Below are 71,158 nucleotides of genomic sequence, written 5' to 3'. Positions count from 1 at the left end.
CCCCGGACCCTTTATCTTCCCTGAGGGGCTGTCGTCAATAGAGACACTGCTCACTAACATCCAGGTGGGGCTCTACTCACTGTTTTCTACTGAATCATCCCAGAAGGTATAATGGTGACAATGTTTTGCTGAACCACGTTTTGATATTGGATGTGGGTAGGCTGCATCTTCTTTCTCTACTCACAGTTTGTCATTACACATCTGGATGTGTAGCTCCACCTCATCTCATCCCTCTCTGTGTCTCTGGGTTCCACCTCATCTCATCCCTCTCTGTGTCTCTGGGCTCCTCATCTCATCTCTCTATCTGTGTCTCTGGGCTCCACCTCATCTCATCTCTCTCTGTGTCTCTGGGCTCCACCTCATCGCATCTCTCTCTGTGTCTCTGGGCTCCACCTCATCTCATCTCTCTATCTGTGTCTCTGGGCTCCACCTCATCTCATCTCTCTATCTGTGTCTCTGGGCTCCACCTCATCTCATCTCTCTATCTGTGTCTCTGGGCTCCACCTCATCTCATCTCTCTATCTGTGTCTCTGGGCTCCACCTCATCTCATCTCTCTATCTGTGTCTCTGGGCTCCACCTCATCTCATCTCTCTATCTGTGTCTCTGGGCTCCACCTCATCTCATCTCTCTCTGTGTCTCTGGGCTCCACCTCATCTCATCTCTCTCTCTGTGTCTCTGGGCTCCACCTCATCTCATCTCTCTATCTGTGTCTCTGGGCTCCACCTCATTTCATCTCTCTATCTGTGTCTCTGGGCTCCACCTCATCTCACCTCTCTATCTGTGTCTCTGGGCTCCACCTCATCTCATCTCTCTCTGTGTCTGTGGGCTCGACCTCATCGCATCTCTCTATCTGTGTCTCTGGGCTCCACCTCATCGCATCTCTCTCTGTGTCTCTGGGCTCCACCTCATCTCATCTCTCTATCTGTGTCTCTGGGCTCCACCTCATCTCATCTCTCTATCTGTGTCTCTGGGCTCCACTTCATCTCATCTCTCTATCTGTGTCTCTGGACTCCACCTCATCTTATCTCTCTATCTGTGTCTCTGGGCTCCACCTCATCTCATCTCTCTATCTGTGTCTCTGGGCTCCACCTCATCTCATCTCTCTATCTGTGTCTCTGGGCTCCACCTCATCTCATCTCTCTATCTGTGTCTCTGGGCTCCACCTCATCTCATCTCTCTACCTGTGTCTCTGGGCTCCACCTCATCTCATCTCTCTCTGTGTCTGTGGGCTCGACCTCATCGCATCTCTCTATCTGTGTCTCTGGGCTCCACCTCATCTCATCTCTCTATCTGTGTCTCTGGGCTCCACCTCATCTCATCTCTCTCTGTGTCTCTGGACTCCACCTCATCTCATCTCTCTATCTGTGTCTCTGGGCTCCACCTCATCTCATCTCTCTATCTGTGTCTCTGGGCTCCACCTCATCTCATCTCATCTCTCTGTGTCTCTTGGGGATCACCAATCATTATTTAAACCTCAAAACACCCAACTCTACCTCCAGCATATTTGTTTAGATTTTTTTTAAATTAAGTCTGTAAACATTTTGACTGAAGATAAGAGATGTAGAGACTACACACTACAGTGATGTATGGATTTAGATTAGAGATGTAGAGACTACACACTACAGTGATGTATGGATTTAGATTAGAGATGTAGAGACTACACACTACAGTGATGTATGGATTTAGATTAGAGATGGAGAGACTACACACTACAGTGATGTATGGATTTAGATTAGAGATGTAGAGACTACACACTACAGTGATGTATGGATTTAGATTAGAGATGTAGAGACTACACACTACAGTGATGTATGGATTTAGATTAGAGATGGAGAGACTACACACTACAGTGATGTATGGATTTAGATTAGAGACGTAGAGACTACACACTACAGTGATGTATGGATTTAGATTAGAGATGTAGAGACTACACACTACAGTGATGTATGGATTTAGATTAGAGATGGAGAGACTACACATTACAGTGATGTATGGATTTAGATTAGAGATGGAGAGACTACACACTACAGTGATGTATGGATTTAGTGTAACAACCTCTTGATGTGTGTCTTACTCTGTGCCCTCCAAGCAGGGCTTGCTGAAGGTTGCCATAGACAACACGCGCGCGCAGGACAAGCAGGTGCAGACGGAGAAGTCAGAGCTGAAGATGGAACTGTTCAGAGAGAGGGAACTTAGAGAGACACTGGAGAGACAGCTCACCATGGAGCAGAAAAACAGAGGTAGGTTAACAATACATTACCCACAACACACTGCACACCATACTACACTACATTACCCACAGTGAACTGTTCAGAGAGAGGGAACTTAGAGAGACACTGGAGAGACAGCTCACCATGGAGCAGAAAAACAGAGGTAGGTTAACACTACATTACCCACAACACACTGCACACCATACTACTCATCTGTGTTTCTAGTGAGCCCTGAAAACAAGCACTGCAATTCCTCACAATCCTCAACTGTTCAGTCTATTTCAGTGCCTCAAATGTTCTGTCTATTTCAGTGCCTCAACTGTTCTGTGTATTTCAGTGCCTCAACTGTTCTGTGTATTTCAGTGCCTCAACTGTTCTGTGTATTTCAGTGCCTCAACTGTTCTGTCTATTTCAGTGCCTCAAATGTTCTGTGTATTTCAGTGCCTCAACTGTTCTGTGTATTTCAGTGCCTCAACTGTTCTGTGTATTTCAGTGCCTCAACTGTTCTGTGTATTTCAGTGCCTCAACTGTTCTGTCTATTTCAGTGCCTCAACTGTTCTGTGTATTTCAGTGCCTCAAATGTTGTGTATTTCAGTGCCTCAACTGTTCTGTGTATTTCAGTGCCTCAACTGTTCTGTGTATTTCAGTGCCTCAACTGTTCTGTGTATTTCAGTGCCTCAACTGTTCTGTGTATTTCAGTGCCTCAACTGTTCTGTGTATTTCAGTGCCTCAACTGTTCTGTGTATTTCAGTGCCTCAACTGTTCTGTGTATTTCAGTGCCTCAACTGTTCTGTGTATTTCAGTGCCTCAACTGTTCTGTGGTATTTCAGTGCCTCAACTGTTCTGTCTATTTCAGTGCCTCAACTGTTCTGTGTATTTCAGTGCCTCAAATGTCTGTGTATTTCAGTGCCTCAACTGTTCTGTGTATTTCAGTGCCTCAAATGTTCTGTGTATTTCAGTGCCTCAACTGTTCTGTGTATTTCAGTGCCTCAACTGTTCTGTGTATTTCAGTGCCTCAACTGTTCTGTGTATTTCAGTGCCTCAACTGTTCTGGTATTTCAGTGCCTCAACTGTTCTGTGTATTTCAGTGCCTCAACTGTTCTGTGTATTTCAGTGCCTCAACTGTTCTGTGTATTTCAGTGCCTCAACTGTTCTGTCTATTTCAGTGCCTCAACTGTTCTGTGTATTTCAGTGCCTCAACTGTTCTGTGTATTTCAGTGCCTCAACTGTTCTGTGTATTTCAGTGCCTCAACTGTTCTGGTATTTCAGTGCCTCAACTATCAGTGCTGATCCAGAAGCGTCTGAAGAAAGAGAAGAAGACCAAGAGGAAACTTCAGGAGGCTCTGCAGTTTGAGTGTAAACTGAGAGACCATGCTGAGCAGACACTGCAGCAGACTGTAGCATCAGACAGAGCCCTCTGTGGTAAGCCTTCAGGCTACATTACCTTTTACATTCACTCTTCTTTTACATTTCATTTACATTTGACTCTTTATTCACTCTTCATTTTGACTTAATGGTGCAGTTTTACGTTGTCATTTATGTTCCTTTATGAAAATGAATGTATTACCCTTTTACTTCTCATTTACTAGTAATTAGGTGTGATAATTAATGACTAAACTCCTGCCTCTCCGTCATCATTACCCTCCAATCAGACTCACTGACCCAGGAAGTAGACAACGGTAACCAAGGTAACGTCAGGACTGACGCAGAGGCAGCGATACAAGGTACGGCAGCTTCTGAATGGCTCATCCATCCTTATCCTAGTTGCCTAAATGTCTGGGTGTTTACGTTGAGTTAGACTAACGCCGTCGGTCTATGTAGCAGCAACCACATTGATAAACACTTTTTAATAGTTAAGTGTTGAGCGTATCATTCTATTGTTATCTGTTATGAAGGTGTTGGAGAGCATTTCAGATGCTCTGTGTATCACAACGACAGTACACCCCCTCTACCCCCACAGACCCCCTCTACCCCATCTACCCCCTCTACCCCATCTACCCCCACAGACCCCATCTACCCCATCTACCCCATCTACCCCCTCTACCCCATCTACCCCCTCTACCCCGTCTACCCCCTCTACCCCATCTACCCCATCTACCCCATCTATCCCCATCTATCCCCATCTACCCCCACAGACCCCATCTACCCCCTCTACCCCATCTACCCCCACAGAGCCCATCTACCCCCACAGACCCCATCTACCCCCTCTCTCTCCTGCTGCAGAGTCCCCCCACAGACCCCCTCTACCCCCTCTCTCTCCTGCTGCAGCGTCCCCCCACAGACCCCATCTACCCCCTCTCTCTCCTGCTGCAGAGTCCCCCAACAGACCCCATCTACCCCCTCTCTTTTCTGCTGCAGAGTCCCCCCACAGACCCCATCTACCCCCTCTCTCTCCTGCTGCAGAGTCCCCCGACAGACCCCATCTACCCCCTCTCTCTCCTGCTGCATAGTCCCCCGACAGGGACTGGCTCCCTCTTTGTTAGCAGATCAAACATCTAAACCGTTAAAAGGGAAATTTAATTTAATGTCAGTGAAGCAAAAAAAAAGAGCAAGGCCCCGTAATTAATGGCTGTCTTAATTGTCCTCCTGATGTATTTGCATAGACATCATTTGCATAACTTACATGCAGTAATAAATCTTTCCAAAGAGCGTTTTTAACAGACAAGAGGCCCTAGAAGACAAAACATACTTGTTGGATTTATATATACAGAACAATACTCTTATGTATTTTAGTTTGCTATCTTTGTTGATCTTCTTAGTTTACTATCTTTGTTTACCAGATTTGTTTCTCACCTGTTGTTTCTCAGATGGAAGACTCTTCCTGAAAACTACAGTGATGTATTGAAGAGAAGATGTAGAGAAGATGTATTCGAGCACCATTGGAGAGATTCCAGGGACTTGCAGCAGCAACATCATGGACGTCTCAGTACTCCACACTGTCATAAAGACTGACAATACACAACAAAGAACAAATCATCAGAGAATTGTGATAACAGTGTTATGTGCAATGACAATGTATTTCACAGCAAAGTGGAACTGAAGGAGAGATTTTTCTACTTTATTTAAACCAGCCCAAATGCTCAGAGAAGGACAAATCCACTTCCGATTTCTGACTTGTATTCCTGTCTCAAGTTTTATAAGATTTCAATGTTTTAAAGCATAATGTCACGAAGGTTGGTAATCTAGAGGTTCATTTATTACCTGATTTCTGTACATAAATTGATACAATGTTTCATTCCAATATTTGTTTTTGTTGTTTATTCTAGTGATGAAAAATGACAGTAAGTCCTTTGCCCTTGTTGTACATCAGATGAAAGGTAAAGGATTCCTGACCCATCGTATGCTGTGTAAAGAGTAAAGTAAAGGCATTGTATTGTGTATTGTAATGCAGTAGATCAGCTAGATGAAAATTATACAAACATTCTCATCTGTCTCAGTCTTATGTCTTCTAATGGTCAATACCATCAGTCCCTCAATACCCATCAGTCCCTCAATACCCATCAGTCCCTCAATACCCATCAGTCCCTCAATACCCATCAGTCCCTCAATACCCATCAGTCCCTCAATACCATCAGTCCCTCAATACCCATCAGTCCCTCAATACCATCAGTCCCTCAATACCCATCAGTCCCTCAATACCCATCAGTCCCTCAATACCATCAGTCCCTCAATACCCATCAGTCCCTCAATACCATCAGTCCTCACTACCCATCTAGTCCCTCAATACCCATCAGTCCCTCAATACCATCAGTCCCTCAATACCATCAGTCCCTCAATACCCATCAGTCCCTCAATACCCATCAGTCCCTCAATACCATCAGTCCCTCAATACCCATCAGTCCCTCAATACCCATCAGTCCCTCAATACCATCAGTCCCTCAATACCATCAGTCCCTCAATACCCATCAGTCCCTCAATACCCATCAGTCCCTTCAATACCATCAGTCCCTCAATACCCATCAGTCCCTCAATACCCATCAGTCCCTCAATACCATCAGTCCCTCAATACCCATCAGTCCCTCAATACCCATCAGTCCCTCAATACCCATCAGTCCCTCAATACCCATCAGTCCCTCAATACCATCAGTCCCTCAATACCATCAGTCCCTCAATACTCATCAGTCCCTCAATACCCATCAGTCCTTCAATACCATCAGTCCCTCAATACCCATCAGTCCCTCAATATCATCAGTCCCTCAATACCCATCAGTCCCTCAATACCCATCAGTCCCTCAATACCATCAGTCCCTCAATACCATCAGTCCCTCAATACCCATCATTCCCTCAATATCCATCAGTCTCTCAATACCCATCAGTCCCTCAATACCCATCAGTCCCTCAATACCCATCAGTCCCTCAATACCCATCAGTCCCTCAATACCCATCAGTCCCTCAATACCCATCAGTCCTTCAATATCCATCAGTCCTTCAATACCCATCAGTCCTTCAATACCCATCAGTCCCTCAATACCCATCAGTCCCTCAATACCCATCAGTCCTTCAATAACCATCAGTCCCTCAATACCCATCAGTCCCTCAATACCATCAGTCCCTCAATACCCATCAGTCCCTCAATACCCATCAGTCCCTCAATACCCATCAGTCCTTCAATAACCATCAGTCCCTCAATACCCATCAGTCCTTCAATACCATCAGTCCACTCCATACCCATCAGTCCTTCAATACCCATCAGTCCCTCAATACCCATCAGTCCCTCAATACCCATCAGTCCCTCAATACCCATCAGTCCCTCAATACCCATATGTCCCTCAATACCCATCAGTCCCTCAATACCCATCAGTCCTTCAATACCCATCAGTCCCTCAATACCCATCAGTCCCTCAATACCCATCAGTCCCTCAATACCCATCAGTCCCTCAATACCCATATGTCCCTCAATACCCATCAGTCCCTCAATACCATCAGTCCCTCAATACCATCAGTCCCTCAATACCCATCAGTCCTTCAATACCATCAGTCCCTCAATACCCATCAGTCCCTCAATACCCATCAGTCCCTCAATACCCATCAGTCCTTCAATACCCATATGTCCCTCAATACCCATCAGTCCCTCAATACCCATCAGTCCCTCAATACCATCAGTCCTTCAATACCCATCAGTCCCTCAATACCCATCAGTCCCTCAATACCCATCAGTCCCTCAATACCCATCAGTCCCTCAATACCCATCAGTCCCTCAATACCCATCAGTCCCTCAATACCATCAGTCCCTCAATACATTTGAATGACAACAACCACATGTTCGTTTATTGCTCCTGAGAATGACAAGTCAAGGACAGGTTACCTATCACTGGCAGCATGAATGACAAGTCAAGGACAGGTTACCTATCACTGGCAGCATGAATGACAAGTCAAGGACAGGCTACCTATCACTGGCAGCATGAATGACAAGTCAAGGACAGGCTACCTATCACTGGCAGCATGAATGACAAGTCAAGGACAAGCTACCTATCACTGGCAGCATGAATGACAAGTCAAGGACAGGCTACCTATCACTGGCAGCATGAATGACAAGTCAAGGACAGGCTACCTATCACCGGCAGCATGAATGACAAGTCAAGGACAAGCTACCTATCACTGGCAGCATGAATGAGAAGTCAAGGACAGGTTACCTATCACTGGCAGCATGAATGACAAGTCAAGGACAGGCTACCTATCACTGGCAGCATGAATGACAAGTCAAGGACAGTCTACCTATCACTGGCAGCATGAATGACAAGTCAAGGACAGGCTACCTATCACTGGCAGCATGAATGACAAGTCAAGGACAAGCTACCTATCACTGGCAGCATGAATGACAAGTCAAGGACAGGTTACCTATCACTGGCAGCATGAATGACAAGTCAAGGACAGGCTACCTATCACTGGCAGCATGAATGACAAGTCAAGGACAGGCTACCTATCACTGGCAGCATGAATGACAAGTCAAGGACAGGTTACCTATCACTGGCAGCATGAATGACAAGTCAATGACAGGTCACCTATCACTGGCAGCATGAATGACAAGTCAAGGACAGGCTACCTATCACTGGCAGCATGAATGACAAGTCAAGGACAGGCTACCTATCACTGGCAGCATGAATGACAAGTCAAGGACAGGCTACCTATCACTGGCAGCATGAATGACAAGTCAAGGACAGGTTACCTATCACCGGCAGCATGAATGACAAGTCAAGGACAGGTTACCTATCACCGGCAGCATGAACGCAACACTCAGATGAAAGCAGTATCATTATTGTTCTCTTTAATGCCACAGAGCTTTATTCTGCATGGAGGGGGATTGGTGTGGAGATCATGCCATTGATTTGTGCCCAGTTTCTAAAAACGAGCACATAGACGATATCAACAGAGTGAGAGAGAAAAAGAAAGAGAACAAGAGAGAGCGATGTCACTGCTAAGCAAGTATGTTGACACAGCATTATCACACCCTAGTAGTGAAACATGTTGACGCCGCATTATCACACCCTAGTAGTGAAACATGTTGACACAGCATTATCACACCCTAGTAGTGAAACATGTTGACGCCGCATTATCACACCATAGTAGTGAAACATGTTGCCGCCGCATTATCACACCCTAGTAGTGAAACATGTTGATGCCGCATTATCACACCCTAGTAGTGAAACATGTTGACACAGCATTATCACACCCTAGCAGTGAAACATGGTGACCGCATTATCACACCCTAGTAGTGAAACATGTTGACGCAGCATTATCACACCCTAGTAGTGAAACATGTTGACGCAGCATTATCACACCCTAGTAGTGAAACATGTTGACGCAGCATTATCACACCCTAGTAGTGAAACATGGTGACACAGCATTATCACACCCTAGTAGTGAAACATGTTGACGCAGCATTATCACACCCTAGTAGGGAACCATGTTGACGCAGCATTATCACACCCTAGTAGTGAAACATGTTGACACAGCATTATCACACCCTAGTAGTGAAACATGTTGACGCCGCATTATCACACCCTAGTAGTAAAACATGTTGATGCCGCATTATCACACCCTAGTAGTGAAACATGTTGACACAGCATTATCACACCCTAGCAGTGAAACATGGTGACCGCATTATCACACCCTAGTAGTGAAACATGTTGGCACAGCATTATCACACCCTAGTAGTGAAACATGTTGACGCCGCATTATCACACCCTAGTAGTGAAACATGTTGACGCTGCATTATCACACCCTAGTAGTGAAACATGTTGACACAGCATTATCACACCCTAACAGTGAAACATGGTGACCGCATTATCACACCCTAGTAGTGAAACATGTTGACGCAGCATTATCACACCCTAGTAGTGAAACATGTTGATGCAGCATTATCACACCCTAGTAGTGAAACATGTTGACACAGCATTATCACACCCTAGTAGTGAAACATGTTGACGCAGCATTATCACACCCTAGTAGTGAAACATGTTGACGACGCATTATCACACCCTAGTAGTGAAACATGTTGCCACAGCATTATCACCCCCTAGTAGTGAAACATGGTGACGCAGCATTATCACACCCTAGTAGTGAAACATGTTGACGCAGCATTATCACACCCTAGTAGTGAAACATGTTGATGCAGAATTATCACACCCTAGTAGTGAAACATGTTGACAAAGCATTATCACACCCTAGTAGTGAAACATGTTGATGCAGCATTATCACACCTTAGTAGTGAAACATGTTGATGCCGCATTATCACACCCTAGTAGTGAAACATGTTGACACAGCATTATCACACCCTAGTAGTGAAACATGTTGACACAGCATTATCAAACCCAAGCAGTGAAACATGTTGACACAGCATTATCACACCCTAGTAGTGAAACATGTTGACACAGCATTATAACACCCTAGTAGTAAAACATGTTGACACAGCATTATCCTACCCTAGTAGTGAAACATGTTGACACAGCATTATCACACCCTAGCAGTGAAACATGTTGACACAGCATTATCACACCCTAGTAGTGAAACATGTTGATGCAGCATTATCACACCCTAGTAGTGAAACATGTTGACGCAGCATTATCACACCCTAGTAGTAAAACATGTTGACACAGCATTATCCTACCCTAGTAGTGAAACATGTTGACACAGCATTATCACACCCTAGCAGTGAAACATGTTGACACAGCATTATCACACCCTAGTAGTAAAACATGTTGACACAGCATTATCACACCCTAGCAGTGAAACATGTTGACACAGCATTATCACACCCCTAGCAGTGAAACATGTTGACACAGCATTATCACACCCTAGTAGTAAAACATGTTGACACAGCATTATCACACCCTAGCAGTGAAACATGTTGACACAGCATTGTCCTACCCTAGTAGTGAAACATGTTGCCACAGCATTATCACACCCTAGCAGTGAAACATGTTGACACAGCATTATCACACCCTAGCAGTGAAACATGTTGCCACAGCATTATCACACCCTAGTAGTGAAACATGTTGCCACAGCATTATCACACCCTAGTAGTGAAACATGTTGCCACAGCATTATCACACCCTAGTAGTGAAACATGTTGACACAGCATTATCACACCCTAGTAGTGAAACATGTTGCCACAGCATTATCACACCCTAGTAGTGAAACATGTTGCCACAGCATTATCACACCCTAGTAGTGAAACATGTTGACGCAGCATTATTACACCCTAGCAGTGAAACATGTTGACACAGCATTGTCCTACCCTAGTAGTGAAACATGTTGACACAGCATTATCACACCCTAGTAGTGAAACATGTTGACACAGCATTATCACACCCTAGCAGTGAAACATGTTGACACAGCATTGTCCTACCCTAGTAGTGAAACATGTTGACACAGCATTATCACACCCTAGCATTGAACCATGTTGACACAGCATTATCACTCCCTAGCAGTGAAACATGTTGACACAGCATTGTCCTACCCTAGTAGTGAAACATGTTGACACAGCATTATCACACCCTAGCAGTGAAACATGTTGACACAGCATTATCACACCCTAGCAGTGAAACATGTTGACACAGCATTATCACACCCTAGCAGTGAAACATGTTGACGCAGCATTATCACACCCTAGTAGTGAAACATGTTGACACAGCATTATCACACCCTAGCAGTGAAACATGTTGACACAGCATTATCACACCCCTCATCCTTTCCTTCTGGCAGGATTCCTTTCTGGAGTAACAACACTGGCCAATGTAACAGACCAGGTCATATGAAGGAATTACATTATTCAAACGTCTATTGTGGAAATGAATGATCTAAGCTATAGCATTTTCCACATTCAGAATGAGGTTAAAGTGTCAATCAAGCCAGGATAAAGAGAATGTTGAATAGGAGAAAGAGAATGTTGAATAGGAGAAAGAGAATGTTGAATAGGAGAAAGAGAATGTTGAATAGGAGAAAGAGAATGTTGAATAGGAGAAAGAGAATGTTGAATAGGAGAAAGAGAATGTTGAATAGGAGAAAAGAGAATGTTGAAGAGGAGAAAGAGAATGGAATAGGAGAAGAGACGTTGAATAGGAGAAAGAGAATGTTGAATAGGAGAAAGAGAATGTTGAATAGGAGAAAGAGAATGTTGAAGAGGAGAAAGAGAATGTTGAATAGGAGAAAGAGAATGTTGAATAGGAGAAAGAGAATGTTGAATAGGAGAAAGAGAATGTTGAATAGGAGAAAGAGAATGTTGAATAGGAGAAAGAGAATGTTGAAGAGGAGAAAGAGAATGTTGAAGCGGAGAAAGAGAATGTTGAATAGGAGAAAGAGAATGTTGAATAGGAGAAAGAGAATGTTGAATAGGAGAAAGAGAATGTTGAATAGGAGAAAGAGAATGTTGAATAGGAGAAAGAGAATGTTGAATAGGAGAAAGAGAATGTTGAAGAGGAGAAAGAGAATGTTGAAGCGGAGAAAGAGAATGTTGAATAGGAGAAAGAGAATGTTGAATAGGAGAAAGAGAATGTTGAAGAGGAGAAAGAGAATGTTGAATAGGAGAAAGAGAATGTTGAATAGGAGAAAGAGAATGAGAGGAGTGTTATTATGTTGGACTTGGGCTCAGTGAAATCCAACCCTTTCATAAAGGATTTCTATTGAATATATCATTGTACTGTACTGCAGCCCATCCTATTCACTCAATGACACAGACGGCTTGGTAATAAACTGTCCACTTTCATACTGACGTTTCTCAATTCAAGTTTCTCAGCGCAAAGCTCAGAATATATCTATTAAATCTACTTTATCCACACAGACAGCTCTCATTAAATTCAATTAATTTAAATTCAATATATCTTAATTGTCCCCGAAGGAGCATAGAAACCGCAAAACAACCCCAGGAACAAACACAAGTATCAGACTTCAGTCAGACTTCCTGCTCCTGTTCAGCCAATCATCAATCAGCACCAGTACTTTATAGTTGTTTACCCTGTAGCTACCGTCATTACCTCTTTAACAAGGCCCAGGTGCAGGGGCCGCAGTGTGTGTGTTTAGGGGAAAGGAGCTGACGTCTCTGTCCAGGCAGGCCCTCCTAACAGCTGGATACACACACACACACACACACACACACACACACACACACACACACACACACACACACACACACACACACACACACACTGCCTGCCTGCCTGCCTGGTCACATTGTGCTGTAGAAGTGTAATGGAGGGAGCGAGAGAGATGGGGGATAGAGGGAGGGAGAGACAGGAATGAGAGAGAAGGCAGACAGACCGAGACATTAGCCACATTTATACCTGGTTCTAACATACGCCCTTTGTCCTGATCTTGTCCTCATTCTGATTGTGCCCACTTTTTAGACAGGTGTAGACGATTAAAAGACACATTGTGAACTGATTTTGATCAGATTTCACAAGTCTAAACTGGCAAGATCAGGATAAGATCAGGACAAGATCAGGACAAAGGACACATGTAAGCGGCAGTCATAAACGGGGCTAGAGAGAGGCAGGAAAGAAGAGAAAAGAGAGGAGACAGACAGGGTAGAGAGAGGAGACAGACAGACAGACAGACAGACAGACAGACAGACAGACAGACAGACAGACAGGATAGAGAGAGGAGACAGACAGGGTAGAGAGAGGAGACAGACAGGGTAGAGAGAGGAGACAGACAGGGTAGAGAGAGGAGACAGACAGGATAGAGAGGAGACAGACAGGATAGAGAGAGGAGACAGACAGGATAGAGAGAGGAGACAGACAGGGTAGAGAGAGGAGACAGACAGGGTAGAGAGAGGAGACAGACAGGATAGAGAGAGGAGACAGACAGGATAGAGAGGAGACAGACAGGATAGAGAGAGGAGACAGACAGGATAGAGAGAGGAGACAGACAGGATAGAGAGGAGACAGACAGGGAGAGAGAGGAGACAGACAGGGGAGAGAGAGGAGACAGACAGACAGACAGACAGACAGGATAGAGAGAGGAGAGGCAGAGCGACCGTCAGCCCAGCAGCCATCTGCTCATCTCCTGTTAATGAACAAAGCAAACAGCAGGAGTCAAGGCCAGCTCAGCTCCGCTCCAAATACGGGTTCTTTTTATTGACAGAAACACACACACTTTAATTGTATTAGGCTTGATTAAAAACAGGGGCAAGGACAACTTTCAGACCTTACTGCTCTCTCCGCTTCAGTCAACTAATGGTAATGGAGTTGCTAGGCTGTGTTCCTGAGGAAGAGTCACTCATTGTTGATCTGACTACAGGCCCAGGATTGAAGTAACTGCTGTAACATTCACTATGCCTATGGAAAAAGGCTTCTAGGAAGTAGACTGTATATTGAGTAACCTATACTAACGTCACAATGTTTAAAGGGGCAATCAGCGGTTTCTACATCCATTTTTGGACTTAATTTGTATAAATGAATGATATGTATCCATTGATTCTTGAAGAATATAACTTATAAATGCCTCATGAGCTCAGTTTAACTGTCATACCCCATCAGAACCCAAAATATAAGCTTGTTTTACTCCAGTGTTTCTAAACAAAGTATATGTAAACAAACACTATATGGCCCCAAAACATGGTTAAAATGAACATTTTGATATCATGTATGGTCAGTCCTTACATCAATAGTTCTAACTATAAACTGTAGATCAGTTACATTTCTCCAGCCTCTCATCCCTCAGCCTTTTAACCGAAACAGGGGTGAGGAAAACGCTGTGTTATTGTTCCTCCTGCTGATTGTGGCTTTAAGTGCTACAAACAGACGATGGAGCTATTTGGAAATGTGATGATAACAAAGACAGGCCTGATTTCCATCATTAACTGTAGGCCTACAATATATTTCTAATGTAATCATCATTGATTGTAATGTGGTTAGTCTCAGCAGCCACAGCTGGCTGTATGCAAACATCCCCACTGGTCATCAACTATTATTGTAGCCTACAACATGATGATGATCAACTCTCATATTTACAGCCTCAAGATGATGATGATGATGCTGTTCATCTCGCGCCGTATTCAACACGGTGGGTCCCGTGCGCAGCACATATCAAATACCAAACAGATGGCTGGTAGACAAACAAGCTAATTTATCTCCGAGCCAGCGGCGGGGAACGAATGAAAGTCTTTTCTCACCTACCGAAGCTAAATGTTGATTTTTCTTGTCTTCTTCATTCCTCCACATTTAGCAGCTGGCTGCCTGCACGTTTCACATCAACTCAAATGAAAGACAATCTTGTTTTCATTAATTTCCAACACAGTGAGTCTCTTGTTATGGAGATTAAAAACGAGTCTGTGATGCCCATCATTTGTCTTGATGATAGACTGGGGGCCCCAACCCAGAGATGCCAATACACTACATACGGTTTGCCTGGGTAGATATATCTATTAAATGCCTCTCTGTATATGATAGACCACATGTGTCTTACCGCTCCCACAACACACATTTGGGGGAAACAAATGCTCAGCCACAGTGCAGGGCACCTTGCCAGGGCCATGCTGAAGGGAACAACTACCTGCAACCAGTAGCCTTGTTAACAGTTCATCTTCCACCCTTAAAAAAAGCAACACCCACCCAAGATGAAGGTAGTAGGGGGTAACTGCCCCCTCCCAACACATTCCCTGGTCTGTCACTGCTCTTGCTCAACAACAACAAATGTCCTCATCACAACTTTTGGAGATATTTCAACTAAACGATTTTGTGATAAGTTGATCAAATTTTTTGAAATGTTGAAAAAGTTGTAGATATATACCAATATAGTTAGATCTATAATTGTTGCTTAAATATGCAAGTAGGAGAGCCTTAAGATAAATAATCAAGAGAGAAACATGTAGATTATTTTTGAGTAAAGTAGTAATATGTTGGATGAGTGTATCTTGCCCCCCCCCCCAAGGGGTAGTTATCCCTTTATGGTTATGAATGTGTTTCTACCTGTCATTTAGAAAATGACTAGCCACTTAGCGCTAGTTAGTACTAACTTGCTTGCTAGCAACTTCACTAGCAGTAAATGCTAGCCAGCTAGCTAGTTAGCATAAGCTGCAAAGAGTGCTAGCTAGCAACCTCCTTACTACCAGATCGTCTGAGGTAAAATACATTAAAAAGATCACGTAGCTTAATTGCAGTTGTAAATGTTTCCACCAGTGACTGATAGCTTTACAGTTAATGTTACTTTATAGCCTTTTAGCTATTTTACACAGCATTTTATGTCATATATCTAGATAGCTAGCTAAGTGTTTGAGAGAGCTTTTCAATTGGCATCTCCCCCCCATATTTCAGTGGGGACTAGAGCAGTGCAGGAGTTGGACTCATGAGTTGTGCTCCAATTTGACTGGGGAAAGCTTTATTGTGACCTACACTACCAGTCAAAAGTTTGGACACACCTACTCATTCAAGGGTTTTTCTTTATTTTTACTATTTTCTACATTGTAGAATAATAGTGAAGACATCAAAACTATGAAATAACACATATGGAATCATGTAGTAAACAAAAAAGTGTTAAACAAATCAAAATATATTTTATATTTGAGATTCTTCAAAGTAGCCACCCTTTGCCTTATTATTCTACAATGCAGAAAATAGTAAAAATAAAGAAAAAACCCTTGAATGAGTAGGCGTGTCCAAACCTTTGACAGGTACTGTATGTACAAATGCAATAGCAGAACATAAGTTGCCACATCAATGTTACACTGAATTAATTAGTTAAGTTGTTATTAAATGTTATACCCTAATGTAATTTAATATTATTAGTTATATTCCATTCCAATATTACATTCCAATTAAGATTTTCTTTTATTAATTAAAAACAACTATTGAAAACCTTTAGATCCTGAAGTACATTTTAAAGACTGTTGGGATTTAAAACCTTGCATTATTCAAATCATATTTAGTGCAGTTGTACATCATGGATTGTATTGAACAGGAACAAAGCACAAAGAAAATGAATGTGCAGGTGAGTTAAAAAGAGGAACTTTACATCTAATCTCTTCATGTTGCGGATATTAATGGTGACACCATTTCCCCCCCACATATTTTATTCAAATAAAACAACTAGACGTAGCTTTTAAGTATTACTTACTAAAGAATGTCTTAATGAAACTGATTGAATGGATTTGAACACACTGTGTGAAACTCTATGGCCCAATCTGCTACCAGGTAACTGGCCCCGCGGGCACTTTAAAACACAGCTTTCCTAAAAACATTTAATCAAATAACTAACAAAGTGAACTATAGCCATTTATTTCCCTTTATAGTTTATTCGCCAAAGCATGACCTTCATCCACATGCAATTTTTTCTCCAAATGTAGATTTTTTGTGTCAGCAATTAGGCATTGTTCTTAGTGGGGGCTAGTTACCCACTAGATCCCTACCTCCTTCGTTCTTATTACTTGTGCAGAGACATTTTCCTGAGATCTCCAATTGAAAGATATTTATTTAACTAGGAAAGTCAAGAACAAATTCTTCTTTACAATGGCAGCCTACCCCGGCCAAACCCTAATGACGCTGGGCCAATTGTGGATGCCGCCCAATGGGACTCCCAATCACGGCCAGTTGTGATACAGTCTGGAATCAAACCAGGGTCTGTAGTGACGCCTCTTGCACTGAGATGCAGTGCCTTAGACCGCTGCGCCACTCAGGAGCCCAGGTGTCCTTATCAGAGAACTCCTCAACAGAAGAACATTGCAGACAGAGGACTTGGAGGATATCGTATCTACACTGATTTATGACTTTTTAATTTAACTAGGTAAACTTTTCTACTGGTAAACTGGATACTTCTGAATCATCATGATCTAATGAGTAAGTAAAGAAACACTGCCACCTTGTGGATATAAAATGCAACTGCTTTTAATATTGAGTTCCATCCATCATTGACAATCCTGGACACTTCAAGAGAGAAAAAAAAAAAAAAACTTTGACATGCCAGACATTGAAGAAAAAAACGGACATTAAATTCATATAAAACTACACACAATTCGCAATAAATTAGACTTCTTTACACATCCAAAAAGCCATAAAGGAATTGAAAACAACCCATCATTGTAGCACTGTGTGATGATGGATAGTGCCATTGATTAGGTTTCCTTCAGTCAGAAGAAAGACGACTGAACTGACAACCTATATGATTGAGGGAGGGAGGGGTACTGAAACATTGGATATCAGGGCATTGCAGTCATTCATATTGCCAGATTGCACACCAAGCTGATGACAGGAACATAAAAGTCAAGGAGAATTGGCCACTGATGTTGCCAGACCAAATGTTACGCACACAGCATTTTCCTTCCAATGAAGCCAGGGGTCAAATCCAGAGGCACGAAGAATAGTTCAGGGTAACACACGCTCACTATCTGCCAATATTGTGGACTTGACAGCATGAAAACACTTCCACTCAGCAGAACTGTTCTGTTGGGATCAGTCTTGGATCCTCAGTTGTCAGAGGCCTGGAACAGAAGGAAGACAAATATTGGCATATTGTTTAGACATTAAGTTTGTGACTACAGGTGCAACATGCAACAGTGGTGAGGCAGAAACGGAGTTGTCTAGATCCAGTCAGAAAGAACCTAGCCTATCAGATTGAAGCATAATGGACTCATTAAAACAGTGGCAGTTATGTGAAGGATAACCACAGCAATTGACCCTGTCCTGTACAGAGCAGAGTCTAATACAGGGCTCTCCAACCCTGTTCCTGGAGAGCTACCGTCCTGTACAGAGCAGAGTCTAATACAGGGCTCTCCAACCCTGTTCCTGGAGAGCTACCGTCCTGTACAGAGCAGAGTCCATTTAGTCCTAGTCCTATTGAGTCTCTATAGCAGGGTCCACGGGACAAACTTGGTCCAGACAACATTTGGTTCAACCTTGTTCTATTGTGTCTCTATAGACTCGGTTCTGTAAGTATCTATCCCTGTCCCCTGAACATGGCCTTACTTTTAGTGAATCTGAGGCTTTACGTAGCTCCTTGATGACAGAGGACAGGGCCTCTGGGTTGATGCCCTGCTCACACAGCCTGACACAGATAGACAGAGACTCCATGTCCAGGCCTGTGTTCAATAGCCTAGAGATCTCCAGCAGCACTTGTGGGGAAAAATAGGAGAGAAAATAATAACATGAAATTGGCACTCTAGCCACCCATTGTCTGGCATATAACGAGCTGTAGAGTTTAAACCATGTCACCTTTCAAGATAAAAGTGTTCTTACTAATACTGCTGTGTGGTGGATTGTTGCCATGGGTACAGAACGAAACGTGATAAATAGCTAGCTAGCTAAAGTTACCTAGCTAACTACCTTACTGTCAAGCCAATCTTAAGGCATTGCAATCAATAGAGTGTGTCACATTTGTAAAACACATATCTAGGTTCTACAACAGACTTGATCATAACCTTAGCTAACTCACCATCCATTGTTTCTCGGACAGCATTCATGTTGTTAGCATTAGCACTGCTAGCCATGATCAGTTCGTGTGGGACCTCTGAGATTAACTCAACAACAACTTCAACAGTTCAAGCTGATTTACAAAAATACTTCTACTATCACAACCCCGTCATTTGGATAAATTAGAAATAGTACATTTGTTGATAAAGTCTACCATGAGTATATACTTTGCTAGTCAGCTTACTAACGACCACACAAGCGAAAGGAAGTGACGTCGCTGTAAATTTGGAGCGTTCTGAAATCTTCAATCTGATTGGTTGTCAGGCACTTCCTATTAATTTCTATTGGTCAATTGGCGTTGTGGGAAAACTGAAATAAACGTTTGAAACAACTGACTCTGGAACCTTATTTTGGTTGTGTTGAAAACTTCTGCAGCTGCTGTAAGTATCAGGGCTTCAATATCAAATAACATACCGAATAGATCTATCAAATGAACCTCTAAGAATAGTTGCTAAAGCCTTAGCTAGCCAGGCATTTAACGAAACGTTTGGGATAGCTAGTATGTACTAGATTGTGGGACCAACAGCCAGCTAGTTTAGCTAACGTTAGCTAGCTAGCTAGCTACTCTTTCACGTAAGTAAGGTTTGTTCTCTTGATAGTATTACAGTAATTGTTTGGCTTTCTCTAGTACTTAGTGATCTTTGATTAGCATACTATTTATACTGGATCAAAGCTGATTAATGTTTGATTTCCTGCATCAATAGGTTCAGGTTTGTGGTCAGACTATGGGAGATCTTCCAGATGTCCAGATCACTCCTGAGACTCCAGGGAGGGCAGCTATCCGTAACCCCTTCGAGAGCCCCAACGACTACCATCGCCTGCAAGAATCCGTGGTCCCCAGCCCCTCTGTCTTCAAGTCCTCCAAGACCTCCGGAGCTGTAAGTGTAAACCTACACTGAGTGAACAAAACATTGAGTTGCATTGCCTTTTGCCCTCAGAACAGCCTCAGTTCGTCGGGGGCATGGACAACAAGGTGTAGAAAGCATTCCACAGGGAAGTTGGCCCATATTGACTACAATGCTTCCCACAGTTGTGTCAAGTTAGCTGGATGTCCTTTGGTTGGTGGACCGTTCTTGATACACACGGGAAACGGTTGAACGTGAAAAACCCAGCAGCGTTGCAGTTCTTGGCACACTCAAACCTGTGCCCCTGGCACCTACTACCATACCCTGTTCAAAGGCACTTAAATATTTTGTCTTGCCCATTCAACCTCTGAATGGCATATGTACACAATCCATGTCTCAATTGTCTCAAGGCTTAAAAATCCTTTAACCTGTCTCCTCCCCTTCATCTACACTGATTGAAGTGGATTTAAAGAGACCTCAATAAAAGATCATAGCTTTCACCTGGTCAGTCTATCATCCTAATATTTTGTACACATTTATGGTCTGGTCTCATACATATCTTGTATAGTTCACACACTTCAATAGCCTGAAGGACAACTGACCTCCATGATCAGCAAGTCAGTTAGCAGGTTTGTCTCCTTCAGAAGTCCTGTCATTGTCCTCTTGTGAAAGTAATCACCCGTTTTACAGAGCCACCTCGTGACGTTCCTTCAATCACTACCTGAATCGTTATTCTCAATGTTTTCTTGATCATTGTTTTCAGACACCAGCCAAGTTTAAATGGGACATAGATGAGATGTCTAGCCTGCTCCCTGTGGACATAGATGCTGAGGATATCCACCGCCAGTCCTTGTACCTCAGTCAGACCAGGTGAGGAACGAGTAACCAGTCCATGTACCTCAGTCAGACCAGGTGAGGAACTAGTAACCAGTCCATGTACCTCAGTTAGACCAGGTGAGGAACTAGTAACCAGTACTTGTACCTCAGTCAGACCAGGTGAGGAACTAGGAACCAGTCCATGTACCTCAGTCAGACCAGGTGAGGAACTAGTAACCAGTCCTTGTACCTCAGTTAGACCAGGTGAGGAACTAGTAACCAGTCCATGTACCTCAGTTAGACCAGGTGAGGAACTAGTAACCAGTCCATGTACCTCAGTTAGACCAGGTGAGGAACTAGTAACCAGTCCTTGTACCTCAGTCAGACCAGGTGAGGAACTAGGAACCAGTCCATGTACCTCAGTCAGACCAGGAACTCTGACCAGGTTAAGGTTTACAATGCACACAAGACAAATGGGGAGCACTTTGAAATACAACTGCTGCTGAGAGGTTGGGGGTATTGGTTTATTGGTCTGGTAACAGCTTTGTTTTTTTTAAAACATCCAGGATGGATTCTGACATCGAGGAGAAACGTCAGAATGCTATCGAGCAGTTTTTCACGAAAGGCGCCATTGTGCCTTCACCATGGACCGAACCAACAAGCAAACAGAAATCGGCACAGATGCACTTTGGGAAGAGTAAGTGACTCCAATGAGTTGGCGTTAAGTCGCTTTTCACTCACTCACACATTATAGTGTTTTATTTTCTGTCATTTTCTATTTCCTGAATAACTTATGTTCAGCCATTTCTATGGATGTTAAATGAGTAAATGTTTCTATCTTCAGGTTCCATGTCCCCACTGATATTAGAAGATCCACTATCAACTAAAAAAACCACAGTAGGCTGCCAGACAGTCCTGTCCTTACCTGTGGACTTCCACCTGGACAAAATATTAGGTAAACCTTTACATGTCAGTAAACACTCCATACAGGTAATGTTTATCTCTGTGCAGATATTACCAGACTGCCAGGAAACCTTATCCTGTCTGTCTGTCTGTCTGTCCGTCCGTCCGTCCGTCCCCCCCCCCCCCCCCCCCCCCCCACCCCAGGAGAATACTACAGACTGAAGGAGGTGTCTCAGCAGGATCAGGTTCAGGAGACCCTGAGCTCCTCGTCTCTGAGACGGAAGTTGTTTCTGGACGGCCAAGGGAGCGGCTCAGAGTCCTCCAGCCCCCCCAGCCCAGAAGGAGGGGAGGGAGAGCCCCCTGGGGGAGAAGGGGGAGGGGATAGAGATTTCCTCTCACCCATGAGCGCCTCTCCTCTGCCCTGCCCGTTGTCTGGCATGTCTGCCCTGACCCCCTCCACTGTAAGTGTGCCACTATTCAATGTCAATGGTGTCTGACCAGTGTGTTGAGTGACAGTGAAACATGCTAGCAAGTGTGGTTTGTTGCTCTGGTTCTAAGCATGTGTTGTTATTATCACAGGGCTGCCCAATCCTTTTCCTGGAGAGCTGCCATCCAAAAGGTTTTCACTGGGTCGGGTTAGTTACAACTGGGGTTGGAGTGAAAACCTACAGGAGGTTAGCTCTCCAGGAACAGGGTTGGAGTTAACCTACAGGAGGGTAGCTCTCCAGGAACAGGGTTGGAGTTAACCTACAGGAGGGTAGCTCTCCAGGAACAGGGGGTTGGAGTTAAAACCTACAGGAGGGTAGCTCTCCAGGAACAGGGGGTTGGAGTTAAAACCTACAGGAGGGTAGCTCTCCAGGAACAGGGGGTTGGAGTTAAAACCTACAGGAGGGTAGCTCTCCAGGAACAGGGTTGGAGTTAACCTACAGGAGGGTCTCTCCAGGAACAGGGTTGGAGTTAACCTACAGGAGGGTAGCTCTCCAGGAACAGGGTTGGAGTTAAAACCTCCTGTAGGTTTTATCTCTCCAGGAACAGGGGGTTGGAGTTAAAACCTCCTGTAGGTTTTATCTCTCCAGGAACAGGGTTGGAGTTAAAACCTACACGAGGTTAGTTCTCCAGGAACAGGGTTGGAGTTAAAACCTCCTGTAGGTTATCTCTCCAGGAACAGGGTTGGAGTTAAAACCTCCTGTAGGTTATCTCTCCAGGAACAGGGTTGGAGTTAAAACCTCCTGTAGGTTCTCTCCAGGAACAGGGTTGGAGTTAAAACCTACAGGAGGTTCTCTCCAGGAACAGGGTTGGAGTTAACCTACAGGAGGGTAGCTCTCCAGGAACAGGGTTGGAGTTAAAACCTACACGAGGTTAGTTCTCCAGGAACAGGGTTGGAGTTAAAACCTACAGGAGGTTATCTCTCCAGGAACAGGGGGTTGGAGTTAAAACCTCCTGTAGGTTCTCTCTCCAGGAACAGGGTTGGAGTTAAAACCTACAGGAGGTTCTCTCCAGGAACAGGGTTGGAGTTAAAACCTACAGGAGGTTATCTCTCCAGGAACAGGGTTGGAGTTAAAACCTACAGGAGGTTATCTCTCCAGGAACAGGGTTGGAGTTAACCTACAGGAGGGTAGCTCTCCAGGAACAGGGTTGGAGTTAAAACCTACACGAGGTTAGTTCTCCAGGAACAGGGTTGGAGTTAAAACCTACAGGAGGGTATCTCTCCAGGAACAGGGTTGGAGTTAAAACCTACAGGAGGGTATCTCTCCAGGAACAGGGTTGGAGTTAAAACCTACAGGAGGGTTTCTTTCCAGGAACAGGGTTGGAGTATAAACCTACAGGACGGTATCTCTCCAGGAACAGGGTTGGAGCATAAACCTACAGGAGGTTATCTCTCCAGGAACAGGACAGCTCTGCTATAGCAGATGCTATATTCCTTCTAAAGTGGTACTGTGTATAACATCTAGGAGGGAATCTGTTTGTGTGAGGAAGAATCAGAAAGCTAGGATTTCAAATAGACGTCACCGCTTGTTTTCTCTCTTGCCATTTTAATGAGATGTTGTCTCTCTTTTTCGAAGGGTCTTTTCTCATCCAGCCCTATCCAGGGTCGTTACCGAACCTACAGCCTGGGAAGTGTCACCAGCCCCCTGTGCCCTGAGCGCTCCTCTCCTGCTGGCTTCCAGTCCCCTGCCCTGTCCCCCATCGGACCACAGTTCACACAGACACCCATAGCAGGTATACGAGTCATTTAAAGAGGTGTTTTATCTCCTTATTGGCATAATGTGTCTTAAATGTTGTTATACCGTAAACCTGATGCAGCTTTGGAGACATTATCTATGGAAACTGATTGAATATGTCTGTGCAGATTTGCACATCTTTTACGGACCTCAACCTGTTGAGTCAAGTCATTAGGTGAAAGGTGTCCATGTTATTGGTAAGTTGAGTGATGCCGTGATTGGTTTTCCTGTCTAGGAGAGAGGAAGAAGCTGAGCTTTGTGACCCCTGAAGGTGTTCCCCTAGACATGGACATCAACTCCTGTACAGAGAGCCCCTACGTAGACGGCTGTTCCCCTATCTGCTTCTGCTCCTCGCTCCAGCCCCCGGGCCGGACCCAGGTCAACCCTGAGCTCAGACTCGGAGCCCCCTGCTGGGCCTCACCCCCAACCATCTCCCCCAACCCTTCCCTCCTGGACCAGGAGAATATATGTCCCTCTACTTCACTACCAGCCATGGAGCTGGGCGCCTGCTCCCCCTTCCCGGTGCCGTGTGTACCCAGGACCAGTGGGGGTCTGCTGGGGCTGGGGAGGCTGTGTGAGGGGGGTCCGGGGATGGGCCAGGCTCTGTTGGACTCAGTGAAGATGGAGGAGGTGGAGAACGGCGAGGTGGAAGTGGACCTCCCTGTGGAAGAGGAGGAGGAAGGAGGTGGGACTCCTGTTGGTGTCTGGTTGACCAGCTCCTGTGTGGGGGCGAGTGTGATGGCAGCGGAGGCGTCTCATATGTTTGTGTCTCTGCTAGCTGAAGGAAGCTGCATCCCTTATGATAACAGCATGCAGGTCTGTATCTACTGGTCTACTGACTAAACCGCTCCAATCACAACAGAATAGACCTCTCACAAGCTGGCCACCAGTTTTACATTTCAGAAAAGGCATTTTAATGTTTCTAAAACAACAGTTGGAAGAGTTACTGGCATGTATGTAACTGACTGTGGGTTTGACTTTTTTGCACTAAAATGTTATTTGGTTGAATGTACACAGATGGATCACGTACTTTTAATTATTCTTAGATTTCTGATTACCATGTTAATCACTGGGAGAGGCACTGATTTGACAATCTGTTTGAATAGAATTTTAACTGACTGCTTTCTCTGTGTAGGTGGACAGTGGGTACAACACATACACTGGCACTGCCACCGCCAGCCTGATAGATGCCATGTGTTCAGACAGCCAGAGTAAGGAGTCGTTCGACGCAGCACACATCCCAGACGAGGTCTTCCCTCACAGCAGACACACTAAGGCTAAGGTAACGTAACCCACACTGACTGAGGTAACGTAACCCACACTGGCTGAGGTAACGTAACCCACACTGGCTGAGGTAACGTAACCCACACTGACTGAGGTAACGTAACCCACACTGACTGAGGTAACGTAACCCACACTGACTGAGGTAACGTAACCCACACTGGCTGAGGTAACGTAACCCACACTGGCTAAGGTAACGTAACCCACACTGACTGAGGTAACGTAACCCACACTGGCTGAGGTAACGTAACCCACACTGGCTGAGGTAACGTAACCCACACTGACTGAGGTAACGTAACCCACACTGACTGAGGTAACGTAACCCACACTGACTGAGGTAACGTAACCCACACTGACTGAGGTAACGTAACCCACACTGACTGAGGTAACGTAACCCACACTGACTGAGGTAACGTAACCCACACTGACTGAGGTAACGTAACCCACACTGACTGATGAGCCCAAACCCAACGATGCAGTTAAAAAGCCAGATCAGCAAAAAATAAAAAGGGACTATTAACTTAGTAGAAGCCGTTCGGCAGTCTGACGGCCTGGGGGTAGAAGCCGTTCGGCAGTCTGACGGCCTGGGGGTAGAAGCCGTTCGGCAGTCTGACGGCCTGGGGGTAGAAGCCGTTCGGCAGTCTGACGGCCTGGGGGTAGAAGCCGTTCGGCAGTCTGACGGCCTGGGGGTAGAAGCCGTTCGGCAGTCTGACGGCCTGGGGGTAGAAGCCGTTCGGCAGTCTGACGGCCTGGGGGTAGAAGCCGTTCGGCAGTCTGACGGCCTGGGGGTAGAAGCCGTTCGGCAGTCTGACGGCCTGCGGGTAGAAGCCGTTCGGCAGTCTGACGGCCTGCGGGTAGAAGCCGTTCGGCAGTCTGACGGCCTGCGGGTAGAAGCCGTTCGGCAGTCTGACGGCCTGGGGGTAGAAGCCGTTCGGCAGTCTGACGGCCTGGGGGTAGAAGCTGTTCAGGAGACTTTGTCCCAGACTTGGTACTCCAGTACCTCTTGCTGTGTGGTAGCAGAGAGAATAACTTGGGTTGCTGGAGTCTTTGACAATGTTTAGTGCTTTCCTCTGACACCAGAATTGGATCTTATTTCATTTGTGAGTTTACACATTGCTAAACCATGATTGACGTGGTACAGCTTATGAAGACACATATGAATGGAGAATATTTTGTTTTCCAGACTGTTTTTCCTCAACACCATTGAGTGAGCTGATTGGAAGAGAACAAGGAAGCCCCTCCCAGCTGAAGCCTATGATGATGTCTTGCCAATGTTGCACCGTTTTAAAGCAGCCATGTCAGGAGTCTGTTCATTAGTCAGATTCTGTTGCAAAACATTTGTAATGGAAACCTTTTACGCTAGAAATGGAACTTACCTGAATTTGTCCAATAGAAACAAATTGTTGCCAAACGCTTTGTTTAGAGTAAACCGTTTGTTGCAAAACATTTAGCAACAGAATCCGTGTACTGAACACACCCCGGCTAAGTGACAATGTTTAGATGCTGCCATTCGCACAAATGAACCTTGAAATGAATTCCCATTGGCGCTAGCTATCCCTCGTAATGGAGTTGAAATGTGCTCACTAAGGTGTCTGAAATGGCACCCTATATAGTGCACTACTTTTGAGCCCTGTGGGCGTTGGTGAATGGTGCACTATATAGGGAATAAGGTGCTATTTTGTTGAACTTAGTGTTGACGTGAACAAGGGACTGATGAAACTTGACTTTCATATGTATTTTATATTCTTGTTGATTTTGAATTTAGCATTATATGAATCATTTTTATTTTTGATCAGTTAAACAATTACGGGAATGTGAATTGTGATAAAGGATTTTTTATTGTAAATTGTTATAACTGCAGAGCTCCCCATGTGATTGAATGGGTGTAAAGTTCAGACTAGAACACTGAGCCACATTAAATGTTGTACACCTGGGCTCCTCTTTAGTTTCCTGGCTACATTTCAATTACATTCTACTCCAATCACCAAACAGAGAGAAAAGGAACATTGGCTAAAAACCAAGAGATTTATTGGGAGTTGTACAAGGAAACGTTCCTTCTAGAATAGACCGTACAAACCCCATGGGTCAGGAATAGAAATACAGTATATTACCCCATTCTAGAGGTTACTGGCATCTCATTAACATTTACCTGGAAGGTTGACGTTCTATAAGTCAAGGAAAAAAGGGTCTGTTTTAAAATCATGACCGTATTAACCACAGGATGTTCTGTGCTTGTCATGTAGGGAAAAAAGATAAACATTAAAAATAACTACTGATCTAAGAGAGAAGTTTCAGTCTGAGGATGGTGTTATTCAACGGTCCAGTTTAGCTCTCTTGGCTTCTGGTTCAGACGGTGCGACACTCACTCCAGAGATCTAGAAAACAACAACGTTAGTTACATGTCCAACCCTGAAATGAGTCATTGACATGGCAGAAGATATTTTACCTGAACAGGTTTAGTTCCTAACTACATGGAAATGACCACCGTAGGATCTCTGTTAAGTTTGAAACAACAAAACGTACCACAGGTTCGACCAGGGACATCCTGATCTTCTGGTGCTGGACGTTGGACGCGTCCAGACTGATGGTCACTTTGACCTTGTCAAACATGTTGAAGGAGTGGCCCTCCACCGTCAGACTAGGAGCCTGTTCTCACACACACACAGAGAGTTACAGTTGAGCCATACACAAATAAAACAGCTTTAATTTTCTCTGACACACAGCGAGGGTACCTCTTCGTTGAAGATCAGTTTGGGGCTGGGTTTGTCTTTGTTCTGAAAGAACACCGTTCCCTCCAGACCAAACTTAGGGATGAGAACGATGATGGCGTTCTTCCTCACAAACAGGATGAAGCCCTCCTCATTCAGGATGCCTCTGCTCTTGAAGAACAGCTGGAGGAAACCATACATTATCAGGAAATCTGCCATCTCGGCCATGGGCTTATTTTATCTCAAACAGATGGAAACAGGGAGAGACGACCCGGAAATGTCCAGTAAGAAATGCTATTTTTCAATTTCCGTTGAAAAGCATTTTGCTACAGTACACTAATGAATATGACCCAGGTGTCCTTTTGTAAATGGGTCCCACATCGTCAATGGGACTTCCTGGTTAAATAGCTTGTGTGTGGAAGACTACAGAGGCTCTAACAGGTCAGTGTGTTAGGTGAGACCAGTACCTGTGTGTGGAAGACTACAGAGGCTCTAACAGGTCAGTGTGTTAGGTGAGACCAGTACCTGTGTGTGGAAGGCTACAGAGGCTCTAACAGGTCAGTGTGTTAGGTGAGACCAGTACCTGTGTGTGGAAGACTACAGAGGCTCTAACAGGTCAGTGTGTTAGGTGAGACCAGTACCTGTGTGTGGAAGACTACAGAGGCTCTAACAGGTCAGTGTGTTAGGTGAGACCAGTACCTGTGTGTGGAAGACTACAGAGGCTCTAACAGGTCAGTGTGTTAGGTGAGACCAGTACCTGTGTGTGGAAGGCTACAGAGGCTCTAACAGGTCAGTGTGTTAGGTGAGACCAGTACCTGTGTGTGGAAGACTACAGAGGCTCTAACAGGTCAGTGTGTTAGGTGAGACCAGTACCTGTGTGTGGAAGACTACAGAGGCTCTAACAGGTCAGTGTTAGGTGAGACCAGTACCTGTGTGTGGAAGACTACAGAGGCTCTAACAGGTCAGTGTGTTAGGTGAGACCAGTACCTGTGTGTGGAAGGCTACAGAGGCTCTAACAGGTCAGTGTGTTAGGTGAGACCAGTACCTGTGTGTGGAAGGCTACAGAGGCTCTAACAGGTCAGTGTGTTAGGTGAGACCAGTACCTGTGTGTGGAAGGCTACAGAGGCTCTAACAGGTCAGTGTGTTAGGTGAGACCAGTACCTGTGTGTGGAAGGCTACAGAGGCTCTAACAGGTCAGTGTGTTAGGTGAGACCAGTACCTGTGTGTGGAAGACTACAGAGGCTCTAACAGGTCAGTGTGTTAGGTGAGACCAGTACCTGTGTGTGGAAGACTACAGAGGCTCTAACAGGTCAGTGTGTTAGGTGAGACCAGTACCTGTGTGTGGAAGACTACAGAGGCTCTAACAGGTCAGTGTGTTAGGTGAGACCAGTACCTGTGTGTGGAAGACTACAGAGGCTCTAACAGGTCAGTGTGTTAGGTGAGACCAGTACCTGTGTGTGGAAGACTACAGAGGCTCTAACAGGTCAGTGTGTTAGGTGAGACCAGTACCTGTGTGTGGAAGACTACAGAGGCTCTAACAGGTCAGTGTTAGGTGAGACCAGTACCTGTGTGTGGAAGGCTACAGAGGCTCTAACAGGTCAGTGTGTTAGGTGAGACCAGTACCTGTGTGTGGAAGGCTACAGAGGCTCTAACAGGTCAGTGTGTTAGGTGAGACCAGTACCTGTGTGTGGAAGACTACAGAGGCTCTAACAGGTCAGTGTGTTAGGTGAGACCAGTACCTGTGTGTGGAAGACTACAGAGGCTCTAACAGGTCAGTGTGTTAGGTGAGACCAGTACCTGTGTGTGGAAGACTACAGAGGCTCTAACAGGTCAGTGTGTTAGGTGAGACCAGTACCTGTGTGTGGAAGACTACAGAGGCTCTAACAGGTCAGTGTGTTAGGTGAGACCAGTACCTGTGTGTGGAAGACTACAGAGGCTCTAACAGGTCAGTGTGTTAGGTGAGACCAGTACCTGTGTGTGGAAGACTACAGAGGCTCTAACAGGTCAGTGTGTTAGGTGAGACCAGTACCTGTGTGTGGAAGACTACAGAGGCTCTAACAGGTCAGTGTGTTAGGTGAGACCAGTACCTGTGTGTGGAAGACTACAGAGGCTCTAACAGGTCAGTGTGTTAGGTGAGACCAGTACCTGTGTGTGGAAGACTACAGAGGCTCTAACAGGTCAGTGTGTTAGGTGAGACCAGTACCTGTGTGTGGAAGGCTACAGAGGCTCTAACAGGTCAGTGTGTTAGGTGAGACCAGTACCTGTGTGTGGAAGGCTACAGAGGCTCTAACAGGTCAGTGTGTTAGGTGAGACCAGTACCTGTGTGTGGAAGACTACAGAGGCTCTAACAGGTCAGTGTGTTAGGTGAGACCAGTACCTGTGTGTGGAAGACTACAGAGGCTCTAACAGGTCAGTGTTAGGTGAGACCAGTACCTGTGTGTGGAAGGCTACAGAGGCTCTAACAGGTCAGTGTGTTAGGTGAGACCAGTACCTGTGTGTGGAAGGCTACAGAGGCTCTAACAGGTCAGTGTGTTAGGTGAGACCAGTACCTGTGTGTGGAAGGCTACAGAGGCTCTAACAGGTCAGTGTGTTAGGTGAGACCAGTACCTGTGTGTGGAAGGCTACAGAGGCTCTAACAGGTCAGTGTGTTAGGTGAGACCAGTACCTGTGTGTGGAAGACTACAGAGGCTCTAACAGGTCAGTGTGTTAGGTGAGACCAGTACCTGTGTGTGGAAGGCTACAGAGGCTCTAACAGGTCAGTGTGTTAGGTGAGACCAGTACCTGTGTGTGGAAGACTACAGAGGCTCTAACAGGTCAGTGTGTTAGGTGAGACCAGTACCTGTGTGTGGAAGGCTACAGAGGCTCTAACAGGTCAGCGTGTTAGGTGAGACCAGTACCTGTGTGTGGAAGGCTACAGAGGCTCTAACAGGTCAGCGTGTTAGGTGAGACCAGTACCTGTGTGTGGAAGACTACAGAGGCTCTAACAGGTCAGCGTGTTAGGTGAGACCAGTACCTGTGTGTGGAAGACTACAGAGGCTCTAACAGGTCAGCGTGTTAGGTGAGACCAGTACCTGTGTGTGGAAGGCTACAGAGCCTCTAACAGGTCAGCGTGTTAGGTGAGACCAGTACCTGTGTGTGGAAGGCTACAGAGGCTCTAACAGGTCAGCGTGTTAGGTGAGACCAGTACCTGTGTGTGGAAGACTACAGAGGCTCTAACAGGTCAGCGTGTTAGGTGAGACCAGTACCTGTGTGTGGAAGACTACAGAGGCTCTAACAGGTCAGCGTGTTAGGTGAGACCAGTACCTGTGTGTGGAAGACTACAGAGGCTCTAACAGGTCAGCGTGTTAGGTGAGACCAGTACCTGTGTGTGGAAGACTACAGAGGCTCTAACAGGTCAGTGTGTTAGGTGAGACCAGTACCTGTGTGTGGAAGACTACAGAGGCTCTAACAGGTCAGCGTGTTAGGTGAGACCAGTACCTGTGTGTGGAAGACTACAGAGGCTCTAACAGGTCAGCGTGTTAGGTGAGACCAGTACCTGTGTGTGGAAGGCTACAGAGGCTCTAACAGGTCAGCGTGTTAGGTGAGACCAGTACCTGTGTGTGGAAGACTACAGAGGCTCTAACAGGTCAGCGTGTTAGGTGAGACCAGTACCTGTGTGTGGAAGACTACAGAGGCTCTAACAGGTCAGTGTGTTAGGTGAGACCAGTACCTGTGTGTGGAAGGCTACAGAGGCTCTAACAGGTCAGTGTGTTAGGTGAGACCAGTACCTGTGTGTGGAAGGCTACAGAGGCTCTAACAGGTCAGTGTGTTAGGTGAGACCAGTACCTGTGTGTGGAAGGCTACAGAGGCTCTAACAGGTCAGTGTGTTAGGTGAGACCAGTACCTGTGTGTGGAAGGCTACAGAGGCTCTAACAGGTCAGTGTGTTAGGTGAGACCAGTACCTGTGTGTGGAAGACTACAGAGGCTCTAACAGGTCAGTGTGTTAGGTGAGACCAGTACCTGTGTGTGGAAGACTACAGAGGCTCTAACAGGTCAGTGTGTTAGGTGAGACCAGTACCTGTGTGTGGAAGGCTACAGAGGCTCTAACAGGTCAGTGTTAGGTGAGACCAGTACCTGTGTGTGGAAGACTACAGAGGCTCTAACAGGTCAGTGTGTTAGGTGAGACCAGTACCTGTGTGTGGAAGACTACAGAGGCTCTAACAGGTCAGTGTGTTAGGTGAGACCAGTACCTGTGTGTGGAAGGCTACAGAGGCTCTAACAGGTCAGTGTGTTAGGTGAGACCAGTACCTGTGTGTGGAAGACTACAGAGGCTCTAACAGGTCAGTGTGTTAGGTGAGACCAGTACCTGTGTGTGGAAGACTACAGAGGCTCTAACAGGTCAGTGTGTTAGGTGAGACCAGTACCTGTGTGTGGAAGGCTACAGAGGCTCTAACAGGTCAGTGTGTTAGGTGAGACCAGTACCTGTGTGTGGAAGGCTACAGAGGCTCTAACAGGTCAGTGTGTTAGGTGAGACCAGTACCTGTGTGTGGAAGACTACAGAGGCTCTAACAGGTCAGTGTGTTAGGTGAGACCAGTACCTGTGTGTGGAAGGCTACAGAGGCTCTAACAGGTCAGTGTGTTAGGTGAGACCAGTACCTGTGTGTGGAAGACTACAGAGGCTCTAACAGGTCAGTGTGTTAGGTGAGACCAGTACCTGTGTGTGGAAGACTACAGAGGCTCTAACAGGTCAGTGTGTTAGGTGAGACCAGTACCTGTGTGTGGAAGGCTACAGAGGCTCTAACAGGTCAGTGTGTTAGGTGAGACCAGTACCTGTGTGTGGAAGGCTACAGAGGCTCTAACAGGTCAGTGTGTTAGGTGAGACCAGTACCTGTGTGTGGAAGACTACAGAGGCTCTAACAGGTCAGTGTGTTAGGTGAGACCAGTACCTGTGTGTGGAAGGCTACAGAGGCTCTAACAGGTCAGTGTGTTAGGTGAGGCCAGTACCTGTGTGTGGAAGGCTACAGAGGCTCTAACAGGTCAGTGTGTTAGGTGAGACCAGTACCTGTGTGTGGAAGACTACAGAGGCTCTAACAGGTCAGTGTGTTAGGTGAGACCAGTACCTGTGTGTGGAAGACTACAGAGGCTCTAACAGGTCAGTGTGTTAGGTGAGACCAGTACCTGTGTGTGGAAGGCTACAGAGGCTCTAACAGGTCAGTGTGTTAGGTGAGACCAGTACCTGTGTGTGGAAGGCTACAGAGGCTCTAACAGGTCAGTGTGTTAGGTGAGACCAGTACCTGTGTGTGGAAGACTACAGAGGCTCTAACAGGTCAGTGTGTTAGGTGAGACCAGTACCTGTGTGTGGAAGGCTACAGAGGCTCTAACAGGTCAGTGTGTTAGGTGAGACCAGTACCTGTGTGTGGAAGACTACAGAGGCTCTAACAGGTCAGTGTGTTAGGTGAGACCAGTACCTGTGTGTGGAAGACTACAGAGGCTCTAACAGGTCAGTGTGTTAGGTGAGACCAGTACCTGTGTGTGGAAGACTACAGAGGCTCTAACAGGTCAGTGTGTTAGGTGAGACCAGTACCTGTGTGTGGAAGGCTACAGAGGCTCTAACAGGTCAGTGTGTTAGGTGAGACCAGTACCTGTGTGTGGAAGACTACAGAGGCTCTAACAGGTCAGTGTGTTAGGTGAGACCAGTACCTGTGTGTGGAAGACTACAGAGGCTCTAACAGGTCAGTGTGTTAGGTGAGACCAGTACCTGTGTGTGGAAGGCTACAGAGGCTCTAACAGGTCAGTGTGTTAGGTGAGACCAGTACCTGTGTGTGGAAGGCTACAGAGGCTCTAACAGGTCAGTGTGTTAGGTGAGACCAGTACCTGTGTGTGGAAGACTACAGAGGCTCTAACAGGTCAGTGTGTTAGGTGAGACCAGTACCTGTGTGTGGAAGACTACAGAGGCTCTAACAGGTCAGTGTGTTAGGTGAGACCAGTACCTGTGTGTGTAAGACTACAGAGGCTCTAACAGGTCAGTGTGTTAGGTGAGACCAGTACCTGTGTGTGGAAGACTACAGAGGCTCTAACAGGTCAGTGTGTTAGGTGAGACCAGTACCTGTGTTTGGAAGGCTACAGAGGCTCTAACAGGTCAGTGTGTTAGGTGAGACCAGTACCTGTGTGTGGAAGGCTACAGAGGCTCTAACAGGTCAGTGTGTTAGGTGAGACCAGTACCTGTGTGTGGAAGACTACAGAGGCTCTAACAGGTCAGTGTGTTAGGTGAGACCAGTACCTGTGTGTGGAAGACTACAGAGGCTCTAACAGGTCAGTGTGTTAGGTGAGACCAGTACCTGTGTGTGGAAGACTACAGAGGCTCTAACAGGTCAGTGTGTTAGGTGAGACCAGTACCTGTGTGTGGAAGACTACAGAGGCTCTAACAGGTCAGTGTGTTAGGTGAGACCAGTACCTGTGTGTGGAAGACTACAGAGGCTCTAACAGGTCAGTGTGTTAGGTGAGACCAGTACCTGTGTGTGGAAGACTACAGAGGCTCTAACAGGTCAGTGTGTTAGGTGAGACCAGTACCTGTGTGTGGAAGACTACAGAGGCTCTAACAGGTCAGTGTGTTAGGTGAGACCAGTACCTGTGTGTGGAAGGCTACAGAGGCTCTCTGTGCGTACTGAGCCATCTTGTGTCTGTAGTTGAGGTTGTTGCAGAGGGCAGACTGCTTGTGTTTGTCCATCAGGTCTGGGTAGGTGCTGTCTGCTCCAATGGCTACAGCCAGCAGCCGATGCACGATGATGTCAGAGTATCTGTAGAGGTTACAATAACATCAGAACCAGTCAGGGTGGACTGACCAGTCAGGAGTAGAGGGGGGGTGTGGACTGACCAGTCAGGAGTAGAGAGAGGGTGTTCTCACCGTCTGATAGGTGAGGTGAAGTGTGTGTTCTCACCGTCTGATAGGTGAGGTGAAGTGTGTGTTCTCACCGTCTGATAGGTGAGGTGAAGTGTGTGTTCTCACCGTCTGATAGGTGAGGTGAAGTGTGTGTTCTCACCGTCTGATAGGTGAGGTGAAGTGTGTGTTCTCACCGTCTGATAGGTGAGGTGAAGTGTGTGTTCTCACCGTCTGATAGGTGAGGTGAAGTGTGTGTTCTCACCGTCTGATAGGTGAGGTGAAGTGTGTGTTCTCACCGTCTGATAGGTGAGGTGAAGTGTGTGTTCTCACCGTCTGATAGGTGAGGTGAAGTGTGTGTTCTCACCGTCTGATAGGTGAGGTGAAGTGTGTGTTCTCACCGTCTGATAGGTGAGGTGAAGTGTGTGTTCTCACCGTCTGATAGGTGAGGTGAAGTGTGTGTTCTCACCGTCTGATAGGTGAGGTGAAGTGTGTGTTCTCACCGTCTGATAGGTGAGGTGAAGTGTGTGTTCTCACCGTCTGATAGGCGAGGTGAAGTGTGTGTTCTCACCGTCTGATAGGCGAGGTGAAGTGTGTGTTCTCACCGTCTGATAGGTGAGGTGAAGTGTGTGTAGATGGGAGAGGCCAGTCCATAGTGGTGGAAGTCACTGTCCATCCCGGAGCAGAAGTACACAGCCTGCATCATGCAGCGTGTTGCTAGGATACGCAGCAAGGTGTTGAAGTAAGGGAAGCCGTCCACCTGGGCCGCGTCCAGAGAGTCAGCTAGAGCCTTGGCCGAGTCCGTGTGGATCACCAAGTCCTGAGGGGAGGGACAACAATGTTAGGACTACATTCGACTGATGTCAGAAATAACAACGTTAGGACTACATTAGACTGATGTTGTTGTTTCTGACGTTAGGACTACATTAGACTGATGTCAGAAACAACAACGTTAGGACTACATTAGACTGATGTCAGAAACAACAACGTTAGGACTACATTCGACTGATGTCAGAAACAACAACGTTAGGACTACATTCGACTGATGTCAGAAACAACAACGTTAGGACTACATTATACTGATGTCAGAAACAACAACGTTAGGACTACATTCGACTGATGTCAAAAACAACAACGTTAGGACTACATTAGACTGATGTCAAAAACAACAACGTTAGGACTACATTAGACTGATGTCAGAAACAACAACGTTAGGACTACATTCGACTGATGTCAAAAACAACAATGTTAGGACTACATTCGACTGATGTCAAAAACAACAACGTTAGGACTACATTATACTGATGTCAGAAACAACAACGTTAGGACTACATTCGACTGATGTCAGAAACAACAACGTTAGGACTACATTCGACTGATGTCAGAAACAACAACGTTAGGACTACATTCGACTGATGTCAGAAACAACAACGTTAGGACTACATTATACTGATGTCAGAAACAACAACGTTAGGACTACATTCGACTGATGTCAGAAACAACAACGTTAGGACTACATTCGACTGATGTCAAAAACAACAACGTTAGGACTACATTAGACTGATGTCAGAAACAACGTTAGGACTACATTCGACTGATGTCAGAAACAACAACGTTAGGACTACATTAGACTGATGTCAGAAACAACAACGTTAGGACTACATTAGACTGATGTCAGAAACAACAACGTTAGGACTACATTCGACTGATGTCAGAAATAACAACGTTAGGACTACATTCGACTGATGTCAGAAACAACAACGTTAGGACTACATTATACTGATGTCAGAAAGTGTAATACAAGGGAAACGGGGGGTTTATTTGTTGTAATTATTGATATCTATCCAAGGTTCTACGTCAGTCCCTATTTTGTTGTCCTTCGACCCAGAAAGGAACAATTGTCCCCAAAAAAGATCAAGTCTTATTAAAACTGTGTTTTAGCTAGAAGTATTGTCTATCGATGTGTTTTAGATGTTGATGTCTAGTCGGTCTGAATATGTAGATGTACCTTAGACTTGGCAGCCTTGTTGAGGATGTCGTAGTTAGATGGAGGAGGGGCGGGGTGCTTCCTGAGAAGAGCACACTCTGAGAACTCATCATAAATCTTCTGAGCTACTGAAATGTTGGCCAGCAACATGAACTCCTCCACCATCGAGTTGGTCTCCCTGGGGAACAATAAAGTTATTTGAATTTGAAGCCACCGATACAGCGTGAACATCAAGTCTCTGAGCAGAGATCTACTGTTGGATGCTATAACTCAGTGACAAGGTAAACCTGGAAACAGCAGGATGCTTTGACAGGCCACAAAAAGCTTGTCAATATTCATGTGAATTCAGCTGAACTTGTTGAAGTTTAAACCATGTTAGTCAGGGTCAAAACGACAGCACAGTTTCAAGCATCATGAACAGACACATTCTAAAAGGCTTATTTTCAATTCTATATTCTAAAAGGCTTATTTTCAATTATAGATTCTAAAAGGCTTATTTTCAATTCTATATTCTAAAAGCCTTATTTTCAATTCTATATTCTAAAAGCCTTATTTTCAATTCTATATTCTAAAAGCCTTATTTTAAATTCTATATTCTAAAAGCCTTATTTTAAATTCTATATTCTAAAAGCCTTATTTTAAATTCTATATTCTAAAAGGCTTATTTTAAATTCTAGATTCTAAAAGCCTTATTTTAAATTCTAGATTCTAAAAGCCTTATTTTAAATTCTAGATTCTAAAAGCCTTATTTTAAATTCTAGATTCTAAAAGCCTTATTTTAAATTCTAGATTCTAAAAGGCTTATTTTAAATTCTAGATTCTAAAAGCCTTATTTTAAATTCTAGATTCTAAAAGGCTGACAACGTACTTGAGTTCCTTGGTCTGTAGGTCTATGGGGTCGTGAGTCTCACTGTCGATGTGGAAGCGAACCTCGGGCGAGGAGAGAGTCAACGCACTGAAACAACGGAAAACCACCATGTTAGATCACCAACAAAGACATGTATTTATACATTCCAACCAGAATAAAACATATAGATTAATGAGACGATCAACCAGATCAATTAACATAAGCAATCCATCCATCAACCAACTAATCACTTTTGGGAATACATCAATCTGCCACAGTTCTAACGATCCGTCTCAACAGTTAGGGAAAAGGTTATCAACTACTGACATCACATAGTCACAAACCCTTTCTCTATCCTGTCTCTTCAGGATCCTGGCTAGTCTGTTCAGGCCTCGTAACCTCTTATCCTTTCTCTATCCTGTCTCTTCAGGATCCTGGCTAGTCTGTTCAGACCTCGTAACCTCTTACCCTTTCTCTATCCTGTCTCTTCAGGATCCTGGCTAGTCTGTTCAGACCTCGTAACCTCTTACCCTTTCTCTATCCTGTCTCTTCAGGATCCTGGCTAGTCTGTTCAGACCTCGTAACCTCTTACCCTTTCTCTATCCTGTCTCTTCAGGATCCTGGCTAGTCTGTTCAGGCCTCGTAACGTCTTACCCTTTCTCTATCCTGTCTCTTCAGGATCCTGGCTAGTCTGTTCAGGCCTCGTAACGTCTTACCCTTTCTCTATCCTCCGTTTCTTCAGGATCCTGGCTAGTCTGTTCAGGCCTCGTAAGCTCTTACCCTTTCTCTATCCTCCGTTTCTTCAGGATCCTGGCTAGTCTGTTCAGACCTCGTAAGCTCTTACCCTTTCTCTATCCTGTCTCTTCAGGATCCTGGCTAGTCTGTTCAGACCTCGTAAGCTCTTACCCTTTCTCTATCCTGTCTCTTCAGGATCCTGGCTAGTCTGTTCAGGCCTCGTAACGTCTTACCCTTTCTCTATCCTCCGTTTCTTCAGGATCCTGGCTAGTCTGTTCAGGCCTCGTAACCTCTTACCCTTTCTCTATCCTCCGTTTCTTCAGGATCTTGGCTAGTCTGTTCAGACCTCGTAAGCTCTTGGTGGTGTCATCATTCATGTTGGCGTCATCAATCCTCATCTGGGCCTCGGCGTACGTCAGGGAGGCCTGGAGGAAGAATTATCATTCAATTCAATAAACTTTATTGATCCCTGAGGGGCATTTCTAAGTCTTACATTGTCTCAATCACAACTGTTACATTGTCAAATGTGTGAGTTTACTCTCCCCCTACCTTGGAGTTGATGACACTTTTAGTGAATCTGGTCTGGACTATCTCAGCCTTGTCGTTGATCTCCCATATACAAGAGAAGGCCAGCCTACAGAGAGGAGACACCATGAACACCACTAATGGTAAATGACAACAACAACTAAATATATGATGTCTTAAGGAGGTATTAAAGTCACCTCTCCACACTGGATCGTAGAGAACACAGGTTGGAGCTCAGCAGTTCAGGAACCATGTCGATCCTCTGTGGGAGACAACCAGCTGTGTTAACAATACAACACTGAAATGGAACCCTATTCCCTATATTTTGGACTACTTCTGACCCGGGCTCTGGTAAAACGTAGTGCACTATATAGGGAATAGGGTGCCGTTGAAGACGTACTAAAAAGAGCTAGCTAGGGTTCATCGAGGTTACTATGTGATGATACAGAGGATCTCCTACCCTTCCAGTCAGGTAGACTGTAGTGCCTCTGTTTGCAGCCTCCAGGTCCATGGCGTTGCCTGGACGGATGAAGTGGCTCACGTCAGCAATGTGGACACCAACCTTCAGCCCAGAATGAAACACGCACCATGACTTCTCAACTTTCAATTCTGTTCCATCACATTACCAATTAAATACATTCTGTTACCTCATCCGTCCAATACAATGTTGTGATAAAGTTAGTTCATCAGTGTCCTACCTCTTGGTTTCCATTGGGCAGGTCTCTGCAGTGCAGAGCATCATCTATGTCCGTACAGCCAGGAGGATCCACACTGCAGACAGTCAGGTTCCTCAGGTCCTCTCTCACAGCCATGTCCTGATAGAAGATCAAATTAGGTTTAGTGATGCATTATTACCTGTTATAAGCATGTTATGAGCCCTTATAAAGCATTATAACCACACCATAATGCAATTATACCAACAGGCTTTAAGTAGTGTTAGCAAATTGTTGATTGTTATAGCTACAACATAGCCACCAGCTGACAACCATTGATATATGTCTTGACACAAAATGGCCGCCATAACAGGACCCCCAGTTACCTCCTCTGTGATGTTCCAGGGCATCTTGGGGAGGAAACTGAGGACGGCCTGTGAGAAGTCCTGGTGAGGGACATCATGCTCCAGCAGTAGCACCTCCGTCTCTGTCTCCTTGTCCCCTGCACTTCCCAGGCTACGAACAAAATGGCCCTGAGAGGAGGAGAGAGGGAGAGGAGGAGAAGGAGAGAGGGAGAGGAGGAGAAGGAGAGAGGGGTGGGTGAGGAGAGAATGGTGCCTAGTCTCTGCTAGCTCCTCAAAGACAGAAAGAGGAGAGAGAAGCAGTTGACTATGATTGAGGTGCGTTCCAGGTCCTCTTCATTGCAGTCGCGCTGCACATCTCATGTACATCCTACACTTCTCCAGACATTGATATCCGGTAATGATACGTGATCATCTGAGCAGCCCAACTGTAATAAAGAGGACCTGAGAGACACATACATTAGGGTATCTGGAGTGCTTGGGCCAGCCGTCGATGGCCACCATGATCCTCTGTCCTGCCAACGTGGCCGCCTGGCGCGTCTCGATACGGATCCTGGGGATACGACGGTCAGCTGGGGTGAAGAGGTGACGGGTCGCCTGGGAAGGGAAGAAGGGGTAAAAGACCAGGAACAATGAGATATCTTTGGTCTTGTCCACATTCGTCAGCACAAAACAAGTACGACAGACGACAAATAATCACAAGAGAAACCAAAGCATGGTGGTATATGCATCCATATTGACAAATACTCATGTAGGATTTCTGAAGGGTTTGATTTGATTGATGTATTGATTGACAGAGCAGAGTGAGGTGACGCACCTCTTTGATTTGGGACAGGAAGAGCATGCCACAGAAGGGTCTCCAGTTCCTCTTGATGATGCCCACCACCCTGCCTGTGGGCTTCCGTGACGCCACCCCCGACAGACCACTCTTCAACTCTGCCTCCTCCTCCTCTGTGACATCATCCTCCTTGGGCCCCTCATCCTGCAGCACCACAGAGGACGGAGCCACCCATTGGTTCAGAGGCAGGATCTCCACAGCAACCAGGTCCTGATGGACAGCCCTGTTCAAGTTCTGTAGGCCTTGGATGAGAACCTGAGGGGCGGGACAGGAAGAGGACGTGTTACCATGGTAACCAACGCTGCTTCGTTTACATTTCCCATCCAATCACTCGCTCACTCACTCATCCCCATGTCACCAGCTGGCACTTAGAACAGCATCAAAGATTCTCCACTCCCATCCAACGGTAAAGGAAAAATAATACTGTTGATAACTCACTTTTCCAAACCAGGTACATGAACAGAGGAGGTAACTAACAATGAGGAAATATTCAATAACTGTTGGAGGACTTAAAGAATGTTCCATACTTCTATGGCAGGTTACACGGCCAGAATCCACAAATGAACATGAGCTATGCTTTAGCAGCACTCACCTCTGTACTGTCATCTCCTTCTCCGTGGACAAACACAGTAGCCTCCAGGTAGTTGTCTCTGCTAGCCCGGAACGTTCCCTGTTGGAAGGTCCCACTCTTAATCCCAGACTGGATCCTAGACAGGGGCAGGTGCTCCGAGAACAACACCTTACTGCTGGTGATCTCATTCTGGGGGAGGGAGGGAGGAATTAAACGAATAACCATGAATATGCAGATCTAACTTTCTTTATGAATATGCAGATCTAACTTTCTCTATGAATATGCAGATCTAACTTTCTCTATGAATATGCAGATCTAACTTTCTCTATGAATCTAAAATAGCTGCTGCAGAAAGTACATATGTGTAAATGTGATATTGTGTAGATATTAGTTACCTTGTCATCGTTGGTCAAAGCCAGTCGATCCACCAGCTCAGGGTTGGCTATCAGACTCTTGACGTACTCCTCACCTGTGTGGAACAGAGGACGGACGTAGTCGGCATCTCCTAAAGTAAACACGTAGTCGGCATCTCCTAAATTAAACACGTAGTCGGCATCTCCTAAAGTAAACACGTAGTCGGCATCTCCTAAAGTAAACACGTAGTAGGCATCTCCTAAAGTAAACACGTAGTAGGCATCTCCTAAAGTAAACACGTAGTCGGCATCTCCTAAAGTAAACACGTAGTCGGCATCTCCTAAAGTAAACACGTAGTCGGCATCTCCTAAAGTAAACACGTAGTCGGCATCTCCTAAAGTAAACACGTAGTCGGCATCTCCTAAAGTAAACACGTAGTCGGCATCTCCTAAAGTAAACACGTAGTCGGCATCTCCTAAAGTAAACACGTAGTCGGCATCTCCTAAAGTAAACACGTAGTCGGCATCTCCTAAAGTAAACACGTAGTCGGCATCTCCTAAAGTAAACACGTAGTCGGCATCTCCTAAAGTAAACACGTAGTCGGCATCTCCTAAAGTAAACATGGAGTCGGCATCTCCTAAAGTAAACATGGAGTCGGCATCTCCTAAAGTAAACATGGAGTCGGCATCTCCTAAAGTAAACATGTAGTCGGCATCTCCTAAAGTAAACATGGAGTCGGCATCTTCTAAAGTAAACATGTAGTCGACATGTTGAACCCATGTAGTATTGTGACCTTGTGATTAAGGTTAAAGACATGAACAGCCGTCTCATCTTGGAGTATTGAGGTAACAGATATTGTGATATTAAAGACATGAACAGCCGTCTCATCTTGGAGTATTGAGGTAACAGATATTGTGATATTAAAGACATGAACAGCCGTCTCATCTTGGAGTATTGAGGTAACAGATATTGTGATATTAAAAGACATGAACAGCCGTCTCATCTTGGGATATAAAGTAGTTGTTGTGAAATTGTCAGATTACTTGCTGTTAGATATTACTGCACGGTCGGAACTAGAAGCACAAGCATTTCGCTACACTCGCATTAACATCTGCTAACCATGTGACCAATAAAATGTGATTTGAGGTAACAGAGGTGTGTTGTTTCTTACATCTGTATGTGAGCAGGCCGGCCTCCTCTGCTTTCTCCTTGTTGCCCCGGTCATTGGTCAGCAAAACAACCTTTAACCCCTTGTTGTTCAGGTGATCACTGTACCACTTTGTAGATATGCGGATGGCTCTGTCATTACGATCGTTGGCGCTTTCCCCCTGCTCTCTCTCTATATACGTTTCTCTGGAACAGAACAATACAACCATACATTGCTTTGAAAAGCATTGATCGGTCACAAATGGATGGACAGTTAAGGCATCAGCATGCTTCAGTTCGGCTGGCGACGAGCCTGAGCTCGGTTAGCTGAACGAGTGTGCTCTCAAACTTAAAAAGACCTTGGCTTGAAAAACAAGAAAAAAAATGGCAATAGTACTGTTTGTCCATTTTGAGACGCCGTAGCCAGTATACACTTCCCTAAAATAGTCAGAATTAAGATAACTCAATAACTCCGTCATAAATGTACTTTTTTGCCTAGGAGATCTTAGTCACGCAATTTTTCATCTGATTAGGATGTTTGGTGCAGTATTTCTCAAGAGAAACCGTGAATGAGGACGAGTCGTTAATCGCTGAACGACAGCAGGCACTTCATTGAAGAATCCCTACTGTTGACCAATCAGCGATTAAGGCGTAGACTGCGGCTTGCCTCAAGAACAAAATGTGTGCACGAACAGCTTAAAAAGCCCTTGCCTCAAGTCACAAAATGTCGTCGTAATATATGCGCAAACTCTTCCAAACTGGTTTGGCTGGGAAACATGCTGACTTCAGTCTTGCTTCAACTTATTTCAGTCAATTGGTACATCGGCTTCAGTGGAGGGATAACCCCAAGGGTCCCTGATTCAAAACCAAGTTAGGCTGCACCCCCTCAAATCACTACAAAACCAAGTTAGGCTGCACCCCCTTAAATCACTACAAAACCAAGTTAGGCTGCACCCCCTTAAATCACTACAAAACCAAGTTAGGCTGCACCCCCTTAAATCACTACAAAACCAAGTTAGGCTGCACCCCCTCAAATCACTACAAAACCAAGTTAGGCTGCACCCCCTCAAATCACTACAAAACCAAGTTAGGCTGCACCCCCTTAAATCACTACAAAACCAAGTTAGGCTGCACCCCCTCAAATCACTACAAAACCAAGTTAGGCTGCACCCCCTCAAATCACTACAAAACCAAGTTAGGCTGCACCCCCTTAAATCACTACAAAACCAATTTAGGCTGCACCCCCTTAAATCACTACAAAACCAAGTTAGGCTGCACCCCCTTAAATCACTACAAAACCAAGTTAGGCTGCACCCCCTTAAATCACTACAAAACCAAGTTAGGCTGCACCCCCTTAAATCACTACAAAACCAAGTTAGGCTGCACCCCCTTAAATCACTACAAAACAGTCAGTTATCTACCTGTGATGTTCGTTAGTGAAAGTGTAAAAGTGTTTTTCCTTGTCGTGAAGGATGTCTTTCAATCGCTTGTAGATGGGAGCGCTCCTGTGGCGGACCTCTTGGAGTACAGTCTGCAGAATGATCGCGTTCTTGATCAAGGGATCCTCCAGGATATCAATCTACAGACATTAAAAGGGATATTGATTCAGCATGGTAGAATGTCACAGCTGAAAGTTAGTCAAATTAGTGTTAGCTAGATCAGGGTTTCCCAAACTTTATCCTGCACGTTGTGGTTTCTGCCCCAGCACTACATAGCTGACTCAAATATCCAACTCATCATCAAGCTTTGATTATTTTCATCTGCTGTGTAGGGCAAAAACCAAAACGTGCACCCGGGGGACGGGGCAGAACCGAGCTTGGGAAACCCTGAGCTTGATAAATTCACACTTTCACCAGAGGCGTGTCAGACATCTAAACTGTAGTGATGCGGTGGGACAATCTAGCGTTTACTTTAGACATGTCCTTTTTGTATTGATTTGTTGTTAATAATAACGTTTACGTTAGACATTATTCCACAGTAACGTACCTGGCTCAACACAACGTTTGTGTCTGGGAGTAAATAGTGTGGGAAAGAACACAAGTTGCTTTCAATGCAAGCGTCTTTCTGCAACACAGACTCTTCTTGCTTGCATTCTGTACAAACTTCACTCCCGCACCAAATGTCGTCTCGCAGGTAGTGCTCACGGACTATTTTCATGATCCCGCCTGATCGGGTTTTCTTTACGAAAGTTTTTGATTTCAACATTACTACGATAAATATCTATTACAACAGTAATTTTGATACGTTTCTACTCATAGGTGTACATCAACAAACAGACCGATGTACACACGTGGGAGGAGGGAAGATAAAAACATTTCCGGGGTTTCTTGTGACGGATCATATCTGATTCAGATTCTATTGTGAAAGTTACCAGATACTTTGTGTACTTTTTATACATGTATCAATTAAATCTGTGTATTTTAGAAACAATTTAGGGGGAATTTTATGATCGATAATTAAATATGTCATAATATAATATTTTCCAACTCTGTGTAAAACTATGTAAGGCCATCTTCTTTTTCTTCTTCATTTTAATCTTGGTGTGCAAACCAACCTTCAGAAGCGTTACAGCTCCGTAGCGGGCTGGAGTGTGATAGAGACAGCGCAAGTCCGAGTCAACAACACTTGCATGCATAATCAGGGTGGAATACGTCATCTTGTTTCCTTGAAAACGATAAAGAGGTCTGTAGCGACTGATAATATAATAACTGCCAATAATGTAATATTGGCTAATAATGTAATAACTTTCACATTTAACATTTTATAAATGCTGATAATGTAATAAATTGTCAATAATGTGTAATAAATATGCTGAACGCATAACGTAATAACATTTTTGAGTATAATGTAAGTCACTACAGTTAGTTATTACATTATGTGTTGATTATGACATAAAGTGTGTAACTTTTTTTTCATCAATAGTGTAATGACTTCAACCAATGATGCAATGACAACCTAAAATCCCTATCTTTGTTTAATGTCATGCATATTAAGTGTCACACACTTGAGGAATACTTTTCATTTGCATCCATTACCACAACAGACTTGCAGGGGGAGGGGTTCACTAACAGACTGACTGACTGACTGATTCACTCACTAACACTTAACCCATTGACCCAAGGTCAACATCTCTGTTTTTCCACCACTTATATTTATCTGCCTTTACAGTCCTTTTATGTGCCTCACACATGGAAGTATGACACCTTTTCTTTTTCAGGTCAACCAGTACAAGAACCTTTTAATAGAACGTTGCCTTAACAGCTCTATTTTACATATGTTCTGGTCTTGTGTAGATGTGACAACATTTTGGGACTGTATTATCTGTAATATCTAAGTGTGTCGGAATTCAAATGCCTCAATCTCCCTGTTTATCTCGGCTGGGAAACATGAGTATGGGCCCTCAGAGGGGTTGGATTAAATGAGGAAGACACATTTGGGACTGTATTATCTGTACCATCTAAGTGTGTATTACATTATCAGCATGTATTACATCATCAGCATGTATTACATCATCAGCATGTATTACATCATCAGCATGTATTACATCATCAGCATGTATTACATTATAAATGCAAAAGATAATATCTTACTACCAACTATTACATTATTGGCAGTTGTTACATCATCAACTGCCATTTCAGGGCAGATCTCAGTGAAACTCAGTGACCCCTCTGAACAGATGGGGGCCACTAAGTGCAGTGGTTACCTTGGTTACATCATATATGAAGGTACCGTGTAGGTAAGGGGACATTGATTCATTTATTCAGGTAAGGGGACATTGATTCGTTTATTCAGGTAAGGGGACATTGATTTGTTTATTCAAGTAAGGGGACATTGATTTGTTTATTCAGGTAAGGGGACATTGATTTGTTCATTTAGGTAAGGGGACATTGATTTGTTCATTCAGGTAAGGGGACATTGATTTGTTCATTCAGGTAAGGGGACATTGATTTGTTCATTCAGGTAAGGGGACATTGATTTGTTTATTCAGGTAAGGGGACATTGATTTGTTCATTCAGGTAAGGGGACATTGATTTGTTCATTCAGGTAAGGGGACATTGATTTGTTTATTCAGGTAAGGGGACATTGATTTGTTTATTCAGGTAAGGGGACATTGATTTGTTCATTCAGGTAAGGGGACATTGATTTGTTCATTCAGGTAAGGGGACATTGATTTGATCATTCAGGTAAGGGGATATTGATTTGTTTATTCAGGTAAGGGGACATTGATTTGATCATTCAGGTAAGGGGACATTGATTTGTTCATTCAGGTAAGGGGATATTGATTTGTTCATTCAGGTAAGGGGACTTCTTGCCAATGTCTGCTGCACTCTCATACTGTCCATGGCTAGGTTACTGTCTCATACCATCACACTGTCCATGGCTAGGTTACTGTCTCATACTGTCCATGGCTAGGTTACTGTCTCATACTGTCCATGGGTAGGTTACTGTCTAATACCATCACACTGTCCATGGCTAGGTTACTGTCTCATATCATCACACTGTCCATGGCTAGGTTACTGTCTCATACCATCACACTGTCCATGGCTAGGTTACTGTCTCATACCATCACACTGTCCATGGTAAGGTTACTGTCTCATACTGTCCATGGATAGGTTACTGTCTCATACTGTCCATGGCTAGGTTACTGTCTCATACTGTCCATGGCTAGGTTACTGTCTCATACTGTCCATGGCTAGGTTACTGTCTCATACCATCACATTGTCCATGGCTAGGTTACTGTCTCATACTGTCCATAGCTAGGTTACTGTCTCATACTGTCCATGGATAGGTTACTGTCTCATACTATCCATGGCTAGGTTACTGTCTCATACTGTCCATAGCTAGGTTACTGTCTCATACTGTCCATGGATAGGTTACTGTCTCATACTGTCCATAGCTAGGTTACTGTCTCATACTGTCCATGGCTAGGTTACTGTCTCATACCATCACACTGTCCATGGCTAGGTTACGTCTAATACTGTCCATGGCTAGGTTACTGTCTCATACTGTCCATGGCTAGGTTACTGTCTCATACTGTCCATGGCTAGGTTACTGTCTCATACTGTCCATGGCTAGGTTACTGTCTCATACTGTCCATGGCTAGGTTACTGTCTCATACCATCACACTGTCCATGGCTAGGTTACTGTCTCATACTGTCCAGTGCTAGGTGACTGTCTCATACTGTCCATGGCTAGGTTACTGTCTCATACTGTCCATGGCCAGGTTACTGTCTCATACTGTCCATGGTAAGGTTACTGTCTCATACCATCACATTGTCTATGGCTAGGATGCTGTCTCATACCATCACACTGTCCATGGCTAGGTTACTGTCTCATACTGTCCATGGGTAGGTTACTGTCTCATACTGTCCATGGCCAGGTTACTGTCTCATACTGTCCATGGATAGGTTACTGTCTCATACTGTCCATGGATAGGTTACTGTCTCATACTGTCCATGGCTAGGTTACTGTCTCATACCATCACACTGTCCATGGCTAGGTTACTGTCTCATACTGTCCATGGCTAGGTTACTGTCTCATACTGTCCATGGATAGGTTACTGTCTCATACTGTCCATGGTAAGGTTACTGTCTCATACTGTCCATGGTAAGGTTACTGTCTCATACCATCACATTGTCTATGGCTAGGATACTGTCTCATACCATCACACTGTCCATGGCTAGGTTACTGTCTCATACTGTCTATGGGTAGGTTACTGTCTCATACTGTCCATGGCCAGGTTACTGTCTCATACTGTCCATGGATAGGTTACTGTCTCATACTGTCCATGGCTAGGTTACTGTCTCATACCATCACACTGTCCATGGCTAGGTTACTGTCTCATACTGTCCATGGCTAGGTTACTGTCTCATACTGTCCATGGCTAGGTTACTGTCTCATACTGTCCATGGCTAGGTTACTGTCTCATACTGTCCATGGATAGGTTACTGTCTCATACTGTCCATGGCTAGGTTACTGTCTCATACTGTCCATGGATAGGTTACTGTCTCATACTGTCCATGGCTAGGTTACTGTCTCATACTGTCCATGGCTAGGTTACTGTCTCATACTGTCTGTCCATGGCTAGGTTACTGTCTCATACTGTCTGTCCATGGCTAGGTTACTGTCTCATACTGTCCATGGCTAGGTTACTGTCTCATACTGTCCATGGATAGGTTACTGTCTCATACTGTCCATGGATAGGTTACTGTCTCATACTGTCCATGGCTAGGTTACTGTCTCATACTGTCCATGGCTAGGTTACTGTCTCATACCATCACACTGTCCATGGCTAGGTTACTGTCTCATACTGTCCATGGCTAGGTTACTGTCTCGTACTGTCCATGGCTAGGTTACTGTCTCATACTGTCCATGGATAGGTTACTGTCTCATACTGTCCATGGCTAGGTTACTGTCTCATACTGTCCATGGCTAGGTTACTGTCTCATACTGTCCATGGCTAGGTTACTGTCTCATACTGTCCATGGCTAGGTTACTGTCTCATACTGTCCATGGATAGGTTACTGTCTCATACTGTCCATGGATAGGTTACTGTCTAATATTGTCCATGGCTAGGTTACTGTCTCATACCATCACATTGTCCATGGCTAGGTTACTGTCTCATACTGTCCATAGCTAGGTTACTGTCTCATACTGTCCATGGATAGGTTACTGTCTCATACTATCCATGGCTAGGTTACTGTCTCATACTGTCCATAGCTAGGTTACTGTCTCATACTGTCCATGGATAGGTTACTGTCTCATACTGTCCATAGCTAGGTTACTGTCTCATACTGTCCATGGCTAGGTTACTGTCTCATACCATCACACTGTCCATGGCTAGGTTACGTCTAATACTGTCCATGGCTAGGTTACTGTCTCATACTGTCCATGGCTAGGTTACTGTCTCATACTGTCCATGGCTAGGTTACTGTCTCATACTGTCCATGGCTAGGTTACTGTCTCATACTGTCCATGGCTAGGTTACTGTCTCATACTGTCCATGGCTAGGTTACTGTCCTGTCTCATACCATCACACTGTCCATGGCTAGGTTACTGTCTCATACCATCACACTGTCCATGGCTAGGTTACTGTCTCATACTGTCCAGTGCTAGGTGACTGTCTCATACTGTCCATGGCTAGGTTACTGTCTCATACTGTCCATGGATAGGTTACTGTCTCATACTGTCCATGGCCAGGTTACTGTCTCATACTGTCCATGGTAAGGTTACTGTCTCATACCATCACATTGTCTATGGCTAGGTTACTGTCTCATACCATCACACTGTCCATGGCTAGGTTACTGTCTCATACTGTCCATGGCTAGGTTACTGTCTCATACTGTCCATGGATAGGTTACTGTCTCATACTGTCCATGGATAGGTTACTGTCTCATACTGTCCATGGCTAGGTTACTGTCTCATACTGTCCATGGCTAGGTTACTGTCTCATACCATCACACTGTCCATGGCTAGGTTACTGTCTCATACTGTCCATGGCTAGGTTACTGTCTCGTACTGTCCATGGCTAGGTTACTGTCTCATACTGTCCATGGATAGGTTACTGTCTCATATTGTCCATGGCTAGGTTACTGTCTCATACTGTCCATGGCTAGGTTACTGTCTCATACTGTCCATGGCTAGGTTACTGTCTCATACTGTCCATGGCTAGGTTACTGTCTCATACTGTCCATGGATAGGTTACTGTCTCATACTGTCCATGGATAGGTTACTGTCTCATACTGTCCATGGCTAGGTTACTGTCTCATACTGTCCATGGCTAGGTTACTGTCTCATACTGTCCATGGCTAGGTTACTGTCTCATACTGTCCATGGCTAGGTTACTGTCTCATACTGTCCATGGATAGGTTACTGTCTCATACTGTCCATGGATAGGTTACTGTCTAATATTGTCCATGGCTAGGTTACTGTCTCATACCATCACATTGTCCATGGCTAGGTTACTGTCTCATACTGTCCATAGCTAGGTTACTGTCTCATACTGTCCATGGATAGGTTACTGTCTCATACTATCCATGGCTAGGTTACTGTCTCATACTGTCCATAGCTAGGTTACTGTCTCATACTGTCCATGGATAGGTTACTGTCTCATACTGTCCATAGCTAGGTTACTGTCTCATACTGTCCATGGCTAGGTTACTGTCTCATACCATCACACTGTCCATGGCTAGGTTACGTCTAATACTGTCCATGGCTAGGTTACTGTCTCATACTGTCCATGGCTAGGTTACTGTCTCATACTGTCCATGGCTAGGTTACTGTCTCATACTGTCCATGGCTAGGTTACTGTCTCATACTGTCCATGGCTAGGTTACTGTCTCATACTGTCCATGGCTAGGTTACTGTCTCATACCATCACACTGTCCATGGCTAGGTTACTGTCTCATACCATCACACTGTCCATGGCTAGGTTACTGTCTCATACTGTCCAGTGCTAGGTGACTGTCTCATACTGTCCATGGCTAGGTTACTGTCTCATACTGTCCATGGATAGGTTACTGTCTCATACTGTCCATGGCCAGGTTACTGTCTCATACTGTCCATGGTAAGGTTACTGTCTCATACCATCACATTGTCTATGGCTAGGTTACTGTCTCATACCATCACACTGTCCATGGCTAGGTTACTGTCTCATACTGTCCATGGCTAGGTTACTGTCTCATACTGTCCATGGATAGGTTACTGTCTCATACTGTCCATGGATAGGTTACTGTCTCATACTGTCCATGGCTAGGTTACTGTCTCATACTGTCCATGGCTAGGTTACTGTCTCATACCATCACACTGTCCATGGCTAGGTTACTGTCTCATACTGTCCATGGCTAGGTTACTGTCTCGTACTGTCCATGGCTAGGTTACTGTCTCATACTGTCCATGGATAGGTTACTGTCTCATACTGTCCATGGCTAGGTTACTGTCTCATACTGTCCATGGCTAGGTTACTGTCTCATACTGTCCATGGCTAGGTTACTGTCTCATACTGTCCATGGCTAGGTTACTGTCTCATACTGTCCATGGATAGGTTACTGTCTCATACTGTCCATGGATAGGTTACTGTCTAATATTGTCCATGGCTAGGTTACTGTCTCATACCATCACATTGTCCATGGCTAGGTTACTGTCTCATACTGTCCATAGCTAGGTTACTGTCTCATACTGTCCATGGATAGGTTACTGTCTCATACTATCCATGGCTAGGTTACTGTCTCATACTGTCCATAGCTAGGTTACTGTCTCATACTGTCCATGGATAGGTTACTGTCTCATACTGTCCATAGCTAGGTTACTGTCTCATACTGTCCATGGCTAGGTTACTGTCTCATACCATCACACTGTCCATGGCTAGGTTACGTCTAATACTGTCCATGGCTAGGTTACTGTCTCATACTGTCCATGGCTAGGTTACTGTCTCATACTGTCCATGGCTAGGTTACTGTCTCATACTGTCCATGGCTAGGTTACTGTCTCATACTGTCCATGGCTAGGTTACTGTCTCATACCATCACACTGTCCATGGCTAGGTTACTGTCTCATACCATCACACTGTCCATGGCTAGGTTACTGTCTCATACTGTCCAGTGCTAGGTGACTGTCTCATACTGTCCATGGCTAGGTTACTGTCTCATACTGTCCATGGATAGGTTACTGTCTCATACTGTCCATGGCCAGGTTACTGTCTCATACTGTCCATGGTAAGGTTACTGTCTCATACCATCACATTGTCTATGGCTAGGTTACTGTCTCATACCATCACACTGTCCATGGCTAGGTTACTGTCTCATACTGTCCATGGCTAGGTTACTGTCTCATACTGTCCATGGGTAGGTTACTGTCTCCTACTGTCCATGGCCAGGTTACTGTCTCATACTGTCCATGGATAGGTTACTGTCTCATACTGTCCATGGCTAGGTTACTGTCTCATACCATCACACTGTCCATGGCTAGGTTACTGTCTCATACTGTCCATGGCTAGGTTACTGTCTCATACTGTCCATGGCTAGGTTACTGTCTCATACTGTCCATGGCTAGGTTACTGTCTCATACTGTCTGTCCATGGCTAGGTTACTGTCTCATACTGTCTGTCCATGGCTAGGTTACTGTCTCATACTGTCCATGGCTAGGTTACTGTCTCATACTGTCCATGGATAGGTTACTGTCTCATACTGTCCATGGATAGGTTACTGTCTCATACTGTCCATGGCTAGGTTACTGTCTCATACTGTCCATGGCTAGGTTACTGTCTCATACCATCACACTGTCCATGGCTAGGTTACTGTCTCATACTGTCGATGGCTAGGTTACTGTCTCGTACTGTCCATGGCTAGGTTACTGTCTCATACTGTCCATGGCTAGGTTACTGTCTCATACTGTCCATGGCTAGGTTACTGTCTCATACTGTCCATGGCTAGGTTACTGTCTCATACTGTCCATGGCTAGGTTACTGTCTCATACTGTCCATGGCTAGGTTACTGTCTCATACTGTCCATGGCTAGGTTACTGTCTCATACTGTCCATGGCTAGGTTACTGTCTCATACTGTCCATGGCTAGGTTACTGTCTCATACTGTCTGTCCATGGCTAGGTTACTGTCTCATACTGTCTGTCCATGGCTAGGTTACTGTCTCATACTGTCTGTCCATGGCTAGGTTACTGTCTCATACTGTCTGTCCATGGCTAGGTTACTGTCTCATACTGTCTGTCCATGGCTAGGTTACTGTCTCATACTGTCTGTCCATGGCTAGGTTACTGTCTCATACTGTCCATGGCTAGGTTACTGTCTCATACTGTCCATGGATAGGTTACTGTCTCATACTGTCCATGGCTAGGTTACTGTCTCATACCATCACACTGTCCATGGCTAGGTTACTGTCTCATACTGTCCATGGATAGGTTACTGTCTCATACTGTCCATGGATAGGTTACTGTCTCATACTGTCCATGGCTAGGTTACTGTCTCATACTGTCCATGGCTAGGTTACTGTCTCATACCATCACACTGTCCATGGCTAGGTTACTGTCTCATACTGTCCATGGCTAGGTTACTGTCTCATACTGTCCATGGGTAGGTTACTGTCTAATACCATCACACTGTCCATGGCTAGGTTACTGTCTCATATCATCACACTGTCCATGGCTAGGTTACTGTCTCATACCATCACACTGTCCATGGCTAGGTTACTGTCTCATACCATCACACTGTCCATGGTAAGGTTACTGTCTCATACTGTCCATGGATAGGTTACTGTCTCATACTGTCCATGGCTAGGTTACTGTCTCATACTGTCCATGGCTAGGTTACTGTCTCATACTGTCCATGGCTAGGTTACTGTCTCATACCATCACATTGTCCATGGCTAGGTTACTGTCTCATACTGTCCATAGCTAGGTTACTGTCTCATACTGTCCATGGATAGGTTACTGTCTCATACTATCCATGGCTAGGTTACTGTCTCATACTGTCCATAGCTAGGTTACTGTCTCATACTGTCCATGGATAGGTCACTGTCTCATACTGTCCATAGCTAGGTTACTGTCTCATACTGTCCATGGCTAGGTTACTGTCTCATACCATCACACTGTCCATGGCTAGGTTACGTCTAATACTGTCCATGGCTAGGTTACTGTCTCATACTGTCCATGGCTAGGTTACTGTCTCATACTGTCCATGGCTAGGTTACTGTCTCATACTGTCCATGGCTAGGTTACTGTCTCATACTGTCCATGGCTAGGTTACTGTCTCATACCATCACACTGTCCATGGCTAGGTTACTGTCTCATACTGTCCAGTGCTAGGTGACTGTCTCATACTGTCCATGGCTAGGTTACTGTCTCATACTGTCCATGGCCAGGTTACTGTCTCATACTGTCCATGGTAAGGTTACTGTCTCATACCATCACATTGTCTATGGCTAGGATGCTGTCTCATACCATCACACTGTCCATGGCTAGGTTACTGTCTCATACTGTCCATGGGTAGGTTACTGTCTCATACTGTCCATGGCCAGGTTACTGTCTCATACTGTCCATGGATAGGTTACTGTCTCATACTGTCCATGGATAGGTTACTGTCTCATACTGTCCATGGCTAGGTTACTGTCTCATACCATCACACTGTCCATGGCTAGGTTACTGTCTCATACTGTCCATGGCTAGGTTACTGTCTCATACTGTCCATGGATAGGTTACTGTCTCATACTGTCCATGGATAGGTTACTGTCTCATACTGTCCATGGCTAGGTTACTGTCTCATACCATCACACTGTCCATGGCTAGGTTACTGTCTCATACTGTCCATGGCTAGGTTACTGTCTCATACTGTCCATGGCTAGGTTACTGTCTCATACTGTCCATGGCTAGGTTACTGTCTCATACTGTCCATGGATAGGTTACTGTCTCATACTGTCCATGGCTAGGTTACTGTCTCATACTGTCCATGGATAGGTTACTGTCTCATACTGTCCATGGCTAGGTTACTGTCTCATACTGTCCATGGCTAGGTTACTGTCTCATACTGTCTGTCCATGGCTAGGTTACTGTCTCATACTGTCTGTCCATGGCTAGGTTACTGTCTCATACTGTCCATGGCTAGGTTACTGTCTCATACTGTCCATGGATAGGTTACTGTCTCATACTGTCCATGGATAGGTTACTGTCTCATACTGTCCATGGCTAGGTTACTGTCTCATACTGTCCATGGATAGGTTACTGTCTCATACTGTCCATGGCTAGGTTACTGTCTCATACTGTCCATGGCTAGGTTACTGTCTCATACTGTCCATGGCTAGGTTACTGTCTCATACTGTCCATGGCTAGGTTACTGTCTCATACTGTCCATGGATAGGTTACTGTCTCATACTGTCCATGGATAGGTTACTGTCTAATATTGTCCATGGCTAGGTTACTGTCTCATACCATCACATTGTCCATGGCTAGGTTACTGTCTCATACTGTCCATAGCTAGGTTACTGTCTCATACTGTCCATGGATAGGTTACTGTCTCATACTATCCATGGCTAGGTTACTGTCTCATACTGTCCATAGCTAGGTTACTGTCTCATACTGTCCATGGATAGGTTACTGTCTCATACTGTCCATAGCTAGGTTACTGTCTCATACTGTCCATGGCTAGGTTACTGTCTCATACCATCACACTGTCCATGGCTAGGTTACGTCTAATACTGTCCATGGCTAGGTTACTGTCTCATACTGTCCATGGCTAGGTTACTGTCTCATACTGTCCATGGCTAGGTTACTGTCTCATACTGTCCATGGCTAGGTTACTGTCTCATACTGTCCATGGCTAGGTTACTGTCTCATACTGTCCATGGCTAGGTTACTGTCTCATACCATCACACTGTCCATGGCTAGGTTACTGTCTCATACCATCACACTGTCCATGGCTAGGTTACTGTCTCATACTGTCCAGTGCTAGGTGACTGTCTCATACTGTCCATGGCTAGGTTACTGTCTCATACTGTCCATGGATAGGTTACTGTCTCATACTGTCCATGGCCAGGTTACTGTCTCATACTGTCCATGGTAAGGTTACTGTCTCATACCATCACATTGTCTATGGCTAGGTTACTGTCTCATACCATCACACTGTCCATGGCTAGGTTACTGTCTCATACTGTCCATGGCTAGGTTACTGTCTCATACTGTCCATGGGTAGGTTACTGTCTCATACTGTCCATGGCCAGGTTACTGTCTCATACTGTCCATGGATAGGTTACTGTCTCATACTGTCCATGGCTAGGTTACTGTCTCATACCATCACACTGTCCATGGCTAGGTTACTGTCTCATACTGTCCATGGCTAGGTTACTGTCTCATACTGTCCATGGCTAGGTTACTGTCTCATACTGTCCATGGCTAGGTTACTGTCTCATACTGTCCATGGCTAGGTTACTGTCTCATACTGTCCATGGCTAGGTTACTGTCTCATACTGTCTGTCCATGGCTAGGTTACTGTCTCATACTGTCTGTCCATGGCTAGGTTACTGTCTCATACTGTCCATGGCTAGGTTACTGTCTCATACTGTCCATGGATAGGTTACTGTCTCATACTGTCCATGGATAGGTTACTGTCTCATACTGTCCATGGCTAGGTTACTGTCTCATACTGTCCATGGCTAGGTTACTGTCTCATACCATCACACTGTCCATGGCTAGGTTACTGTCTCATACTGTCGATGGCTAGGTTACTGTCTCGTACTGTCCATGGCTAGGTTACTGTCTCATACTGTCCATGGCTAGGTTACTGTCTCATACTGTCCATGGCTAGGTTACTGTCTCATACTGTCCATGGCTAGGTTACTGTCTCATACTGTCCATGGCTAGGTTACTGTCTCATACTGTCCATGGCTAGGTTACTGTCTCATACTGTCCATGGCTAGGTTACTGTCTCATACTGTCCATGGCTAGGTTACTGTCTCATACTGTCTGTCCATGGCTAGGTTACTGTCTCATACTGTCTGTCCATGGCTAGGTTACTGTCTCATACTGTCTGTCCATGGCTAGGTTACGGTCTCATACTGTCTGTCCATGGCTAGGTTACTGTCTCATACTGTCTGTCCATGGCTAGGTTACTGTCTCATACTGTCTGTCCATGGCTAGGTTACTGTCTCATACTGTCCATGGCTAGGTTACTGTCTCATACTGTCCATGGATAGGTTACTGTCTCATACTGTCCATGGCTAGGTTACTGTCTCATACCATCACACTGTCCATGGCTAGGTTACTGTCTCATACTGTCCATGGATAGGTTACTGTCTCATACTGTCCATGGATAGGTTACTGTCTCATACTGTCCATGGCTAGGTTACTGTCTCATACTGTCCATGGCTAGGTTACTGTCTCATACCATCACACTGTCCATGGCTAGGTTACTGTCTCATACTGTCGATGGCTAGGTTACTGTCTCGTACTGTCCATGGCTAGGTTACTGTCTCATACTGTCCATGGCTAGGTTACTGTCTCATACTGTCCATGGCTAGGTTACTGTCTCATACTGTCCATGGCTAGGTTACTGTCTCATACTGTCTGTCCATGGCTAGGTTACTGTCTCATACTGTCTGTCCATGGCTAGGTTACTGTCTCATACTGTCTGTCCATGGCTAGGTTACTGTCTCATACTGTCTGTCCATGGCTAGGTTACTGTCTCATACTGTCTGTCCATGGCTAGGTTACTGTCTCATACTGTCCATGGCTAGGTTACTGTCTCATACTGTCCATGGATAGGTTACTGTCTCATACTGTCCATGGCTAGGTTACTGTCTCATACCATCACACTGTCCATGGCTAGGTACTGTCTCATACTGTCCATGGCTAGGTTACTGTCTCATACGTCCATGGCTAGGTTACTGTCTCATACTGTCCATGGCTAGGTTACTGTCTCATACTGTCCATGGCTAGGTTACTGTCTCATACTGTCCATGGCTAGGTTACTGTCTCATACTGTCCATGGCTAGGTTACTGTCTCATACTGTCCATGGCTAGGTTACTGTCTCATACTGTCCATGGCTAGGTTACTGTCTCATACTGTCCATGGCTAGGTTACTGTCTCATACTGTCCATGGCTAGGTTACTGTCTCATACTGTCCATGGCTAGGTTACTGTCTCATACTGTCCATGGATAGGTTACTGTCTCATACTGTCCATGGCTAGGTTACTGTCTCATACTGTCCATGGCTAGGTTACTGTCTCATACTGTCCATGGCTAGGTTACTGTCTCATACTGTCCATGGCTAGGTTACTGTCTCATACTGTCCATGGCTAGGTTACTGTCTCATACTGTCCATGGCTAGGTTACTGTCTCATACTGTCCATGGATAGGTTACTGTCTCATACTGTCCATGGATAGGTTACTGTCTCATACTGTCCATGGCTAGGTTACTGTCTCATACTGTCCATGGCTAGGTTACTGTCTCATACTGTCCATGGCTAGGTTACTGTCTCATACTGTCCATGGCTAGGTTACTGTCTCATACTGTCCATGGCTAGGTTACTGTCTCATACTGTCCATGGCTAGGTTACTGTCTAATATTGTCCATGGCTAGGTTACTGTCTCATACTGTCCATGGCTAGGTTACTGTCTCATACTGTCCATGGCTAGGTTACTGTCTCATACTGTCCATGGCTAGGTTACTGTCTCATACTGTCCATGGCTAGGTTACTGTCTCATACTGTCCATGGCTAGGTTACTGTCTCATACTGTCCATGGCTAGGTTACTGTCTAATATTGTCCATGGCTAGGTTACTGTCTCATACTGTCCATGGCTAGGTTACTGTCTCATACTGTCCATGGCTAGGTTACTGTCTCATACTGTCCATGGCTAGGTTACTGTCTCATATTGTCCATTGCTAGGTTACTGTCTAATATTGTCCATGGCTAGGTTACTGTCTCATACTGTCCATGGCTAGGTTACTGTCTAATATTGTCCATGGCTAGGTTACTGTCTCATACTGTCCATGGATAGGTTACTGTCTAATATTGTCCATGGCTAGGTTACTGTCTCATTCTGTCCATGGCTAGGTTACTGTCTAATATTGTCCATGGCTAGGTTACTGTCTCATACTGTCCATGGCTAGGTTACTGTCTCATACTGTCCATGGATAGGTTACTGTCTAATATTTTCCATGGCTAGGTTACTGTCTCATACTGTCCATGTATAGGTTACTGTCTAATATTTTCCATGGCTAGGTTACTGTCTCATACTGTCCATGGATAGGTTACTGTCTAATATTGTCCATGGCTAGCAAAATATAGTCATTACTACATCCCTTAATAATGGCAGCCACACATCCATGGTTGATTACCACTGTTGTTGCTTTGTAGAGCAGCTCATTGAGTTTTGTCCTCATGAGTTCTTTATCATCATCCTCAAGTGTTTTTCCAGTCTCACTGATAACAGTCGACTCAGGTAACTCACCTTTCAGGTTTACATGTGTGTACTGTTTTGGCTCAGAGTATGCCACACCTCCCTCCCAGACCACCTTACCCTTCAGCACCTTACCCTTCAGCACCTTATCCTTCAGCACCTTATCCTTCAGGACAGAAAGGGTAGAGTAAGAGAGAGAGAGAGACAGAGAGCGAGAAAGACAGAGAGACAGAGACAGAAAGATAGAGAGAGAGACGGAGAGAGAGAGAGAGACGGAGAGAGAGAGAGACGGAGAGAGAGAGAGAGAGAGAGAGACGGAGAGAGAGAGAGAGACGGAGAGAGAGAGAGAGAGAGAGAGAGAAAGATAGAGCGAGAGACAGAAAGATATAGAGAGAGAGACGGAGGAGAGAGAGAGAGACGGAGAGAGAGAGAGAGAGACGGAGAGAGAGAGAGAGAGAGAGAGAGAAAGAAATTCTAAATTCCACGATCATCAGCCACTAACTATTGTGAACACTGGTCTTCTTCAAGGTGAGTTAAACAGATACATCTATCATTTTCTATAAAGGGGGTACATCTTTGGTAGTGGTCTCATACCGTTCCTGAGTTTCACAGTTTGAAATGATCCTACATGATATTGACTGAGAGATGCATCATTAAGAGCAGTTGGTAGCTGGGATTTCCGTATCCCTGTGTGTTTTTCTGAGATGTTTAACTTTGTTTGTTAAGGAAAGGCTATGGCATGGTTAGTGTTCTGTTATCACAGTTCTCAATAAGGTGCAAGCCATAACACTATTATGCTATAGCAACACTTAAGCCCTAACAACACTATTAAGCCCTAACAACACTATTAAGCCCTAACAACACTATTAAGCCCTAACAACACTTTTAAGCCCTAACAACACTATTAAGCCATGACAACACTATTAAGCCATAGCAACACTATTAAGCCCTAACAACACTATTAAGCCATGACAACACTATTAAGCCATGACAACACTATTAAGCCATGACAACACTATTAAGCCATAACAACATTATAAAGCCATAACAACACTATTAAGCCCTGACAACACTATTAAGCCATGACAACACTATTAAGCCATGACAACACTATTAAGCCATGACAACACTATTAAGCCATGACAACACTATTAAGCCATGACAACACTATTAAGCCATGACAACACTATTAAGCCATGACAACACTATTAAGCCATGACAACACTATTAAGCCATGACAACACTATTAAGCCATGACAACACTATTAAGCCATAGCAACACTATTAAGCCATAGCAACACTATTAAGCCATAACAACACTATTAAGCCATGACAACACTATTAAGCCATGACAACACTATTAAGCCATAGCAACACTATTAAGCCATGACAACACTATTAAGCCATAGCAACACTATTAAGCCATGACAACACTATTAAGCCATGTGAACACTATTAAGCCATAGCAACACTATTAAGCCATAGCAACACTATTAAGCCATAACAACACTATTAAGCCATGACAACACTATTAAGCCATGACAACACTATTAAGCCATGACAACACTATTAAGCCATAGCAACACTATTAAGCCATGACAACACTATTAAGCCATAACAACACTATTAAGCCATGACAACACTATTAAGCCATGACAACACTATTAAGCCATAGCAACACTATTAAGCCATGACAACACTATTAAGCCATAACAACACTATTAAGCCATGACAACACTATTAAGCCATAACAACACTATTAAGCCATGACAACACTATTAAGCCATGACAACACTATTAAGCCCTGACAACACTATTAAGCCCTAACAACACTATTAAGCCCTGACAACACTATTAAGCCATGACAACACTATTAAGCCATAACAACACTATTAAGCCATAGCAACACTATTAAGCCATGACAACACTATTAAGCCATGACAACACTATTAAGCCATAACAACACTATTAAGCCATAACAACACTATTAAGCCATAACAACACTATTAAGCCACATGGAACCAAAGTCTGTTGTTCTCAACCAGTTAAGTTTGTGATTGTTCAATCATAACTTATGTTCTGTGTGTTGAACATTATTGCTTAATCAAACATACCATCTAGCATGCCATTCTTAACCACATCAGGAAGCGTTCATCATAAAACAGATAAATCCACATTCAGGTATGTCCTCAGGACAGGTCATTGGAATGTTGGAACGTAGCAGGTGACCCAGGTGTGTGAGTGTTCATCACACCAATATCTTTGTTACATTTCATTTTTCTTCTAGCACAGATTGGAACATCCTCGCCTGCTTTCTACAATGTCTGTTTTCAGTCAGAAGTCTAAGCCTGTCAGATGGAGTAAGGAGATGAGTGCCAGTCAGAACATCGCTGACAGCAGCAGGAAGAAGACCAGTCTGCTGAAAGACAACAGCTGGATCAGACGCAGCATGGAGGAGGAGGAGGAGCTAGTGGAGTAAGTGGGACACACACACACACAAAAACACACACATCCTTAGAGACAAACACATACACGAGTACACACACACATACCACACACTACACACACACACACACAGTGTGGAGAGGTTCTGAGCTGTCTCAAATCTGCTGACACTGTCACCATGGTAAGAAGTTTACCAATGTCAAACATCTAAATGATTTGACAATATAAAATTAGGTAGAATTCTCTCTCTCTAACATCCATCTCCCTCTGTCTGTTTGATGCTAACCACAGCCTGCAGTCTGAGGTGGGCCAGCCCAACCCTTCCACTGCCAGTCCTAGCACCCCAGTCAACCATCTGACCAAGAGGTACATTTACATTATGTTTATCTTAGCAGCGTTCCTGCCTAGAAGGCCAGCATCCCGGAGTCGCCTCTTCACTGTTGACGTTGCGACTGGTGTTTTGCGGGTACTATTTAATGAAGCTGCCAGTTGAGGACTTATGAGGTGTCCGTTTCTCAAACTAGACACTAATATAATTGTCTTCTTGCTCAGTTGTGCACCGGGGCCTCCCACTCCTCTTTCTTTTCTGGTTAGAGCCAGTTTGCGTTGTTCTGTGAAGTTTCTTGGCAATTTCTCACATTGAATGACTTCATTTCTCAGAACAAGAGTAGACTGACGAGTTTAAGAAGAAGGTTCTTTGTTTCTGGCCATTTTGAGCCTGTAATCGAACCCACAAATGCTGACGCTCCAGATACTCAACTAGTCTAAAGAAGGCCAGTTTTATTGCTTCTTTAATCAGAACAACAGTTTTCAGCTGTGCTAGCATAATTGCAAAAGGGTTTTCTAATGATTAATTAAACTTGGATTAACTAACACAACGTGCCATTGGAACACAGGAGTGATGGCTGCTGATAATGGGCCTCTGTACACCTATGTAGATATTCCATAACAAATCTGCCGTTTCCAGCTACAATAGTCATTTACAACATTAACAATGTCTACACTGTATTTCTGATCAATTTGATGTTATTTTAAATGGACAAAAAAATTTGCTTTTCTTTCAAAAACAAAAACATTTCTAAGTGACCCCAAACTTTTGAACGGTAGTGTATATCTACTATCTGGTAGTCACAGTGTTTTCTTTAACTAGATAGCTACTATCTGGTAGTCACAGTGTTTTCTTTAACTAGATAGCTACTATCTGGTAGTCACAGTGTTTTCTTTAACTAGATAGCTACTATCTGGTAGTCACAGTGTTTTCTTTAACTAGATAGCTACTATCTGGTAGTCACAGTGTTTTCTTTAACTAGATAGCTACTATCTGGTAGTCACAGTGTTTTCTTTAACTAGATAGCTACTATCTGGTAGTCACAGTGTTTTCTTTAACTAGATAGCTACTATCTGGTATTCACAGTGTTTTCTCTAACTGATAGTCACTCTCTACCTGTATCTTCATCATATTTAGTCATTCTCACACAGGTGTGTCTCTTTACCTCACAAATGTATTTGTGTTTTTCGTTTGTTTCGTTTTACCTCAGCCCTCCACTTCCTCCAAAGACCAAGACTGTGTCCTTCGTTTTAAGGTAAAGAGGTCCAAATTCGAACTCAGGGGACTAAAATTGTACCAAACTCACAAAAAAACTGTCAGACCCTCCTATTCGTGCACTTATCCCTCCTATTAGTGCACTGAACCGTAACTGTCTTCCCTCTCCTCACAGCACCACCTCAAAGAGCATGAAAGACTCCAAGACAGCCAGAAGTCCTGGCAGCACCTCCCCAAAGTCCCTAAACTCCCCCACGTAAGTCAGACACATAGAACAAGTGACTTTACATGAATTTAAAGTTTGATTATGTATGTGAGCTTTTATTTAATGCTGTATTACAGTAACTGACCAAAAATCTTGTTTCATTTCCGTGTGGTCATGTAGAAGCTCATCGCTGAAGAGCCCATCCTTGTCCCTCTTTACGGCAAGGGTCTTTTCCTCCCCCAAAAAACTATTCTACTCCCCACTAAGCCCTCCAGAAGTACTCCCCCACTCCATTACCCACATCACTGATGAAGAGCCACCGGCAGTCCCAACAACTCCACCACCTCCAACAACTCTACCACCACCACCTCCTCCAACAACTCCACCACCACCCCCTCCAACAACTCCACCACCACCACCACCTCCACCAACTCTACCACCACCACTGCCTCCAACAACTCTACCACCACCACTTCCAACAACTCCACCACCACCTCCAACAACAACTCCACCACCACCACCACCTCCAACAACACTACCACCATCTCCATCAACTCTCCCACCACCTCCAACAACTCCACCACCACCACCTCCAACAACTCCACCACCACCACCTCCAACAACTCCACCACCACCACCTCCAATGACCGAGTCACCAATGCTCCAAGCTTCAATCAGTGAGATCAGGTACTTTCTTACTTTTTAACTCTGCACTGTGATTATTATTTGATCCTGCTGGTCATCTATGAACGTTTGAACATCTTGAAGAACGATCTGGCCTTAATGACCATGTACTCTTATCTCCACCCAGCACAGCCAGAAGAGGAATTTGCTAAATGTATGATATGTTACGAATTCCAATTTGTTGTGGCTTACGTTGGCTAGGTGGCTAAAGCTAATGTTAGCTAGGTGGAGAACATTAGCTAGGCTAGGGGTTAGGGTTAAGATTAGGAGTTAAGTTAAAGGGTAGTTGCAATGTTGCTAATTGGCTAAAATGCTAAAGTTGTCCATGATGAGATTTGAACACGCAACATTTGGGGTTTTGCCTTAAGTAACCTTCTGTCTTATGTAACCATACCCAACGTAACATATCATACTGATTTGTCCTGGAATTATTTTTACTATGTTACGTCTAGTCTATGAGACCAGGCTGTCATAAGGGGGAAGATTTGTTTTTAGAATTCTCTAAATATTTCCAATGTTATTCATTTCTATGTTGGCTTTATGCCTGGAAATGCCTTTCTCCGGATTTCAAACTCTCCAAAAAAGTGTTTAAAATTCTAAAAACTGTCAATAATGAATATGAACTGAAAAAGGATTTTATGTATTTTCTTGCAATAGCCCTCTCTGACTTTAAATAATATTTATCTCAAAACTGTGATTCCGATAAAATGTGTCCGGAGATTTGATCAACTCTGTCAGATTTGTCTATAATCCTAAATGAATCAGGACTGAGCAGGGTCAGCGACACCATAACAACCCTTCTTCATTCTCTCCTCTCTCAGTTTAGAGACCAGACTCACTGACCCTCCCTCCCTGACTCCAACCCAGACTCTCCTCTCCATACCTAACAGGTCAGTCCTGACTCCAACCCAGACTCTCCTCTCCATACCTAACAGGTCAGTCCTGACTCCAACCCAGACTCTCCTCTCCATACCTAACAGGTCAGTCCTGACTCCAACCCAGACTCTCCTCTCTAGTCCATACCCAACATGTCAGCCATTTGTTTTGTGTTCATGTAGCAAATCAATTTGTCTGAACAGTTCAATAAATGTTAAAGATTATAATGTGTAAATGAACACTGTATCAGGACTGTGTTTGTCTTATTGAACTTCACAGGTGCTAACACTGTGTTCTCTCTATACCCAACTCACTACTGCCCTCTGCTGTACAGGAGTGTGACCAAGGGCCTGTGTTCGTACTGCTGTAAACCAATGGTGGCTGGAGCCAACATGATCCTGGAGGATCTTCAGATCTACAGCCACTCATCCTGCTTCAAGGTAAAGCAACACACCTGTCTATTCAACATATATCTATGTGTGTCCCAATTGCCTCTCCTAAGCTCTTTAAACTGCACTACTTCAGACCAGGCCCAATGGATCCTATAGGCTCTGGTCAAAAGTAGTGCACTATATAGGGAATAGTGTGGCATTTTCACACACCTACAGTACGTCTCACACATCTACACGTCTATCTATTCAACACACATCTACACGTCTATCTATTCAACACACATCTACACGTCTATCTATTCAACACACATCTACACGTCTATCTATTCAACACACATCTACACGTCTATCTATTCAACACACATCTACACGTCTATCTATTCAACACACATCTACAGGAAGTCACACATTCCACATAGTTGTGCTGTAGTGATAACTGGATATGCCCTCTAGATGTGTATCATGTGTGCAGTCAGGCAGTCAATCAGCAGGCAGTCAGTCAATCAGCAAGCAGTCAGTCAATCAGCAGGCAGTCAGTTGGCAGTCAGGCAGTCAGTCAATCAGCAGGCAGTCAGTCAATCAGCAGGCAGTCAGTTGGCAGTCAGTCAATCAGCAGGCAGTCAGTCAATCAGTTGGCAGTCAATCAGCAGGCAGTCAGTCAATCGGCAGGCAGTCAATCAGTTGGCAGTCAGTCAATCGGCAAGCAGTCAATCAGCAGGCAGTCAGCAGTCAGTCAATCAGCAGGCAGTCAGTCAATCAGTTGGCAGTCAGTCAATCAGTTGGCAGTCAGTCAATCAGGCAGGCAATCAGTAGGCAGTTATTCATGTGATTGAAATAATCTGTCACCATCTTCCTCTCCCCCCTTCCCACTCCCTCTCTCCTCTACAGTGTGAGGTGTGCCATTGTCCTCTAGGAGACCTCCATGTAGGAGACAGTATGTGGCTCCACAGAGGGACAGTGCACTGTGAAGGCTGCTTCAGCACAACCAGAGGTGTGTGTATATGTGTGTGTGTGTGTGTCCACAACAAATCCGTCATGCTGGCTTGGCTCTAATCCAGCCCCGTACGGTTTCTTTACAGAGAAGTCTCTCCTCTAGGGAAGGATGACAGAACGCTCACGTCTCCACGGTAACACAGACAGAACAAGGAGACAGCGCTTCAGAAGTCGGAAAAGGACACATTGCTTTTACATGGGTGGATCTGGTGGTCGACTCAACAGTAAATTACATTTTATAATGTAATCTGGATCTATAATCTTCACAACCTCTCTTGCTAATTATTGTCTCATATAGAATCAGATCCAATGATCTGGACGGATTCTTTATGTACTTGTGTATTTATCTACTTTCATGTGATATGACAATTTGTTAAATCACATTACAATATAACCACCAACTGACATCAGCATGTAGACATGTTTATTAAAATGGACATCTTCACATGTTGTACATTCCACCTACACTGATTTACAAAGCAACAAACTACTATATATACAGTATATACACATACCAGTATCTATATATTTATAAAATACATCAGGAGAGAGCCAGAGAGGGAGAGAGCCAGAGAGGGGGAGGGCCAGAGAGAGTTAGAGCCAGAGAGAGAGAGAGCCAGAGAGGGGGAGAGAGAGCCAGAGAGGGGGAGAGAGAGCCAGAGAGAGCCAGAGAGGGGGAGACAGAGCCAGAGAGGGGGAGAGAGAGCCAGAGAGGGGGAGAGAGAGCCAGAGAGGGGGAGAGAGCCAGAGAGGGGGAGAGGAGGTTTGTTTAAGGTCATGTTTATACACATTGTGTTATTGGTGTCAGGGGAGAAGGCAGAAGACAGTAAGTCCTTGTTTGTGCAGAGTAAACCACTGCATCCCAAATGGCACCCCATTCCCTATATAGTGCACTGCTTTAGACCTGAGCCCATGTGTATAACGTCGACAGCCCAGGCACTAAACAGAAGGAAGCCTGGAACTAAAGTTAAGATGTTATTCAACATGTAACAATCTAAAAACAGGCTAATCTTGAAATCAGACGTCACTGAAATGATCTGAGAAGTGACGGAAAAGATGGGTCCATTTTGAATATCCATCCAGAGATGACCATACAGAAGGATGGATGGTACTGAAGCTGTCTGAAATGGAACCCAATGTCCTATATAGTGCACTACTTTTGACCAGACCCATTATGTGCCCTGGTCCAAAGTAGTGCACTACATACTAAATAGGGAGCCAGACAGTGTTAAAGGTGTTGTCCACTGAAATCATCTCCTCCAAAACGTGCCACTCTTGGGGGGGTGGAGTTACTGTGATTAATGTGTCCAATCGGTACGCCTGACCTAGTTATCCTGGCCAATCACTGTGCATGGAATCAGCGACTGGAATAGTCCGCCATGCCCACAAATATGCTACTGGCTTTACACACACAATAATTATTATTTTTAATTTGTGTTTTCCCCAAATATCAGGGGAACAACACCTTTGGCGTGTAACAAAACCTTTTAGACTGCTCAGTCTGGTATTCTACACTTCCATCCTACTTCACCCTCTTTCAATGATTAAAGAAACATCATTTAGGTCTTCAATCATGTAACGGACAGTGATTCATCCTTTATGAAATAACAGAACATTAAGTACAGAACCGGTGCAGTAGTGAAGTATGGAGGGAATAGAGAGGCAGACAGCAACACCATCTACAACATGTAGAGTCATACCTGGCTGTTTCTATTCACATGGTGATCAGGACAGGCTTTTCAATTAAAGGCTGAATTAAAATAAACATTGTTTTGATCAGAGCTCCATCCCCAAAGACAGAGGGTAAATCCCAGATGGACAGAGGTCCTGGTCAAATGTAGTGTATTATATAGGAAATAGGGTGCCACCTGAGAAACAGACAGACACACAACACCCTTCACCAACAGAGAAACAAACTGAATCTTCATCATAGAGAAGAAGAACAGAGAAGGAAGTGTGTGTGTGAGAAGAGGTGTTTCACTTAGTCTGTGCTCATCAAATGGTCTATTGCAAAATCCAGCAAAAGTTTGACATTTCACACATTTTAAAAAGTCAAAATAGTTTGACAGATAAATCAGTTTGCTATAAACCTTGCAAGCAGCATGAGAACAAAACAATTAAAGCAAATAGACTGCAATGCATTTTCCCTTTTACTGTTCACAAAATGCTCATCTGGTTTTAACGCATCGGTACAAAAACAATTTATATTTTACCGGCTAAGTTGCATAATTGAAGGATTCCCTGTAAATCAATGTGTTAATACAAAGGCTGATTTCTTGCTTTGTTCGACCCACAATCATGTTGTTCACTGATCTACATGAACTGGGACAGGACCATAGAGATGTATAGAGATCATTACTTGGAAATAACACGATTTGCATGGGCTTTGCCACTGAGCGCTTCCACCATTTTAAAGTAGTCAACTGGACAGGGATTCCTATGAGTTGGGAGTGATCAGTCAATGATCAGAGCATTGTCTTCTTCAAAATTGGTTTGCTTAGTTTGTAAATGGCTTTAAGCTATATCACCGCCTTCTAGTGGCCACAATAAATTAATTACAAGATTAGGTTCAAGACCCCAGACAATGCAGGTGGCGGTAAATCACTAATATGAGCGATACACCTTTTCAAACATCAAAAGAATTAGAAAATGTACTACTTTAAAATGGTGATAGCCTCAGTGGTGCTGCCCATGCTGTCACTGACACCATAATGGGACAGATACAAAGCTGAGAACTCTATAAATAGGACATAGCTTAGCCTGAATGCCAGTCTGTTTGTGTCACCATGACAACTCCTTGTCACTCATAGTCATGCCAAAAATAAATGGCTTGTTTAATAGCAATGAAGTTGGCATGAGCATGAACAGATCTGGGACCAGGTTAAACGTAGCTTTGGTTAGTGAAACATTAGCCAATTCTTCTGTTCTGTGTTTTAGCATTTCACATCCCATAGAGCTGGGTCACGTTCATCAGGGAACACCGAAGCAAAACGCTTTGCAGTGGAAAAGGAAAACAAGTTTGTTTTTCGAGATGGCTCAGCTAGTCCCTCTCCCGTTTTCTTCAGTTTGGTGCCTAATGAATACGGCCCTGGTCTGAGCTGAAACCAGCTAGCATCAGGTTAGCTGGATGTTTCAACCCCACCTTGGTTAGCAAAGTGAAAACCAAACCATTGTTTTTTTTGCTTGAAGGCAGAGAGACAGTTCTTGAGAAGTGTGGACACAAGGTTTGGGTTGGGGAGCAGGTTGGAGGGGTGAGAGAGCGTGTGCAACACAGCAGAACATTTAGAAACACTTAGGAACTCTCCTGGCTGTGAACGCAGCCTCACTGAGGAATCATCGTCTTCAAGTTCAGTCTCAGATACCAGCAGCAGAGAGGAGCCACTGTAGTGAAGGAGGAGGTGCCTAACTGGTCTGCTAGTACTGTGTTCTGCAGTAAGACCCTGCCCAGGGATAGACTCAAACTCACCTCAGGTTTGGGCCTGGACCAGGACAGACATAGCAGAGGAGGGGGTTCAGCACTGGACCAGGACAGACATAGCAGAGGAGGGGGTTCAGCACTGGACCAGGACAGACATAGCAGAGGAGGGGTTCAGCACTGGACCAGGACAGACATAGCAGAGGAGGGGGTTCAGCACTGGACCAGGACAGACATAGCAGAGGAGGGGGTTCAGCACTGGACCAGGACAGACATAGCAGAGGAGGGGGTTCAGCACTGGACCAGGACAGACATAGCAGAGGAGGGGTTCAGCACTGGACCAGGACAGACATAGCAGAGGAGGGGTTCAGCACTGGACCAGGACAGACATAGCAGAGGAGGGGTTCAGCACTGGACCAGGACAGACATAGCAGAGGAGGGGTTCAGCACTGGACCAGGACAGACATAGCAGAGGGTTCAGCACTGGACCAGGACAGACATAGCATGTTTAGAGTCATTATGGATGGATGTGGAGTTTGTTCTTGTTGTAGAACTTAATTCACAACTCAGTCGGTCATCAGTCTCCCTGTTGTTTATGAATGGTGGCACTGGAATAAATACCTTCCTTCATTCATTCACAAATGAGCACACACACACACACACACACACACACACGGTAGAGAAGTGTAGTCAGCTCTGTGTTTCTGAGTGTGCTCCAGGGCTGCTCCCACTATGCTGGACCACGGTAGCCATGGTAACCGCTGTGCTTTTATCCACCATAGTCATCATCTGATGTGACCCCCCCACACGCAACCAATCACAGCCCGGACTGCTGCTAGGCTCCTCCCATCACACTGGCTCTGGGCGAGGATTGGGTGGTGGTGGGAAGGGGCTTCATGTGTGGTTGTTGCTATTGGCTAGTTGTCTCCTGGTGGGCGAGTCCC

General features: G+C 44.7%; 6 protein-coding genes across 9 annotated transcripts in view; 3 read left to right on the top strand and 3 right to left on the bottom strand.

Annotated features, from left to right (window-relative positions):
• Positions 1–5,638, top strand: part of LOC115179554 (dachshund homolog 1-like) — a 5,753-nt gene extending 115 nt beyond the window's left edge. Inside the window, exons 1-5 of one of the 2 annotated variants that reach the window (XM_029741184.1) lie at positions 1–64; positions 2,094–2,374; positions 3,496–3,633; positions 3,864–3,935; positions 5,019–5,638. The exon at positions 1–64 is cut by the window's left edge and continues 115 nt beyond it. In XM_029741184.1, the coding sequence (XP_029597044.1) occupies positions 2,356–2,374; positions 3,496–3,633; positions 3,864–3,935; positions 5,019–5,056 (267 nt within the window). In that variant the 5' untranslated portion in view covers positions 1–64; positions 2,094–2,355 and the 3' untranslated portion in view covers positions 5,057–5,638. Of the gene's footprint in view, positions 65–2,090; positions 2,375–3,495; positions 3,634–3,863; positions 3,936–5,018 lie in introns of both variants that reach the window. The other variant, XM_029741186.1, reaches the window with a different exon arrangement.
• An 11,865-nt stretch (positions 5,639–17,503) lies between these two features.
• LOC115179555 (mitotic-spindle organizing protein 1) lies at positions 17,504–19,330 on the bottom strand. The gene is made up of 3 exons (XM_029741187.1): positions 19,072–19,330; positions 18,606–18,751; positions 17,504–18,121 (listed from the first exon to the last, which is right to left on the bottom strand). The coding sequence occupies exons 1-3, from the start codon at positions 19,124–19,126 to the stop codon at positions 18,107–18,109; spliced, it is 216 nt and encodes a 71-aa protein (XP_029597047.1). The 5' UTR covers positions 19,127–19,330; the 3' UTR covers positions 17,504–18,106.
• A 69-nt stretch (positions 19,331–19,399) lies between these two features.
• On the top strand, positions 19,400–27,110 carry LOC115179510 (protein aurora borealis). Its single transcript, XM_029741101.1, has 10 exons — positions 19,400–19,489; positions 19,814–19,987; positions 20,718–20,824; positions 21,337–21,467; positions 21,615–21,725; positions 21,878–22,134; positions 23,737–23,893; positions 24,131–24,711; positions 25,031–25,177; positions 26,360–27,110. The coding sequence occupies exons 2-10, from the start codon at positions 19,835–19,837 to the stop codon at positions 26,381–26,383; spliced, it is 1,668 nt and encodes a 555-aa protein (XP_029596961.1). The 5' UTR covers positions 19,400–19,489; positions 19,814–19,834; the 3' UTR covers positions 26,384–27,110.
• A 72-nt stretch (positions 27,111–27,182) lies between these two features.
• On the bottom strand, positions 27,183–45,039 carry LOC115179490 (exosome complex exonuclease RRP44-like). Its single transcript, XM_029741044.1, has 20 exons — positions 44,745–45,039; positions 44,180–44,337; positions 42,784–42,965; positions 41,654–41,727; positions 41,280–41,447; positions 40,667–40,942; positions 40,309–40,446; positions 39,874–40,020; positions 39,533–39,649; positions 39,295–39,396; positions 39,032–39,096; positions 38,859–38,943; positions 38,607–38,734; positions 37,596–37,682; positions 36,749–36,905; positions 35,346–35,560; positions 34,492–34,660; positions 27,909–28,067; positions 27,700–27,822; positions 27,183–27,551 (listed from the first exon to the last, which is right to left on the bottom strand). The coding sequence occupies exons 1-20, from the start codon at positions 44,961–44,963 to the stop codon at positions 27,489–27,491; spliced, it is 2,832 nt and encodes a 943-aa protein (XP_029596904.1). The 5' UTR covers positions 44,964–45,039; the 3' UTR covers positions 27,183–27,488.
• A 19,383-nt stretch (positions 45,040–64,422) lies between these two features.
• LOC115179552 (sciellin) lies at positions 64,423–67,246 on the top strand. Its single transcript, XM_029741182.1, has 5 exons — positions 64,423–64,541; positions 65,360–65,428; positions 65,749–65,854; positions 66,695–66,797; positions 66,886–67,246. The coding sequence occupies exons 1-5, from the start codon at positions 64,498–64,500 to the stop codon at positions 66,900–66,902; spliced, it is 339 nt and encodes a 112-aa protein (XP_029597042.1). The 5' UTR covers positions 64,423–64,497; the 3' UTR covers positions 66,903–67,246.
• A 1,114-nt stretch (positions 67,247–68,360) lies between these two features.
• Positions 68,361–71,158, bottom strand: part of LOC115179491 (transforming growth factor-beta receptor-associated protein 1 homolog) — an 11,913-nt gene continuing 9,115 nt past the window's right edge. For all 3 annotated transcript variants that reach the window (XM_029741046.1, XM_029741047.1, XM_029741045.1), the window contains exon 12: positions 68,361–71,158. This exon is cut by the window's right edge and continues 142 nt beyond it. In XM_029741046.1, the coding sequence (XP_029596906.1) occupies positions 71,109–71,158 (50 nt within the window). In that variant the 3' untranslated portion in view covers positions 68,361–71,108.

The sequence above is a fragment of the Salmo trutta genome, chromosome 39 (assembly GCF_901001165.1).
Source record: "Salmo trutta chromosome 39, fSalTru1.1, whole genome shotgun sequence".
In the NCBI taxonomy this organism is placed as follows: Eukaryota; Metazoa; Chordata; class Actinopteri; order Salmoniformes; family Salmonidae; genus Salmo; species Salmo trutta.
The sequence above is the reverse complement of the archived record's forward strand: the minus strand, read 5'-3'. Positions and strand labels throughout refer to the sequence as shown.

Coding starts and splice junctions, on each gene's coding strand:
- LOC115179552 (XM_029741182.1), top strand. CDS start 64,498: ATGACCGAGTCACCAATGCTCCAAGCTTCAATCAGTGAGATCAG. Junction 64,542..65,359: donor GCTTCAATCAGTGAGATCAG/GTACTTTCTTAC, acceptor CTCCTCTCTCAG/TTTAGAGACCAGACTCACTG. Junction 65,429..65,748: donor CTCCTCTCCATACCTAACAG/GTCAGTCCTGAC, acceptor TCTGCTGTACAG/GAGTGTGACCAAGGGCCTGT.
- LOC115179490 (XM_029741044.1), bottom strand. CDS start 44,963: ATGTTGAAATCAAAAACTTTCGTAAAGAAAACCCGATCAGGCGGGATC. Junction 36,906..37,595: donor CTACAGACCAAGGAACTCAA/GTACGTTGTCAG, acceptor ATTGTTCCCCAG/GGAGACCAACTCGATGGTGG. Junction 28,068..34,491: donor CTGTAGCCTTCCACACACAG/GTACTGGTCTCA, acceptor GGTTTCCTCCAG/CTGTTCTTCAAGAGCAGAGG.
- LOC115179510 (XM_029741101.1), top strand. CDS start 19,835: ATGGGAGATCTTCCAGATGTCCAGATCACTCCTGAGACTCCAGGGAGG. Junction 24,712..25,030: donor CTTATGATAACAGCATGCAG/GTCTGTATCTAC, acceptor TTCTCTGTGTAG/GTGGACAGTGGGTACAACAC. Junction 25,178..26,359: donor GCAGACACACTAAGGCTAAG/GTAACGTAACCC, acceptor TTTGTTTTCCAG/ACTGTTTTTCCTCAACACCA.
- LOC115179555 (XM_029741187.1), bottom strand. CDS start 19,126: ATGGCTAGCAGTGCTAATGCTAACAACATGAATGCTGTCCGAGAAACA. Junction 18,752..19,071: donor TGTCCGAGAAACAATGGATG/GTGAGTTAGCTA, acceptor TTTCCCCACAAG/TGCTGCTGGAGATCTCTAGG.